Below are 72,089 nucleotides of genomic sequence, written 5' to 3' on the forward strand. Positions count from 1 at the left end.
GTGTCAGAACTCTTTTTATTCCTTTATTTCTATTAAATGGGTACATTTTTTTACATCTAACATAATGACCTATGTTTTAGGTTTTGGTCCTGGCCTAATGGCTTTTTATCATATGATTATGATATCATCCAATCATGTAAGCGTCATGAGATGCCCTTCAGCTTTGCTGAAGCACATGAGTGTCAAACTGCTTAGTTTAGGCTGGACCATTTGTCTGACTGTCTTAAAGTGGGGAGTGAATGTGCTGTTAATTTAGGAAATGCCAACTGAGGCTGAAGCTTTAGCAAGCCAAGCAAAACAGAACACTGACCACAGATTGAAACATTACAGAGTTCCTTAATGGTTCTGTCAAAAAGAAATATAATGCTTTTTTTCCTCCCCCTCCAGAAGTTGCAATAATCTTCTGGTGCAAGTAGCAACCAGTAGGGTTTAGGATTGGTAAACATGGATGGAAAAGACAAGCACTTGACTTTGCTTTTGGTTGATGCTTTTTCCTGAATACATGTTTAAGTTTGATGATAGCGAATTTTTTTGTTCTATTCTCACTGTTAATGTAACCTGACAAATTATTGCAGCTACAGGTAAGTCAAGATTTAGCAGATACAGAAGATCTTTCATCATCCTTTCAAGATGCTCAAAATTGTAACACTCACCTGATGGATTTGATGCAAATGAGCAAATCAAATTGATATCTCTATTTTTTTTTTCCTGCTTTCTCAATAGCCTTGTTCAGAAATATGGTCTTAAATTTCCCCCAGCATATGTCTGGAATTGTGAGATATTAAGAACGCTTGAAGAGTGTTGAATCTCCTGCTAAGCACTGACAGTTAAGCTTTGCTAAAAATCCCCTGGATTTGGACCTAGAGCTTCAACAGTTATGGATTCTGCTGAAAGGGTTTGCAGCAGCAATCTTAGCTGCAAGATCCTTTTGTTCCCGAGCTGAACATCTGCTAAGATTGCTTTTGCTTTATTATTTTACTTTATTTTATTTTATTTTATTTTATTTTATTTTATTTTATTTTATTAATACTGATCTCTTTTTAACATTGCTGATCTTGGTTGGAACAATAAATAGTTTTATGGTGGCTGCTTAGCATCCTAAGCACTTTGGTGGATGAAAGAGAGAAGGCTTAATAAATAAAATTCTTGTTATTATCTGTTCAGAGCTTTGTTAGAAGAGAGAGGACTGCCTGTGAACTCTCCTCTGCAGAAATTCTCATCACTTAGTCCATTTAAAAATAGACTGGACAAAGCACTAGGGAACACAGCAGAGGGCAATCTGCACTGTTAGTGACGAGGTCTAGATGACTTTCCCATATCTACGTTTTTTATTGTAGAAAGGTAATATGTTGCCAGTGTCCTCTAAGGCAACAGACTCAAATGGATTAATCTCAAATACATATCTGCCCTGGGATTTCCGCCGCATTCAAGCAACTGCATTGAAAATTTCAGCTGTAAATGACTGAGTAAGAATATTGCTACTTTTGCTGTTGAATTTCAAGATATCCTTCACAGTGAACAGCATCAGTGTTTGAAAGTAAGGCTCTGAGGACCCTTCCAGCTCATGGGAAAGCACTTTACAAATCATCCCTGTGAAAATGATATAAACTTTCTCTTTTCCCCCTCTCTGACAAAAGGTGTGAATTGCCTCCAGTGACATTGTTTCCATCAGTCTTGCTGCCATGTGAAGTATCCAGTCCTGTAAGACAAAGAAGGTGGAAGCCTCTTTCGCTCTCGGAAAGCTCGCATCACATTGCAGTACCAGCTTTATTTCAGTTTATTACTTTATTGCTGCAGAATGTGAAAGAGATCAAGCAGTGTTTCTCGCAGAAGAAAAGTTGTATCTATTCAAACAAGTGCACAGTAATGAATAGATCAAAATCTAGAGAGGCCTTGTATTTCACCTACTAAAGCCACTTTTATATTCTGTGAAGCATGCTTTATTGCAGTTAAAATAAGCAGAAGGAGTCTCTAAAATCTTTGTCTATATTTATTCTCATATATAAGGCAAAAGGCTATCAGTACACTTTGTGAAGCCCATAATAGAGCTGATTGCAAATACAGTTGTTGTAAATCCATAATTATGAATTAAAAGTTCGTAACATGCAGTTAATAATTTCCAAAGATGCAAGACATAGGGCACCAAAGCTGAATTCACAAGATGTGCAGAAAATACAAATGAATAATTAATCACCTCTTACCATTTCCCTCTTTCCATTCTCATAATCTTTTTTTTTTCACATCAATGTGATACTTCAATAGCTTCATAGACTGGGTCCATCTCTTTATATCCCCAGAAGGATATTTACTTTGTTAATGAGGACTATTTAGTAGGAGATACCATATCTTCAGTAGGATGAGCACTGTCATTCGTGTTTAATTTTTGTTCATGGTTTCTATGGTTTTTTGAGATACCATAATGATGTTGAATCTTCTAGATATGCAGTCCCCAGCAATCAAAAATATAGCCTCCAGTTAAAATGTGTTTCACCCTGGTCTTGTTAAAAATATATACATGCAGGAGAGGAAATGACTTCATTCTGCATGTGAAACAGCATATTTGTTTTTTATTCCATGTTTTTTTATTGTCTATCCAATACAATTCTTTTTCTTAAATATTTTATGATTCTTTAGTCATTCAGAAATACTTCAATAATTTCTTTATAATTAAAGTGTGCTGAGAATGTCCCTTTAACAGCTTCTCCAGTCTATTATTGTTTCTGCAGTGGTAATTTAAAAAATGATAGCACTACTATTATCCTAGGCTTGCAATCACCGTGGCTGTATACTTAAGTTTCTCTTAAATGAACTCTCTTAAGTGAATTCTTAAGTGAATTCTGCTGATAGAACTGCTGCTATCACCAAAACCCTGTGATAACAGAAGCTCTGCTACAATATCACTACTTCCATGCTAAGGCATCTACAACTTGAAGATAAACAACCAATTAGGAAAGGAAAACAAAACACAACAAACAAACAAAAACCCGCAAACACATGTAGAATGAAGGTCCTGCAAGAATAATTGCATAGATATGAGATGAACAGAACACTTACTTTCCTAACAATGACATAACACTTGTGCACTTGTGCATGGGTGGTTTCACAATTGCCCGGAGTAGAAATGTAAAGCAGTCTCACACATCTCCTAGGAGTGCACTGAAGCAGAACTGAGTACTATATGGCATATTTTCTGAACTTATCCAAGACAGCAGTTGAATTTATCCAAGTGAAAAAGGTCATAACCACTTCAACTGAGATTTGTGTATTCTCCTGGCAGCAGCTTTCCCATGCACTGAGTGGTTCTAGGGATGAATGCTACAAAGGAGCCAAAGGCCATGAGGAGGACTGTGAACTCTTAACTTCATCTTCCAGTTTCAAAATGCTGGACAAATTGTATGAATTATGTACTGGTTTTATTCTAGCTACGAGCTGTACTGCTGTTCACCATTACAGTCACAGCTTGACGACAGGATTTCTAAGAGGTTTCTAAGTATTTTTAGGGGAATTTTTCTGGAATGGTCTTCCAAGAAAAAAAAAAAAAAAAGGCGAGTAGAAAATACTATAACATTCCGAAGACTTTTTCATGTTTAGAGAAAAGACAGTCTAAAATTTTAAAAGTGAAAGCTCGGAAGTAGGTGATTTATTGGTATTCCTAAGGGTGTGTGTGATTTCTGTTTGTTGATCATTTGTTTTGTACCATATTTATACTTGCCAGGAAGGAATTCCCACTTCCTTTTCTCCCTTAATGCATAAATTGGCCTCTAAGTTGTTTATTTATTTGCATTCCTTTGAAGTGTTTAGAGACTGGCCATGGCTAGAGACAGGTGAATGGGTGCACTAATAACAGCTTCCAGGTGCTTGTGTGGCTTCTACTTCTCATACAGCAATCAAATCCATGTGCTGATTCAGTGTCAAAACCACTTCCCTCTTCCCCCATATCACAATGCAATAGAATTTTCAATTTTTATGTTCTTCTTTTCTCTGTAATGGATTTAACCCTTCAAATCACCTGCTGTGACAAGGACTATGGACAATGGCAGTGCCTTTGGTTGACCTCCTCATTCCCTTGTCACATTAATCATTATGACATGCAGTCCCTCTCTGATGATCTTAAGTTTGCTATAGAGTTATAAGAACTATTCAGGAAGGATCAAAATATAGAAAGGCCTTTTGTTTGGCTGCGCTTTCTGAAAGCACCTCATGTTTTATGACCATGAAATCTGTGCAAGAAATCCCTGTCATTTGACTTATTTTTTCAGAGTCTGCATCTCCAAAGAAAGTACAAAACCCATCCATTTTTAATAAAGGAGACTTAACTTTATTTGAAAAAATTATATATCTCTCTATACGTGAATCTCTACAAGTTAGTGAAGGCAGAATTCATGTATTCATTTTGTTATATTTTGCATTGTGCATCATTGCCTAACATGGAGAGAAATTACGTTTTCCTAACATGGTTTCTACCTGGAACTGCCGTACCCAGTTTGCAGAGAGCTGCAAATTCTTCCTAAGATAAACTAAGACTAGTATAATAATCTCACAGAGAGGGATACATTGGCTCAAAAAGTTTACACTTGCATTTATGAAATTCAAAAAACCCCCTGTAACATGGCCACAAAAAGATCCTCAGAGCTCCTAGATTCCATTTACTCACTACAGCCAGAGAGCTACACTTCCTCTGACTTAAGCCAATAATTACATCAAGGATATGTTTATCAGCAAGAATTAGTCAAGGCTTCTGTGAGTTTATGTCTCTGTAGCTACTAACTAACATTTAAAGAATTTTTGTGGTTGGTTGCCATTAGTATTTCACTGAAAAAACACAACAAAAACTTTAAAAAGCATGTACTAATGGGTGCATGCATGCACAGTAAGGCAACACAGAAAATCTTGTTGCAAGAGAGAAGTGGAGAGCTTTAATTTATGATAACTAAAGGAATTTCAGATTACTACTGACAGGATTTCCTTCTTTAATAAGATCACAGTAGTATAAATAGAGGTGACATATTGCCTCAGTGAGAACTATAAAGTCCAGGTCTGTCCTAAGCAGTCATTTGCAGAAGTTGTTTGCAGATGGTAAAGTGTAGGAGTAAAGTAAGGAGCTGCAGACAAATCTTAATGTCTGCACAAGCTTCCAGGCCTGAAGGTTTAGGAAGTCTATTTTTAAACTTAGTTTCTTTGAAAAACTGAGTCCTGAGACTAATGCTTGTCATTATGGTAGAATAATCTATCTTCTTGCCGAAGTATTTGGGGATTATGTTTCACAGAGAAGTAGAGTTATCTGCCAGCGATTATTCTTCACATTTGGGCTCTGTTTTCTCTCTCTTCCCAGGAAGGCCTACAACTTTCTGTTCTTCCTAGAGTATTAAAACCAATTGCGCAGAAGTCTTCTCTCCCAGATTTCAGCAAACCTGACTGTCTAATAAGCAGAGCAGCCTGCTCTGGGGTCTTCAGGTGATGGCTTCCCTCAGAGCAGCAGATCCCTTGAAGAGAACTGTGCAGGAGTTGGTGTCTTTCTGCTGCTGCTGCTGAAATGTCTTCTCCTTAAGACTGGCCAAATAAAGAGCAAAGCTCATTAAGAGGCTCAATTAATACAACCAACTTCAAGTTACAAAAGTGGAAAAGCTCCCTGTGCAAGGATGCTCAACTGGTACCACTCCCCCTGTTCCCCATGGGTCCTCTAGGCAAAGAAAATGAATCTTTTGTTCTAGTTTCATGATCCTCTCCTAGAACTGAGTCGGGAGAAGTTGTGAGAACATTTATGACATATATATATGCATGCAATTGCATGCTGTGCTGTCAGAGGTTGTGTGCTTTCTGGAACAGGTGACAGCCCTCCAGACTCTTCAGACCAGAGGGGGAGAGAAGCTCTGTGAATTACAAAAGACCTGTATGTGGCATATGATCTACATGTTGGGTGTATATTAAAGCAAAGACTAGTGCATGATCTGTCCGCTGGTTGTTGCACCCAGATGGATACTGGCCTGGGGGGTGCAAATACTTTCCATGAGTTGGTGTATTCTTCAGAATGTGAAAAGCTCTCCAGTATGGTTCAAATGCCTCCCAGTCATGGTGACCTGCCTTCTGTGTGTTTATTTCTGAAACGGAATTCCTGTGTCCCATGATTTGTCTGTTATACCTGCTGATTGAGAAGGGTACTTGATGTATAAGGCAAGGAGGCCCACCAGTTGTTCCCTTACAGGAGAAATAGAGAGAGAAGTACTTTATAACTCTGACTATAAACCACTTCATAGGAGAATTTGAAACAGCCACGAGAAGTAACAAAATATAAATGAGAAAAGCAGATTGGTAACAAGTAGTGTGGGTAGATTGAAACTTTCAGAAGATGCATCTGATGAAGTTTCCCAACTTAATCAGAAATAGACTGTTTCTTTAGATAGAGTTGCAAGAAGCAGTCGGGCACAAAAGGCCAGATTATCTTCCAGGGGCTGAGAATTGTCACAGCCCTGAAGTATGAGCTCTTACATAAGTCACAGTCTGTTACCTGAGTCCTATCACCTGGCTGAACTTGGGCTTTTCATACATCACACTACATCACAAATCCTTTTAATAGAAAACAGGAGTTCAAACACGCCCTGTTTAAAAATGATTCAGTGATCTCCTTCCTCTTTTACAGAATTTCCAGCAAAGGTGGTTGGTTTTAATACTGGCTGCTCTTATCAGCCATGCCTTAGAAGAAGAATTTAGCTTTGTTGACTGTCCTTCCCATCTTGAAAGTATTGAAAATTTCTCTTTTGTTATACTCTCTCATACTTGACACACTAAGGCATTCAGCAAAGAAAGATCATGCAGGGAGAAAAAAACTATATGTAGACATGGCGAAGACTTGTGTATGGTAGAATCATTGTAGGTTTGCTCTATCCTTTATCTACTGGGAAATAAAACAAATGCTAAATGGATGTATGCTAAATTTGAAACAGAGGTCAGACTCCTAATTTGCAACTGTTCCAGATTTAAAAATGTGTTCAGGCAGAGAGTTTCCTTTGGATTCAAAGAGCCAGATAAGCTTTCTTGCTCTTTCTTTAAGCATTCTTAATACATTCCTTCCAAAACTTTGAAAAAAAAACCAACAACCTTAAAATATATGTAAAACATCCCTCAAAATAGTTTAAGAAGCCAAAGGAAGTGGAACTAGAAGTGCTACAGGGTAATCCTAAAATATAAATACTAAAATAAAGACTTAATAAATTGGGAAAAAATGCAGGGAAAAGATAAGTCGTTTTTCTTGGCTTTTCAAGATCTTGTTTTAACAGTGCGCTTAATCATCTGCCTACATTTAAGCACGTGATGTAAGTGAATGAATTTTTAATGAAATAGGAAGCAACAAACAGCAAACTGTGTTTTCAGTTTGGCACTGACAGCTAAAACAGTTACTGTTAGTCAAGGCAAGCAATGTAGCTTGCTATTCTTGCTATATTGTGATCTGTTTATTCTTTATCATGATTAAACAAAACTCCTTTACCTGCTTTCTGAAAACAACAGCTTACACACATCTGCAATCTAAAAGTTTTGCTCTTTTCAAATAAAGTCTGAAAACTCAAAACAACTGCAATTTCATTCAGTTCTATACAAAACTTTATGGTACTGTGACAAAACCTGCACTTTTGCAGTCAATTGTGGCCACATTAGGGCCATTATCAGCCCTGGCATTTATTGAAAACACTAAAACAAAATTTTGCACTCTTCGCTGTACTGATATGTTTACCAGGTCATGTTATTTCCTCTGCATGATTCCAGGTATTAGGGTGCTGTTATGTGGTTACGAAGGAGGAAAAGTACAAGAATAAGAACTGCCTCTTTCCCCTCTATCCCACCCTTGCCCCATCACTACTCCTCTGATCATTACTTCTTTTAGACAGGGATGGAAAGCCAAATTTAGTTATCAGTTAGACTGGTGCGTATCTGAATAAAGCCACAGCCATCATGGGAGAAATTCCACTTTTATACTGCTATAGGAGACAGCAAGTTTTGGCAATGACCTTTATATAGCAATGTCCTGGAGAGTAAACAGCTTGATTTTATGCAAACAAATTACAAAATTGTGTATAGTGTAAGAAAATCCCTGCTTTTAAGCTGTCTTGCCCAGGAAAATGAGTTAAGACATCCAGCTTGGGTCTGTGTAATCCTCTTGAATTCTTTAAATTTATAACTTTATATTGCTGTATAAACTTGAGTTTCCTTGTGGAGATGTTATTCTCTCTAATTGTTTGCTTCTCGAGGATATGATTTTAAAAGATCATACTGTATCTAGTCATCCAAACCATCTGATGCAATTAAAAAAAAAAAAAAAGAAAAAGAAAAAGATCACTAAATATAGTTAACACAGCTTGGTTCTGTCTTCTTGTAACTCCCCTACAGGCAATGGAAAAGGAGCCCAGAAAACAATTTGTTTATTATAAGCAGGTCAGTCCTCCAGGGAATTCGTGGAATCATGCAGTGGGAGAAGACAATCACAGCACTGAAATGGTGGGTAATTTTATTTGTTCCACTTGATGGTCACAGTGGCATCATGCTGGCCAATTACTCTTGAGTCAGCAGGTTTCAGAGGTTAAGACCCCCTTGTGGGTTGCAGCACTGCAGGCAAAGTATTCAGGCCAGATTGAAACCGTTTCAACAGCAGAGACGCCAGCCTTCTTCTCCCTTGGAGATCTCCTTTTTCAACTGTGTACGAGACACACGTGATAAAATAGGCATGTCTCTAACATCGAGACGGCTTAATTATTGAGAGTGGAAAAAATGCCAGCCTCAGATAAAGAAAGGAAGAAAATCAGCCAGAGAGACAGACTACACCGAGGAGGCATGAAACGAACAAATACTGCAAATTCAACTGCAGGTTCCAAAGGAAAGATCATGTCTGGGAATAATCCTGGTGCCAATAGCCTGCTAGTGTTTCAAGACTGCAGAATCTTTAGCAATTTCATCACATTTTTCTCAAGTGGAAATGTTTTAAGCTACTTCTTCGGTGATCTGCAATTCTAAGGCAAAAAACAGGAGCGGAGCATTTGCTTTACCAATAGAGTCTGCCACAAGCGATTGGGCAGAGATGGATGTGAAATCCAAGCTAGCAGAAATAACGTGTGTGTGTGTGTGTGAGGGAACTGGGCGGCAGGGTTGTCCAGGACAGGCTGAAATTATTCCGTTAGGCTTTGCCATAGATGAAATTCATGAAGTGACTCACATTTCATTTGGAGAGGGGTATGGGAAGCAAGGAAGTGGCATTTTATCCTCTCAATTATAATAGTGGTGTTATGATCTCAGAAACAGGGGAGGCTGTTCTCAGGCTTAAGCTCTGCCGTGTATGTGACATTTCAAGCTTAAAACATCTCAAGTGTATATTTCCTGTCAGAAATATTACACTGTGAGTGCTGGGCAATTTCTGAAGGATTCACTGGAGACTTAAGGCCTATGCTTTAATGTTTTTTTGGCTAGTATCGTGCCAGTTAGCAGTTTCTGGAAAACATCTCAAGAATTTCAGAACAAAGACATAGATGTATTATTATGATTAATTGTGGTGCTAATTCATCCCGAGCCTGTTCCTGAGAAGCAGAAATAATCAGCGAGGCTTTAAACTCTGATGTCTTGTTCTGCAGAATTGGAGACCCAATGACTCCTGTAGTTTAATATGTATGTTGGACTGAATGAAATTGCAAAGCATATTGGGATGAATTGGAATGAAAGAAAATATGTATGTTAGAGATATTTTAAAAATCATTTTATTATCAGAAGTCATTTTTCCTTTCTTCTCCATAATTATTAGGCAACTTTGAATGTGACAAATCCTGCAACTGTTGTGGTTTTTTGTTTGTCTGTTTTACCAGATATTTTTGGAAATGATGTTCCAGGTAGAGAGGCAAGGTGGGATGCCTTCTTCATCATTATTCCCCTAGCACTGACTTATCTGACAACAGACACTAGAATAGCCTTGCACTGGAAAGTCTGCACCATGGTCAGCACTGATAGTTGATGTTATGGCTGCATCAGCCCTGTGTCTAGGCATCAAAAGCAGAGTGAAGTTTAACTTTATATAGTTTTCAGTTATATACATATATATATGGTTCATAAATACTTTCTTTGGTTGATGTAGTTCTCCTCCTCATGAGAGAAAAGCCCTGGTGCAAGAAATTATATATGCGGCAAATTTGTGATTCAGTTAATGAAGGAACTTCCTTGCTGTTGATAAACATGCTTGCTACTCCACTGCAAATGTTAAATAGATTGTGACGAACAGTAAAGGAGAAAATGAATGGAGAATTTTCCTAACGTACTTGAATCAGCATAATAAACTGCTTTCACATCTTTTAAAGGTTTTTGCCATATGTAAAGCATAAGCCTATATAAATAAAACATGGGAATACATTTTTAATCATAAGAGCCTGTATTTTAACATTCAACTTGTTATCAGTTCCTTATTCTTATGTAATAATTTTGCCTCACGTTATGTTTTTGTTTATTTTCCAGGGCCTGGAGTATCTGACATTAAGAAACGTGGCAGTGACCAATAGAAAGAAGAAAGTACAACTGCTCATGGGATTTTCAATCTTCTCATTGGTACATCTCATGAAAGATTGCCTAAGAATTTATCTTTTTTTTTTTTTCAACAAAACATAATAGTATTTATTGCAATAAAAGAATGTCAAGAACACTTTGGGGATGCATTAAACTATATTTCAGAAATAAGTGTCCAAATGTCAATTTTTTTTTGAATGATATACTGTCACGCAGAAAAGATTTTTCAGCCCTTAGGTGTACTCATGAATATGCAAAAACTACTTCAACTGTGGAGAGCCTCAGCAAATTGCTGTAAACACGTGTCCTTGCATGTAGATCTTCATGTATGTACAGGTATAGATTGATAAAGATCTATTGAAGTAAATGTTTCAAGGGAAAACAATTCAAGACTTTATGAAATTTAAATAAATCTCAGTTGGAAAACCTTTGTTTATGAGTTTTCTTGAAACCAGATTGTTAAACATGGAATTAGCTCATCTTTGACACACATCAGGCAAATTTGTACCCAGTTTCCTCAGTAAATATCACTTAATTGGGACTTCATTATGACGACAATTAGAAGAAAAAAAAAAAGAAATCACGCCTTGCAAATGAAAACTTCTGTGAATGGCTGCCAAAGAAGAAAATACATGATTAATCATTGCTGAAATGCATCTGCATGTCAGGGGAAAGCACATGATTTTACATCCCAGTCACAGTGGTGCCACACACATCCATCAATGCTGCCGTAGCTCAACTGAATCAAAACAAGCTCTGAATTTAAGAGAGCTCACTAAATGCAATTAAGACCATAACTAAATTTATAATTCTGCAGCTAAAACAGGTGAAATGCTTCTCACTTGTCAGATCCAAAATACTTTCATTTTTCTCCAATGTTTTCTACTCACATAAAAATAAAACCTCTGTTTTTTTTCTTTCTTTCCCCCCAGAATCATAGAATCACAGAATTCTTGTGGTTGGAAGACACCTCTGGAGATTGTCTTGTCCAACCCACTACTCAAACAGCCAGATCAGGTTGGGTTTTGAGTATCTTCAAAAATGGAGACTCCACAGCCTCTCTAGGCAACCTGTTCTGTTTTTTTTATTAGCTCTCACAAGTTTATGTTTAATATATGTGTTAATATGATTAATTGATTTAAACTATGACTTCGGAGATCCCTGAAATAAAACGCACCAAGTTAAAAGAGAATTCACAGAATCTTCAGAAGACTCTTTCACTGTGTCATGCACTGCTGAGAGCCCCTGGCTAGCCCCAGGAACTTCCTGCTTCAGGCATCAACCCCCCTGGTAGGATTTGAACCAGTTTTGCACCTCCAAGTGGTCTAACCACCAGTCTACAAGTCATGCAGGTGTGGAAAGGAGAGAGAGCAGGATGGATAATGACTCATAGCACAGCAGTCCAGGCATGGACCAGGGAGAATGGTTTAAGTCTATATTTTACCAGACAGGGATTTCAATCTGAATTTACAGTATAACCTCTTTGGTGGCACTTTCTGAAGTTGCTTCTCAAGTCAGTGTGTGCAGGCTACATTTTAAAAACGGCAGCATTTAAGCATGTATTTTTTCCTGAAAGTCTCTGAAACACTCTCCCTTTCTAAAATACAGTACAGGGATGGAAAACATTTCCCTTTGAGCCACTGATTGCCATTATGTACAAGTCTGCTCTTCTGTGAGTTTTCCATGTATACTTTGAGAGCAAGAGCAACCTGTGGAACAGAGCAGCCTGGAAGGCAAGCCACAAAGACACATGAAGATGTCCTACAGTCTTTTCCTTTTATTGACCTACATCTGAAGTGTTGCCATTTACATACTGCCTGTGGAATGCCCCTTCTTGACAGAAATATTCTTAACTTTTGGCTTATGGAAAGCATATATAATGTTAAAGAAAAAAAAAAAAAGAGGATATAATGATTTGACCTAGATACTGGAATGGAGTCACACATTACAGTGTTGGTTGTTCCTGACTTCAGAGTAGGTGACCTACTGAAATGTACCTTGCCCTATCTTCCCTCTCTAGTAAAGCGAGGTCGCTCCCCAATATTTTGCCCTAACACATAGTGCAATGTAACCAGAGGTACACCAAGAAGCCTGGACTGCAGGACACACTGTGAAATGCACTCACCCTATCCTGTGTATAGAGCCATAAGAATGAGCTTTCCTTTTAGCCATTGGCTCCTGACCTTTCAAATGTTTTTCAGACATATTCTGCAGGTATTACTAGTGGGGAGCCAAAAAAAGAGAAGACTATCTATTCACAGGAACCAGTCACTTTGACAACTCTTGCATAAAACCAGCTCAATGCTTGGGAGCCAAGCACTGATTGTGTGCAGTACAGGATGAAAGGTTATAATCTGCAGCTCCTGGGCTGAGGTGTGGAAGAAGGAGGATTGGGTTTGTACTGCATATCCTTTGTGTATGTAGGCAGTGTCTTTCTTTCACCCTCATCTGCCTAAAAAGGTGGAATTCTCCACCGTGCTACCTGGCACACACATAATTCCTTTTTTCAGAGCATCTGTTCAGGAGAAAGATTGGTGTGTTTTCCTCGATATTCCACAGGGCTTCTGAAAGTATAAAAAATATGAAACTCCGGAGATGAATCTGAGTTCTCACTTAGACACAGATCAAGAGTTTGTATTTATGCAATAGGTCTGATGTGATGCTGTGAATGTTCTGCATAGCTATATTGCTCACACCTGGTAAGACCAGTGTTTCCTGAATGCATCAAATTTCCTGAACAAGCAGAAGTGTCATATGCATGTGCACAGGAAGATACCTGGCTCTTTATTTTATTCTAATGAGATTGCTAAGTATATAGGAGAAATTCAAATTTAAAACCGCAATTGTGTCCCACAGTAATTTCTTCTGGAGAAAAAGGGATAATACAGGTGCATGGTAAACCTATGCAAGAAAATTATATTCAAGTACTGCCTTTAAAGAGTGAGAGAAAAGACTCAATAAAGAAAATCAACAGTATTGCAGAAGAATAAAGAAAAAATCTTGAATAGTCTGAGCTATGTGCTAGGGTCTCCTTTGCAGATGTTGGTAACTGTAGGAAAATGTCTGAATAAAATAAAACAGTGCATTCCCCTTAAGTCTGTTAGCCAGCCTGTACTATATTGGCTTCTTGGCTCTGGAAGCCAGTCTATGGGCTGGGTCATTGTACCATGCTTTTTATGTGGCTCAAAGGCAGGAACTGAATAGAAAGGATGAGTAGGAACATTAAGATTTTTACAGTACTGAGAATCTCAGATGTCTTCCTAAGAGATGCCATTCTCAGTGGAACTTTTTAAATTTTTACAATTGTTATCCAGTAGGATCCAACAGGCTCAAGTATTTGTTGCAATGCAGCTAACATTCAGTTGGGTTGCAGATATATCTATTAGCTTTCAAAGGTGCTTTGGATGCTCTTTAACTCCAGAACTCCATTTTTACCTGCTTATCAGATTGTTCCGTCATCTTTTTTGTTTTTACTCCTGCTGCTAGCAACACCAAAGTAAAATGCCACTCAACAAACATTAAAGATATTGACTATGGTATTCTCTCATGCTTTCCTTCCATGATTTGGTCACCCAGAAAACTGGTTCCTCTGCTAACATTTATCATCTCCCTAAGTACTCACAGAAACCTCTCTGAGTGAAGCTGTGCCAGTATATCACTTGAGCTGCCTGTCTCTGAGACTGGTCGTGGCAGTATGTCGCCCTGCTGTTTGAAAGTGACTAGAAGTGTATTGGTTTCACATTTACCATCAAAATACTGTTTGTTTGTTTGTTTGCCTTATGTATTTGTTTGCATGCTTCTTGATGCTATTTTTTCTGGATAACTATAGGAATAAGAGATTCACTTCAGTTTTTTTAGTGAAAATTGAGAATTTGGAATAGATAAGAGAATTGGAATGTCCCATGTAGCACTGCTCAAAGGAACTGTATCAGTTAGGGTGTAATTTTGCTCTAATTCTATCTTTGTCTAAGTACAGAAAATGTTTTTACATATACATTTTTATATAAATACATACATTCGTATGTATACATGCATATACATAGAAGAACTTGTAATCTAAAAAATGGGAAATGTAAGAGAACTGGAACAGATTAAAATAGAAGAGCTTTACTGAACCAGAAAACATATTGCACTGATAAGGATTTTCTTGTTTTAAATTCAATCCTACCATAAAGTCATTTATTAGCCATTGTTTGTTTTTGTAGAAGGGCCAGTGCAGCACCATTTGCTGGCTGATTGACAGTGCAACTCTCTTTTTACAACTTGGAATTTAAAACAGGAAGGCTGCCATTCACATCAGTGAAGAAGTCTACAATCACCTGAAAAGGTTCATTTTTGCATAAGCATATGGGAGGTTCAAATGTCTTTTAAAAAGCAACATATCCAACTCAGTTTATCCCATGCATGTCTAACTATGTGCAAAAAGTAAATCAGAAGATCTGATTTTTAAAAATTGCATTTCACCTCAATTTTTCCAGTTCAGTCGATTTATTCATTTCCTCCTCAAAGAGCAACAGCAATGATCATTTTACTTTTTTCAACAGAAACTGCAGCAGTGCAGACTCTGCAAGCCTGGTTTGTCAGCTGAGATTCATACATCAAAATCTGCAGCTAATCAGTCCTGGTCCAATCCAGAAAGTTCACAGCAATCCTGCTGAACTATTACTGAGGTGTTATGAGACACGGACATTTTTCTTTCTCACTAAAAGCTGGCAAGAAGAAAATAAAGTGGAAGCAAATGGATTAATGCTAGTAAATTTACTGTAGTCTTACAGTGAAAAGGAATGATTTCCACTCTTCTTCTTCCATTAAAGCATATACTTTCCCATGCCTATGTCTCATCACACGTCACCTCCAAATCCTATCACTTAAACATTAATGTCTGGGCTATACTTTAGGCACAATCCTGGGAGTAAGATGATGTGTAAGTTGCACTGTCTTGAGACTCAGATCAGGTCCATGTCAGAAACCTATGCCAAGAGCATACTGTTGCTTTCTTTCCTCTCTCTCTTTTTTTTTTTCTTACAGCACCTCTGTAACTCACAAGCCTGAAGTCTCATTACAGCAATATTGGTCTTCAAGTGAAATTAGGAGGAGCTCCACTGCAGAGCTGTCAATGTCTAGCGTGTATGCTAGAAGAGTTTGCTGCACAGTTAATCATCAAAGTCTTCTTGTAGGGAAGGCTGGCTCTTGGATTGCTGGCTGACTACTTGCCTCCTTTCTTCCCAGCTGCACCAGGTCAGAGTGCAAAGGCTACAGGCAATACTTTAGGCACCACTACCAGGACATTCATGTACAGGGGAAGACTAAAGAACAATCTTTTTCAGCAGTGAGCATTAATGTTCAAAAGAGTAACTTTTTCAAGGGAGAAGGCAATCCTGTTCCTGGGTGGTTTGACTTGGTTGTAGGAAATATATGGACCAATATGATGAAGCAATATAAATGCATCATTTGACTTTACATGGCACCTCTTCAAAATATTATGCTGTTGGAAAACCACCTTCAAATTCTAAAAAAGTGAAATTCGTCAAGTTGATGTACTTCTGTGCATGAAGGGGAGAGCAGCATGGACTTCCTGTAGCAGTTGTCAGCATCACTTGTCTCATCACCTGTGAGAGCACTGCAGGCTCTGGTGTGTGCTCAGCAGGGGAGGTTCATGTTAGATGTAAGGAAAAATTTCTTCTCCAAAAGAGTGGTGAGGCACTGGCACAGGCTGCCCAAGGAGGTAGCAGAGTCATCTTCCTTGGAGGTGGTTCTGGAAATGTGTAGATGTGGCACTGAGAGATGTGAATTGGTGGGGGATGGGCTGATGGTTGGACTACATGATCTTAGAGGTCCTTTGCTTTTTTCAACTTTAATGATTCTATGATCCTGTGCCAATTTTTTGATGTGTTTTGGGGCATGCTATAGAACAGATGCTTCCTCTCCATTAGTGACCTAAGAAGCTAATAACCTGTGCTTCTACTAATAGTATCAACATGTAACAGCAAACTTTGTATGTGCACTGCTTCTTCTCTTGTGTATGACATCTCAAATGCAAATAAAGGACTCAAAATTTCAAGTTGTCTTCATGAAACACTTGTGAAATTCTTCCTTTCTGATTAAAATAGACAGATATAAACAAGATGGAAAGGTATTTACCAAAGATGCATAGGAAAAGCTTCTTAAATATATAGAAGCTCAGATTTAATATTTCTGCAGTTGTCAGAAAACTGCCAAGGAACTAAGATTTCAAAAATCACTTGAAGTCAGCCTAAATAGGAAGAAAATAAGGTACAATTACAGAATGAAAAACAGTGAAAAATGTTAAAACAAAACAACCTCAAAGCTTACCACAGAAACTCAGAATTATACCCTTGTTATTGTTAGCACAGCAACCTGAGATACAAACTGCAGCAATGCAGGAACATGAGCTCATTACAGATGATTCTGATACCTCCCCAGCCTGTGTGACTGTACAGCAGGAAAAAAATCTGTTTGAAAAAGGAACCCGGAATGCCCCAAAGAGATCAGTTCTTTAGGAAGAACAAGATGCCCTTATGGAGCCCTGGCTCCACTTCCTCCCTGATACTGTAAACTGAACCAAATGCCACATGTGATGTTGTATGCGGGATTGTATTACAGCAAAAGCTTATTGAAAATTGCTATTTCAGTTATCAAATGTCCCAGTACATTTGAAATACTGTTTCTGACAGTGGCAAATGCAAAGTTCGCTGTATAGGACAACCCTAGGACAGCCCATGAATAGAATTCTTACCACCAGAATGACAGATATAGACATAAAAAATCAGTAAGAACATATTTTCATGATTTTCCAAATAGTTCAGCTCTCTCCAGTGTCTTCTGGGTTCAGACTAAAGTTTGTAAAAAGTAAGAATACTTCTTTATTCACCAAAATTGGAAAATACACCTAGTGAAAATACTAATTTCCCCAGTCTAAAAAGTTGTTAATAAATGGGAACACTATTTTTAGTTAAATGTTTTAGTTTTATAAAGAATTAAGCAAAATTATAGTTGCTTTTTTCATAAAATATTTTTCCCAATTTTAATTTTTTACATTTCATTAAATGCATTTTGCATATATAAAACTTTGCATCATTTTGGATATTCCTGTTTTCATAGTTTGTATTTGCATAAAAATTAAAAAAAAAAAAATCTACTACATTCTTTCATCATGCTCTACTTTTTATCAGTAAGAACAGCAGTCTGACTTACCAGATTTATTATCTGCAATGTTATCTGAAGTCAAAACCTCCTCTCAAAGCTTAACAGCACTGAACAACTGAGGTTCTCTTGGTACAGAAGCCTGACCTGGAAGAAAATTTGTAATTGATATTTATTGCTGGTAAATACCTATTAAATGCTTGCTCCAGAATCATAGAATCACAGGACATCTTGGGTTGGAAGAGACCTCAAAAATCATCAAGCTCTAACTCTCCTGCTGCAGGCAGGGCTGCCAACCTCCATATCTAATACTAGACCAGGCTGCCCAGGGCCCCATCCAGCCTGAACACCTCCAGGGACGGGGCATTCACAACCTCTCTTGGCAGCCTGTTCCAGCACCTCACCATTCTCTCTGTAAAGAACTTCCCCTTGATATTGAACCTAAACCTTCCCTCCTTCAGCTTAAAACCATTTTCCCTTGTCCTGCTATTATCTACACTTTCAAAGAGTTGACTCCCTTATAGGCTCCCTTTAGGCTGCAATGAGGTCACTTCTCAGTCTTCTTTTTCTCCAGGCTGAACAAGCCCAGCTCCCTCAGCCTGTTTTCATAGGGAAGGCAGACATTTTAATAGTTTTTCTTCCTTTTTTTCCCAGAATCCCTTCCGTCCCATCAATATGACATACATCTTGTGGTACTTGGGTTCAAATATTCAGTACCGGCCCTCAGTCATAGTTCTCTGCAGTAATCACTAAACTGCTATTGTCTCAGTATTCTGCTAATACTAAGAAAATGCATGCAGAGGAGTGGAGCAATTCCTTGAAACTACCTAGAAACTGAAAGCCATTTATCAAAAAATGTGATTTTTGCTCAGTAAAACATGGCTGTCAGAAAATCCTGACTGGTTGGGAGTGTGGGCCTTGTCCAGTCAGAACTAGTTAAGGACTGGGCTGACGTGCCAAGATGTTTCACAAACACCACCAAAACGTCTGTCACGAGTCACAAGATTCTTTTTTTAATTTCCCCGGGACATAACAACCTGGCCTGGTTTCATGTATTATAGATGAATAGTGAATGCTTCACTATAAATCCTGGTGAGTTCTCTTCCAAAATATTTTTTCTGCAACATTTTAAAATGTAAAATAATTATGATTTAATGCTTAGTATGATGTAGCTTCTACAGGGATGGAGAGGACTTTTATTAGTCTTTCTTGTGAATAACACTATTACTTTATACTTTTGCTTATTTGTTCCATTTTTGCTATAGTGACTTAACTGTCAGTCTTCATTCTTCTAACCCTTTATTCATTGTCAGCTGCGGATAATCTGCTAGCCCACATGAGAGGGCAGGTTACATTCAAAGGAATTTACTTTGGTTTAGGGACATGTGCAAAATCTGAGCTAATTGCAGTGCAACTTTATACTTTAACTGCTTCTTATTAGCAACTTAACAGATGTCTGTGACTTCACACTCTGATGTTCAGCAGGTGCTGGGAACCCACAGGACTCAGTGAGGTGCAGGCTATTCTCTGTAAAGGACTTGTTAGAGCCAAGCTCCCGTGTTCCCTGCTCATGCCTTTGAAGATGCTATAAAAAGGTGATGGTAAGGAGTTGTTGCCATTTGATGGATCTGTAGGCCCAGCACATGAAACATATTTATTTTTCAGACCCAGATCTAGGTCTAATTAGAGGAAGTGGCAATGTCAGCATCTATCAAGTATTAAAAGACCCAGAGTCAGTGGACTCTGACCCACTGACAGTCATTATCTGTGAAGGAGATGTTTCCATTGTAACGCAGAGAAAGCAACAACAGAAAAGACAAAAACATAGAAAACAGGGAGAATACAGAGGCTTAGCGAGGCACAGAATGACTTTCTGTAGTCTTCTTTGTCTAGACAAAAGACTGTTTTATACTGTAAGTAAAACAGATTTCCAGGAAAATATTCTGATCCAGACTTGGATCAGAAGTAGCGATCTCAATCTTTTGCATGCTCAGTGAATGAACAAACAGCTTTTACTCCAACAAGATTTATACTCCTAGAAAGTACCTTTTAGTTTGCATTTAAAACTGCTTCCTTAATTGAGGGATGGGTCTACTAGCAACTAAATGAGAGATCTTTCTGTGGGTTGATCTATAGGAGATTTCCTATATTAGGATTGCAGTGAAATAGTTTGTATGTTTGAACGTGCAGGCTGGTGAGCTGCATGTCCACCTATATGAAGAGAACATGTGGAATTCTGTGTGTACCACTGCTGCTCTTCCAAGCTTACAGGGTAGAGATTACTGAAAGATGATGGAGGCCATGAGATTGTTCTGTTTTCAGTGTCTTCTTTGAAGAAAAATAGTGCAAAACATGTTTGTGTGACAGATATAAAAGGGCATTTATTCCCTTTTGGCAAGGACTGCCCAACTATGATCTTCATCAACCTTCAGGCTACCAAGCACATACACTGGACAAACCTCTGGTGGTGCATAAAAAGTAGAAGGGAACAAAGAAGAGAGACAAGATATATTCAATGCCCAGGCAACTATAATAATACAAATAAGAGAATAAACACGGAAGAAAGATTTCATGATGCCTTACTCTGAGAGACACTTGTATTAATCCTCTTGTGAATGCATAAGATGCTTTTCCAAACTTTTCATTAGTTAGTAAGATAACTGTAGTACTTTGAGTACAAAAATATACTTTGTTCTGTCTTCCTTTGATGCACATATTACCTCATCTTGCAGCCTCTGAGGTGAAAAGCACACCCAAATGATAGCAAGGAAGGAGAAAAGAGGAAACCAGAATGAATCAATGATTGCCCTCAGCTTTGAGAAGCTCTCACATTTGACATGTAACTGCATATATGCCATAGAGATTCAACTCTCCTCCATACATTCAAAATATATCCAGAAAGCAAAAATAAACTGCCAGAACATACTAAAGAAATAGTCTAGCCCTCATTCCCTATGATAGATCATTGTACAACCAAGCTGGTATATATTTAGAGTATTTAGAGTAACCTCCATGCAAAAGTACCTTCCCAGCTTCTACTGATTTTAAACTAATTAGCCAATAGCTAAAAGGGGATTGGAATCACATTGCATATAGTTTGCTCTCATGCAAGTCCCTTTGAGTGGAGACTTGTCTTTTGATAGCTTAGCCTCTTACTTAAAAGTATTAAGTTCAATGGTGGTGTAAAAAATCAAAGTTTAATGGGAGTTCAGAAAGGAGCGATGAGGATACTAGGGGTGTGGGGAGCATGCTTTCCTAAGAAAGGTTTGGATAATAAGATTAGCGATATCTTGCAAGAAATGTAGCTATAGTCAAAGAGATTCAGTGGGTAGACTCACTATGGAGGGAGGTTTTCAGTCACATTTCAAGAAAATTAAAGGAGTTATCATCCAACAGCTCAGAACAGAATTCAATTTACATTGATAAATAGCTTGTGTATGTAAAGAAGGGCTCTTCTAGAGTAATGAGGTAATGCTACTAATGGTAAATGTTTTGGAAGAATGCTACAACAGCACTTGCAAAGCAGTCTCACAGGAAAAGCAGAGAAATTCAGCTGCCTGGGAAGTTTATGCTGCAACTGGACAGAGCTGGAAATCTGTGATAGAGCACTGTTTCAATTAGAGAGATGAGCCAGAAGAGCTTCTAGCCTTTCCCATCTTTGTATTTTATGAGTACAGGTGTTACAGGCATGCAAAGTAGCATATCTTAATTGTCATCTCCAAATCAGACCAGTTCCACTTGTGTTTGGTTTAGCATACTGTATTTTGATGAAGTTTTCATCTGATTTCCCTTAAGGACAACAGTAGCATTTCCATTCATTCAAGAAGTCAATCTCTTATGCTATTTCATTTACTATGAGCATAGAGAATTTAAAGTGTGAATTAAAACAATGGCGAAGCCTTTATTACGTGAGGTAAATAGCTGCAGGAGAGCAAACCTAGAACTTTGACAGTACAAATAGCTGTTGACTGCCAGAGCTTTACTTATACACTGCTAAACTTCACTCCGGGAAGAGAAAGCTGCACAAATTGCTGCTGGAGCCTACGAACTTCAAAGTGACTAACATGGAAGTGCAAATCAATACAGTAACCACATGAAACTTTTCAAAGGTATTTGATGCCTTCATATGTTCATTTTGAAAAGTTACCTCGCAAATTCCCACTAATCCTATCTTTCTTGAACTCTCAAGCCACTTCCTGAAAATAAAATCTAACAAGTCCTAGTGAATTGTTCTTATAACACAGAGATTTTGCCAGGATGTTCTTGGAGGATATGAAAAGCTTCATCTGAGCTGACTTTGGAAAAAAGTTAAAAGCTGCTATAGTGCACCTATTGCCCAAGACCTTCCAGCACAGTCCTACGGGGCAGTCTGTAAGTCTCTGCAGAACAGTCATTGCATGTGATCTTTCTCAAGAAATCTGCCCCTACTGTAAACTTCTCATTAAAATGTTGGAATTCTGATTTTGCTATTTTCTGCTCCTCCATAACATACCATAGTGTTCTGGAATCTGTATGTATAATGTTTATTTGCTTTCTAGCTTTGTGCTTGTTAAAAAGTTGAAAACGCTGCTATTAGCTTGTTGAAGTCATAATCTTTTTATGTATTTAGGATCCTGGAGTCACAGAATCATAGAATCATAGAATGGTCTGGGTTGAAAAAGACAACATTGATCATTCAGTTTCAACCCTCCTGCTGTGGGCAGGGTTCCCAACTAGACCAGGCTTCCCAGAGCCACATCCAGCCTGGAGTCCCCAGTCAAATCATCTGAACAACAATATTTCTGATTTTTATTACTCAATAATTATTTCCCGTGTTCTACCAGCTCATACTCAGTCATAATACATTCACTTGGCTGTTCTGCCATGTAAGATACTTCAGATATCTTTAGGCTTTCTGAAATGACTGTATATTGTACAGTGACCTGAACACTACGTTACAAAATACTGCTGACTTTAATGAACTTTTGGTAAGGGCCACATTTCCTAATGTCAGCATCTCAGAAAGAGTGCTGTAATAAGACCGCTCTAATAGGATCTTTTCAACTGTTAAAATGCAACAAAAAATATTTAAGTGTTTGTGTTAAAACATATTTCACAGTGTTGTCATACTTACAAAGTAACAAAAAAAAGCAGAAATGTTTATAGTGGTGATTCCACAAAAATGCCTTATACTGTTTTGAAGGTTTGAAAATAAAAATGGATATTTCTCTTTCTAATGTTGTGAACTAAGAATCCACAGCTGAAATTCACTTTCATCTTCACTTTGACCTGTAGAGACATTTTACATTATTCAATACCCTTGATAAATCAAACATGGTCCATTTATTTAATTAGAAGAAACAACAGAAGGCTTATTTAAAAATGTTTATTGTAAAAAAGTGGCTAGAAAAAAACCATAAATTTCACTTCACGCTTTCTTCAAGTTATCTATAGATGCTGCTATAGGCAACAATTCACTTTCATTCATAACACATTCAGTCATATAAAAATAAAAATATTTACATTATGTCCACATACTTTACAAAATCATCAATAAAAAAGGCACTTGGAGGGGTAATGCTGAAAATATTGCATTTCCTTTGTGCATTTAACAAAAAAATAATTGTCAAACTCCCATGAGTCCCCTCTCTTGCACTTATTCCCGTTTTTAAAAAATAGCAAAGTTTAGAGGAACGATTCCATATTAGAAGATGGTCAGGCATGCACCAGGAATGTTTGAAGCTACAGTCTTCTTTTTTTTCCTTTTTTTTTTTTTTTTTTTTTTTTTATATAAAGGCACATGCGGTTACTTCGTGGCTTTGAGTTTTTTGTACATTCTCTTACACATTTTCCTCTCTTAATTATCCCTCTTTAAAGCATTTTAGATCATTAGTGAAGGCCTTGGCTTTAATAAAATAAAACTTTTTTTAAAAAAAAACAACACAGCAATGAATAATATTAAACATTTACTAAGGTAAACTTGGAATACTTTTTAAGGCACCTGAGATTAATGGTGTCTAGTAAAATTCACTTGGGTAGTATTTTTTTTATCAAAAGTTCCATTAAAATACTGTTTCTTTGGTTGAAATGGCTTGGCAGGAATGTATCAGTAACTTTGCAGCCTTTCCTAAGCAAGAAAAGACTACACAGATTTGGCTTCATCTATAAAGAAAGCTGATAATGCTTCTTCCTTTAAATCTACTTGAAATGTCATGCATGGCATCTTTTCCCGTATCTCAGAGTTCACACTTAAGAATGTGAATGTGTAACTAAACAGAACTACTTAAGGCTCCTTTCTACTGACATTCTAAGTTCTTCCACTACTTTGTTTGTTGGTTTTTTTGGTTTTTTTTTTTTTTTTTTGGCTGGAAAGTGGAAGAGAAAATGCCTTTGGATTTCCACTTATCATTTGGAACAGGAGTGGAGAAATGCATTGAGTCCAGGTAAACATTGACTGCATGACTCAGTGTGCTACACAGCAGCCAGATTCCTCATGTTTGTGCAGAAGAGACATTCTGGAGAAAGTTTTGGAGCAATTTTTGCACTGGTATTTCTTCACATCCGAGTGGGTCTGCAAATGAGCCCTCAGATTGGATCTGTCTGCAAAAGCCCTGTTGCAGTGAGGACAGGAAAACGGTTTCTCTCCTAAAAAGGAAACATCAAGCAAAAATACAATAAAGGGTTAAAAAAAAAGAAGTACAAGCTTAGGACAGGTAAAATTCACTGTTATCCTAAGAAAAAGAAAACAGACAGAAACGATTTATTATAGTCAAATACATATGTAACACAAAGTTAATCAGGCCACAGATACAACAGCTTTCAGCACTGTGGATTGCACTTGCAGAACTTAGGCTTTGCAGAATCTGTTAATAAGTACAGCCTCTGAAGACAAGTTGCTGACACCTTCTGCACGTACAGGTGCAGGCAGTAATCCTAGGCTGGGCTCCTCCCAATATTTTCACATATTTTCATAGTGTCTTTCTGCTTAGCTCCATGTGAATGACTTGAAATGAGGGCTTTGGCTTAGAAGTGGCAACAGTACAGATGTTAAATTGTACCCAGTGTTATACTGAAAATCATGCTTTTGCCTCAACATACAAGAAATGCTTTGGTGATGAAGTGTTGCTAATTCTTGAGGACTTGAGAGAGTGCATGCAAAAGTTGCCAATTGCTTAAGGGATCAGAGATAAGCCTCTCATGCATTGCCTTTCTGCTTTGCTATTTAAGAGTCAGCTGAAGCCTTCTGAACATTATCATTTTCCAAAGCCTGAAAGTTAACATAAAATCCTTATAGCAACACCTTCAGCTAGTGAAAAGAGGTTATCAGAACAGAATCTGCCCCACAGTTATGCTCCCCACCCACCTACTGCTCAAAAAGGAAAAACTTGGCCATTTAACGATACATTTGAAATTTCATGTATGCATCTCCAGGCTATTCAAGAAACAGTGCTGTTTGTTCTACTGATGGAAAAAAATATCAGAAAGCAATAGCAACAGTCTGCAGCTCTTACCAGTGTGGGTTCTGATGTGCCCTTGAAGTAGCCAGGGTCTGGAGAAAGCCTTGCCGCAGATCTTGCAGACACAAGGTAGCGTGTGGGTCCTGATGTGCATCTTAAGTGCTCCCAGGCTGACATACTCCTTGTCACAGTACTTGCAGCTGAACGATTTCCTAGACTGGGCATCACAATGCAGCTGCTTGTGTTTGGCCAACCCAGAGAAAGTGGAGTAGGTCTTGTTGCATAAACTGCACTGAAACTTTTCAGCTTCGATGGCATGAGGGTCTGAAAGCTTGGACTGGATTCTCTCTTCTTCATCGCTAATGGGACTTTCTGAACCGCTGTGATCTTTGGAGGAGGTGTCGGATGGTGGAGGTGGGCTGACTCTTCCCAAAGATGAGGGGTATCCAGAAAGCGGAGAGAGGTCATTGGGTAGAGGAGATGGTAGCAGCCCGGTTGTAGTCCACACAGTAATGGGGTTGTAAGCTACAGAGCTCAGGATCTCTGGCTGCGGTATGATAGGGACCGGGTAGCTTTCATACAGGTATGGGGATATAATCACTGGAGAAAGAAGAAAATTTTAAGGTAAGAGAACTGAAAAGTATTTTAAAAGGCAGCAAAATTAACATTTGGGGCATTAAAAAGTGCCTAAATCAAACACTCAGAATGTTCATCTGCCTGTAAGGCGGATTAAGGAAATACGATTGGATACAAACATACTGATGGGTAAAGACAGTACCCTGGAACAGATAAATTACAGCCTGAGAGTCTCCTCAAGGCAGCGTGCTGCTCCTAAATCTATGCAGCCTGATACAGTGCAGCAGTGAAACTTCCTGCAGGATTTGTGCAGAAGTTTCAACTCCATTTCCAGCAGATGTAGAACAGGAAAACTCCAAATCCTCTTTTAATAACTGAGTTCAAGTGGATGAGCAAACTTCATGATTCATTCCGAGCAGCGCTGACATATTTGTCAGAACTCCCTCATTGTAAGTACGGGGAAAAAAAAAAAAAAAAAAAAAAAAAGAGCTAGCGGGGAAATGACCCCCTCCCATAGCCCGGGGAGCAATCCCACCCCTCCTCTGTACCGCCAAGCCACAAACGCGACCTCGGAAGCAAAGCGGTGGCCGGAGATTTCCTTCTGTTACCTGTATGAGTGTCCAGTTCGCTGTAGTTTGGCTTCTTAGATGAATTGAAATGTTTCTTGACCAGGAAGGAGCGTGGCATTTTGAACGCAGGCTTTCTCCTTCTTGCAGAGTCTCCTTTCGGGTCGACGCAGCGGTGCAGCAAACACGCACACTATCACTGCGAGCGCATCGGTCCCTATCGCATTGTCTGCTCCATGCACTCCGCTGTGTAGTGGCACTGCAGAGGCGCCTTGAAAAGTGCCGTAAATACCCGCAAGTCAGGTGCAGGGGGGAAGGGTTTTCTGCTCCTCCAATCACTTCTGGATGTTCTCAAGCACTTTTCCAAACAGGCTGTTTTTCTGGGAGGGCTGCTCGCAGGACGGACCCAATCCCCGCTCGGAGGCTTTGCTTCAGGTTTCAGCTCCTCCCGCTGGAGACAGCTGTGCACAGAGGAGCAGAGCAGCCTGGCGGAACGCGCTGCGCTGCTGCAAAACGGGTGCGCGGCGCTCCTCGGAATTTCAGTCTAGCAAAATGCCTTGGTCATAGTGCTTTAACAATAAAAGGTCAGTTTACTGATTCAGCTGAGTTCTCTTTTTTTTTTTTTTTTTTTTTTTTTTTTGCTTCCCGAATAAGTCACGTGCACTTAAACTTTTTCTTATCTTTTCTTATCTTTTTTTTTTTTTTTTTTTTTTTTTTTTTTTTTAAGAGCCTCTTTTCCAGATGTTTGATATCAGAATTACAATGGGACACACTGGCCATTAAGAGCAGAAAGGGGGGGGGGGGGGGACATTGCAAGAGAGATGTTATCCGGCAAAGCGAGGCTTGGAGCAAGCTGTGTGCTGCTCCACACTCCGGGAGCTGCCTTTGAAATCTGCACTCAGGAAACGCTGGGGACGAGCAGCGTGCTCCCCAGCCTGCCCCTTTCAGGCACAGGGGCCAGCGAGATGCTGGTGAGCCCAAGCTGAGGGAGTAGCCCGGGGAAACATTTTAGAGGGGGTGATAGGTTTGATATGCTGTACATATGCATACTGGTTCAGACGGGCTGTTCTTATGAAGAATACTTCCTTTTTTTTTTCCTTTTAACTTTAAAAATCTACGAAATGCAAAGCTTCAACCTTTCCCTCCTTGGGAATTACTGTGTCACTCTTTTGCCTGTCCTCTTAGAACACTGCCAAGGGAATTTTCCTAATTACTCGAAGCAGTTAAAAGATGCACAGATAAGCAACCCCCCCTCAAATTACAGACTGAGTGATGTCTCTTAAATGCATTTCTCCATTAGTATGTTTAAGACCTCTTGATATCCTAAGAAGGTATAATCTTTGTTATGTATTTCATTTAGGATGAAAGTTTCTCAAATGGGCCACAGAATGTACTGGTTATCTAGATTGGTTCAGAGGAGGCATTTAGTCACAGATATATATATGTGTGTGCATATATATATATATATATTAATTTTCAAACATTTGTGTTTTGAAAACGTGGACAGCTGAGTGCTGGTAGATTTCTAACACGGACCACACTGTCTGTCTTCCCATTCTGCCCTCTCCATTGCTCTCCCCCCTTAGCTTTTAACTCCACCTGCCCGGGCACATATTGGTATGCTGTGCGGTGTGCCGCTAGGGCTGTGTCCTGTGTTTTACAGAGCCCACCCCAGCCCATTTTTTGCAGCAGGTGTTGGAACAGAGACGTGAGGGAAAAAAAAAAAAGAAAAAAAAAGCCCCTCTGGTTCTGTTAAGACACGTCAGAACAAAGTGCTTTGTCAAGCTGCATGGCTTCTTAATCTCTGGGATGCCAGAACAAGTGCAGAGAAAGTTGGCCGTTTTCAAGAACTGATTAAAAAGGTTCAGCTCTTCAGCGTCTCCCTTGTGTGTGGCAGTGGGAGTTGTCACATGGGCTTCCAGGCTGTAGGGAACACACCCAGGCTGGGGAAGGAGAGGGAAAGTGGCAACGAAAGGGACTTCCCGGTTACCTGCTCTATAGCTGGGCTGAAGGGAGAAGCGCAGCACTGCACAGCACAGAGAGCAAAGCTGCTGCTTTCCTTCACTCTACAGAAACGATGAAATCCAAAGCATATTTTTGAAAGGGACATTCGTGACGCTGGTCCCCTCTCAGCTCTCTGTTCCCTGCCAGCTCTGGGAAAGCATTGCATTTCAGGATGTGAGGCATTAGTCTGTATCTAAATAGTCTGCTACATGAGCTGTGATTCAGGCCTCAAGCTGCTTTAAGTCCCTGTGTTGAAATGAATGGAGCCGTGCAGATTTTCACTGGCTCGAGATCTGTTCCTTTGTATATTTGTTAAAAGCAAAGGGTCTGATTCACCAGTGAGGTACTCCCTCTCAGGGCATTTTCACCAGCATAACACCGGAGTGATGCAGTTCAAATTAATTGCACTTATATAAATCACAGAAGCGTAAGCAGTTAGCCCACTGGCTGAGCCGAGCTGATTGAAGGATGTTAGGAATTGGGTAGAAGGCATGTTATTACATGGTCCTGAAAGGATATTAGCAACACATACTGCCTGAGTGAGGTCCGCTGTCAAAAAAAGGGAGAGTCTGCATGAGGGGTGGGTGAGTCAGAGTAAACAGGTGCTCTGGGTGTTTATGGCAAATGTGGATGAGAGAGCACTCACAGGCGTGCAGCATCCATCCCTGAGCAAGAAAGGAAACACAAAAGTCGACCACAGAGGGTGGGAAGGTTCCCTTTGACAGGAGAGATGCAGGGATGGCAGACAGCAAAGATGCTCCTGCAGGGCCCTGTGCCAGCGGGTAAGGCCTTGTGCTCACCCCCCCGAAGAGTCAGGCCAGGCACTTCTCCCCCAGGTGTTACAATTAACTGGTCTGTCACAGCTTCTGTAGGTCATCGCTTTGAAAGCTGGTGTGAAGTGTCTTGCTAATGCCACTGTGCTGCTAATTGCTGCTCTGTGAAGCAGGTGGGAAGCGACCCGCGCACATCCGTTGCCTTAAAGAGTGGTGTGTGCTTTGCACCATAGAATGCTGGGGTCCAAAGTTTCAACCATGTAGCAGAAATTGCCTTTTGCTTGTTTATGTGTCTAAATAATAACCTGTGAGCCTCAGCTTCTGACAGCTCCACAAAACCCCTTTCTTGTCAGGCTGTCTGAGAAGGGCAGAAACTTTTGTTACACAGCTTTCTGGAAATGGAAGAGTACCAGAACTGCCTTTGTTATCAAAGAGGGAAGAAGGACCAAAACTAAACCACCAGCAGCTGATGTTTTCACATTAAAGAGTTCATGCATCAATTATTAGTATGACCATGGATCAGAAAATGGTAAATATCTGGATAAATCACAGCAAAATTCATTTTAAAAAATCAGAATATGAAATATGTTGGATAGCTGTTCCCAGAGTATTCTGTGTTTGAGACACTGTACTGCTGAGCACATTTTGCCTGGGCCTGCTGTGGAGCCCACTGAAGGTTCAGAGGAGCCCACAGAAGTACCTAGCCCAGTGGAGCATATCAGATGTACCTTAGGAGGGCAGGTGATGGTTTTGCCCCAGGAGAGATAAAAGCAGAAATAACTCACAGTATAGGTATTTCAATTCTTAAGCCTCCTATAATTTAAAGGAAAGTAAGAAATGATTTTTATGGAGGAAAAAGAAAGAAGAAAAAAAGATCAGTTTTCAATAGCCAATTGAATGTGGAATATACTGGCTAAACTTCAACCTCAATGTCATTTGGTATATCTTGAGAAAGTAAAGGAGTGGTGTAAATTCTGGAAGCAGTAAGGATTCAGTGGAGATAAAAGGTGAGGAGTACCTCAGATCTATTTAGGTTTGGATGGCTGAGAGGGATAAGACTGAAATTAGCAGAGGGAAGCAATTAGGGAATAGTATTCCTTCATTGCCCTAACACATGCACGTAAATAAATGTTTTTGAAGCACATGTTCAGGAAACCTTTTCTTCCAAACCTTTTACTTCATTATTCCAAATTCTGACCTGAACTGTCAGCAGAAATGGCAGCAACTTCAGGTGGAATGGTGTGAAATCACACTGAGCTCTGGGCTTGTATACTTTAAGTTCAGTGATTGAGAAGAAAACTCTGGATTTTGGAAATTTTGCTTTTGAATTGAAATTAAAATTCTTTAAATTTTGAAGGTTTCACACCTTCATATATGGGTTTACTGAAATCAGGTGTTTCAAGTCAGAGTTATCAAGTTCAGTTGTGTAATAGGATCTAAGCTTCTGAGATTCGGTGAGACTAAAAAAGAAGTTTGCTTTTAGGACATGTTATAAAGCTAAGTGTTCCTTTGTGTTTTGGTTAATTCAGGTTCATAATTCCAGCTCAAGCCTATTACAGAGACAGTGATTGAACCACAAAAGTCTGATTCAGCCTGAACTTTCAAAGTTCTTGAAGTCAATAAGCTTTGAAGCGGGTGCCTTAGAGGTCTAAGCTCATCTGCAATGTTATTATTATTACTTTAATATATATATAAATAGCACTTATTGTGAAGGAGCTTTCTTTATTAATAAGATACAAGACAGTCCCTTTTGGACCAGGTAGTTCAAATAAGGGTGGCTCTCCTTCATGCCTGTGGAACCTCACTGTCTGTAAGAGGGTTCAGGTTAGAGTCAATGTAGCCCATCATGAAGGGACCTGGTTGTGGTTCAGTTTTCTTACTTTGTTTCTACATGAAGATATTTTAACAATGGACCAAATTCCCCTGTCATTCCCATCTGTAGTATCTCCGCTGCCTACAGCTGAACTGTTTCAGATCTGCTCAAGCAGATCTGAGATGTGACTCCAGTCGAATAAATACAACTCTGTTTATGTGTGTAGTACTACGAGTGTGTTACATCCCCGCAAAAGCTATTACACTTCGAAAAGCGATGTTTTCCGCTCCGCATTCCTTTAGCCATCCAGCAGTATGCCGCTGAATTACCCTGCGAGGAGCGAAGAGGCGCAGCTCTGGGGCCGCACAGCGTTGCGCGGTGGGAAGGAGCCACCTGCTGGTGGGTCAGCGCTGTGCGGTGCGGCAGCCGCCGCGGGGCCGCGGGCGGGCGGACATCACCCCCCGGTGGATAGGAGAGGAGACTGAGGAAGGCAGCAGGTCTATAATATGTGCTGGTGGCTTTTATTTTATTTTATTTTTTATTTTATTTTATTTTATTTTATTTTACTTTATTTTATTTTATTTTATTTTATTTTATTTTATTTTATTTTATTTTATTTTATTTTATTTTATTTTATTTTATTTTATTTTATTTTTTCCTTTTGTGATTGTTGAACGTAATCCAGCGGGGTGCCCAGCTGGCCAACAAGGCCGATGGCATCCCAGCTTGTATCAGAAATAGTGCAGCCATCAGGGGCAGGGAGGTAATTATCCCCCTCTACTCAGCCCTGGTGAAGCCACACCGTGAGTACTGTGTTCAGTTTTGGGCCCCTCACTACAAGAAAGACATCGAGACCCTGTAGCGTGTTCAGAGAAGGGCAGCAAAGCTGTGAGGGATCTGGAGCACAAGTCTGATGGGAAGCGGTTGAGGGAGCTGGGATTGTTCAGTCTGAAGAAGAGGAGGCTCAGGGGAGACCTTATTGCTCTCTGCAGTGACCTTAAAGGAGGTTGTGGCGAGGTGGGGGTTGGCCTCTTTTCCCAGGTAACAGCAAAGGGATAAGATGTAATGGCCTCAAATTATGTCAGGGGAGGTTCAGTTTGGATATTAAGAAAAATTTCTTTTCTAGAAGAGTGGTGAGGCAGTAGCACAGGCTGCCCAGGGAGGTGGTGCAGTCATTGTCCCTGGAGGTGCTCAAGAACCATGTGGATATGGCACTGAGAGACATGTTTTGGTGGACATGGCATTGATGAGTTGACACAACGTTGGATTAGATGATCTTAGAGGTCTCCTCCAACCTCAGTCATCCTATGATTCTGTGATTTTTGTTTTTTGCCTACAAAACTGAGACTGAAAATCACATTTGAATCTTGCTCTGGGGATTGCATGTCTGTTTGTATGACAGAAGCACATTTTTTCATTATGTACATGTGTATATACATTTGTGTATCTACTTGTATTTATACATATTCTTACATATAACTGACAGAGTGCATTTCAAATGCTGACATTTTAATCAAATGTCCAACATTTGTGAGAGAGAGAGTGTTCTATCCCTGTTTTACAAATTAGTAAATGAAGCATGAAGAGATTAAGACAGGCATTTTCAAAAGCTCAGTTTGTATAAATGTATTTTTAACTATACTTTTTGGTAGTCTCCTTTCCAATAGATTATCCTTCTCCCTCCAAAATCTAAAAAATGTGATGCATCACTTGTTATTGCGTTTCTTTTTTTAAAAAATTGCTGCTAGCTAGGAGTAACATAGAGTATAATTTATGTAGCTATATTATCATTTACACTGAGGACATGACCTTTGACCACAGCCCACTGCACACCATGGATTTTCAAATACAATCAAAATGCTTTCCTTTGTTTGTTATCTCCTTGTCCCTTTGCTCTACTTGGTGGATTTTTCCATCTATACTTTATTCGTACTTCAGTTATGGTATTCATACCACATACATGTTGAAGTGGTATACATACAGAGGTTGAAGTGTTCTTTTCTGTTCTTCCTACAGATGCCCATGGTCCTTTACAGTATGTTCTACCTCACCAATTGCTCTACTTTGCTTTCTGATTGATTGTCCTCGAGATAGTTACTGCCTGTCAGGAACTGAAAATGTAAACCCTATAATCATACATACTCTTGCATTAGATTGGGTAGCTCAATATCAGTAGTTTCCCACCTTGCTGTAAATGTCTATATGATGCCTCTTCTTCTTGGTGACTCTTGCTCCATACATACACAATGTTTAACTTTCTAAGTTTTCTTTCTTTTACAGTGCAGTGTTTTCCAGTAGGCATTAGCTGTTCAATTACCTTCCCCTCCCTCCCCCCCCCCCCCCACTAGGTGTTGCAGGCGAAAGCAGTTATTGACATTCAATTTCATATTGTGGCTGCCTGACAGACATGGTTGTGCTAGGATTCCATTAAGCAGCAAACAGTGTGTGAGGCAGTATACAGTGAGCTGGAGGACAGCAAAGTTATCTCCTCAGTTTCTGAGCCATCTATTCAGTACCAAAAATGTATGTGGCATATTAATGTGTTATTAACAATATTAATAACAATATTAATAATAATGTGGCATATTAAGTTAACATTCTGGAGTATCAGTGAGTATTTCTTTTTGTTTATTTATCAGTTGCACATCTGTTTGTCCAAAGGAGTCGAACTTTCCAAATGAATGTTCTTTTCTGTCTATCCAACTCTTGGTATCTCTGTGTTATGCGCTGATAATAGCTGGGATATTTGTCTTTGTGCCCGCAAATGAACAGGTGTTGTCACTTCATAGAGCCACTATCCCTCTTTCAGTGTAAATTCATCATTTTGCTGTGAGAGATGTTGGATTTATTTCAGTGTTACTACTCTGGTTTATCCTAAAGCCTGAAGACTTTCTTTAAGCTCTGCTGCTCATAATCTCAATAAAGTTGTAAGTCTGGTTCTTCAGCTGTATTGCCTATTCTTCATTCCTTTCTTTAATGTTACATTTCACTTGCACATAGGATCTCAGGCAAATGTTGTAGTTGGCTATTCTTGTTATTTCTTGGGTTGCCCTTTAGAACTTGGTCTTTCCATTTTACACAGTCTGTTTGGAAGTGCCAAGCCCCAGAGATTTCTGATAGTGAAGACCTGTGTTCTCCTGAGCTCTGGTTTCTTTGCATTCAGACTAGTACTTGCTTCTGGCTCTATTAAGCTTGATAAAAACATCCTTCCCTATCTTCTCCTATCGCCTTATACAATAAACGTTGCCAGCTACAGGCCTGACATCTGAAAGTCCTGTTCTGTCTTTATCTGTTATCACTGGAATAGCTTTGAGGGTTGGCTGATGTCTGGAGACATTTGTTTCTGTAATGGTACCTGGCAAAAGGCGCAGAACAAGTTGTCAGTGGCTGAGTGATTCAGCACACCAGAACTCATTTTCAATATCACCATCAGTGACTTTTTTAGTTCCAGTAAAATCAAGCAGTATATCTTCAAGATTACCAAGCAGCAACTCCTTTGCAGTGCTCTGTTCCCTGATGGGAGGTTTCCCAAACATCTAAGGCATTCCTGAAGGCTTTTCACCATTGGAAAAATGCTCAAGGTCACAAAACTGAAAAGGCACATCTGCTGACTCTGGTTTCTGTGAGCATGAGGATGTCAGGACTTTCTGCTCTCCCTGGTTCCTTCCTCAGCATCTCTACAAGGCCAAAGGATCTCTGTGTTTCAGGTTTTGTACCAACTCTGGTGAGAGTCTGTGGCTAATTACACCATGTATTGCAGTAGTTGGTCTTACAGTATGTCTCTGTTAGACTGCTGCCTCTGGAGGGGGCCCAGAGTGACTATGACTTTTCCCTTTCATGTTGGGAACAGTCAGACATTGTTTTTCAACCAAAATGGCAGACCACTGAATCATGGAATATCCCAAGTGCAAGAGACTCAATCATTGAGTCCATCTGCTGGCTCCACAGTGTTTTGTAAACACTCCTTGAACTCTGACAGCTCAGGGCCATGCCCACTGCCCTGGGCAGCCTGCTCCATGCCCACTGCCCTCTGGTGCAGACCCTTTCCCTAAGCCCCAGCTGCCCCTCCCCTGACACAGCTCCATGCCGTTCCCTTGGGCCCTGTCGCTGTCACACAGAGTAGAGCTCAGCGCTGCCCTCCACTCCCTGTGAGGAGCTGCAGCCGCCATCAGGCCTCCCCTCAGCTCCTCTGCTCTGCACTGAGCAAACCAACAGACCTTAGATGCTCTTCCTACATCTCTTTTTCCAGGTCATTTACCATCTTCGTAGCCCTCTTTTGAGTGCCCTCTTTTGTCCTTACATTGTGGTACTCAAAATTGCTTTCATAATGTTCGCTGGTAATGGTATGGCCTTTGCTTCAACTCCGGTACATTACAAATGATAGCAGCTTTTTTTCCCCTATGTTAACAGCCCATGTCTGCCCAATGACATACTGCCAGCACTCAGCAACACTTCTTCACTCATTTGCCATGCTGCCTCTCAGTACTGGTGGGAGTCGTCTGCAGCTGTCTCTGCACGTTGGCTAGATCTTGGTCTGTCACTGATCCCGAAGTCTAATTATACTATAGTAGAGTGGTTGATATTTGGTTAAACTAAAGCTGCCTATTAGAAACTGTCATGAAAAGTGTTAAGTTATGCCTAGGCCTCAGCTGGGAGGATGCTGATACACAGAGACCAGAGCTGTGCTTGGGAACGTGCTAAAAAGGGAGGGTATACACAGCTGTAAGTCTGTACCTTGACTCTGTTTTATCTAATAATTCAAGGATGGCTCATATTCCTGAAAGTAGTCTGATTCTTTGTTAAGGAAATATTTGCAAATATACTGAATAGCAGTATTAAAACATAATATTTTTTTTCCCAAGTGCCCCCTCTACACTTTCTTCTGTGTTACCTGTGTTGTACTGCCTGTTTGCTCCTGACGTGTTTGTGTGGGGTTGGGGGAGAACGCAAAAAAAGTCTGAAGCTGAAACAGTTGTTTCATTCATCTGTCTCATGGCAAAGCAGAAAGATGAATGAATGGACTGTTGCATAACTCTTAGCTGAAGTAACTAAGAATTTGTTGAAATTCTCAAGATATATGAAGAAAATTTCCTTTAAAAAAAGTCCAATTAAGACCATTTATAAACACAGAGCATAGAGAAAAGTAGCCTTCAAGGCCCTTAAGAAAATTTTGTTTTTGCACTATTTTTTTTTTTAATTATGGTTTTGTTTTTTTCATCAATTACTCTTAATAAATGAGTCAACATTTTTGTGGGTAGTAGCACTGCTCAAAATTACTCATTTCAAAAAGTTATCTATTTTGAAATTGCGTAACTCCTTTTTTCTTTCTGTTTGTGCTGGTGCATAGTGTTCTGATGTGATGCTCAGGCTTCTCAGTGTCATGAACAGGCTGCAGAGGCTGCTCCTGTGGGAAGCGTAACTTTGTCTGAAGTTTAACTTTATGTCCCTGTCAGCAGTGACTGCTAAATCACCTACATTTATGTGCTGATTTTTCTCATTTGATCATTTTTTCCTTATGGAATGAGCTGAGGTACTGAAAAATAAACGTATAATGACAATAAAACATCATGTAGGGGAGACAGAAAAAGGAAAAATGTACTTGTGAGAAGAAAGAATGAGAAAACCATGTAAATTATAAGTAAAGGTATCAAGCTCAGAATATGAAAAGTCTTTTCAAACTGTGAAGTCTCTCAGGTGTCAGAGGAAGCCTTTCAGTTCTTTATTGAGCTTGAAGTGACAGCATAGTGCTGCAGCAGCACTATGGGACTGTTTACCTCCTGAATTGCTTTAGGAGAACTCCTTGAGTTTCTTCATATTCTCCCTGAGAATCACAGTTGCTTTGCGTTCTTTTTTTTTTTTCTTTCTCTAAATACTTGTAATTCAAGCATCTTTATCAAGAATTTTCCATTCCTTCTCTATCCTATGTGTTCATAAACTTTTTATACATTCCTTGGTCCCTTTCTTTACTTTTCTTCTAAGATTTGTTGCAAGTTTTTGTGCATGAAGATGATGTCAGGTGAATGTGCAACATTGTGTTAATTACTAAAATTGGTCTCAAGTACTTAGATGGCCTTCTTTTACTAGAGCAGCCAGATATTTCTGCAATGTGATGAGAAGAAAAAGCAGCAGGACAGTTTAGGTTTGCTTTGCAGATGCCTGGCAATAATGTTGGACGCATGCAGTATATGACTAAATCTGGCATTTCTGAGAAATATGGTGCGTTCTTGTGCCAGCACAGCACAGCTGATCTGCACGTGCAATGCAGAAATATCCAGGGTTGGCAGATGAATTGTACAGTTTGTCCTTCACCAGCCTGGAGGTTACTGATCAAATCTAAAATCCTTACATTTCATCCAGATAGAGCTGCTTTCTAAGCACAGAGGCTGTATCTGAGAGGAGCACGCATCATCTAGTAGGCAGGGCTGAGAAGTCTGCTACCTCCATTTTAAAGATGGGGTACTGAGGCACAGGTGACCTAAAAAACACACTCAAACCATTGGAAAAAACAAAACAAAACAAAACAAACAAACTGTGTACGATTGGAACAGGTCAATTGAGAACAAGATTGATTAGGAATAATCTTTCATTCTCTCAACATTAATTTTCAGCCTTTGCTGAAGGAAGGAGACTCCATTAGCAGACCCTTGCACTGTGAGCAAGAGGAAAGTACAAGTATAAAGGCTGGTGAGGTGAGCAGTGTCTGGATAACACATTTTGCTGTGTTCTGCCATAGAATGACTTAATCAAGTTATTTCTCCAGTTACATACTGTGTCAGCTGAAGTTATACCTCATGTCTTGTTAAAATCTAGAGAAGTAAGCTACCTGGAGAATTTAAGTAGCATGTGAGAGGACATGTAATGCAAAAGATCAAGGGGATTCACTACTAAGAACCATCAGGGATGTTAACAGAATTATTAGTGAAGAAGAAAAAATGAATCAATGATGAATAATTATGTAGTGTATCAGGTAAGTCAACACATTGTCTCAGTAATTAACTGTTCTAACAATATGGGCTGGCAATGTAATGAGAAAACAGCAGTGAACATGCACTAATTACATTTGCTTTCAAATTTGACAGAAGCTGAACAGCTGTTTGGTGCAGTAGGTAAATTAAGTGCACTAGTCAGTCAGATCCAATTTTGAAGTGAATCCCTGATGTCATTCCGTGATTAATGTGTAGGCTGAATGTTTATAGGCGTGATTCAGCTAAAATATTGTCACTCAGAGTCTTATTACATCTTGCTGCCTTAATCACACCTTCTCTCTTTGAAAATGCATTTGTGTGTGTGTGTGTGTGAAGTAGCAGCTGAGCAAGGCAGCTTCTGTTCTCCTTACAGAATTTTCTTGTCAGATGTTCATTTGTGGGGAGTGGAAGGATAAAACAAGTTTTGTTCTCTCCTTCTGAGAAAACAGCTGTTAGGACGTTTGTATGGCTTACAGCCTGTTCCTGAAATCTACTGGATTGAAAGTAAACTAGGGCACTCATCAAAGGAAAAAGCTGACCCAGATCATCCAATCATGTCAAGAAGAATTTCAAGCCAGAAAATGAAATTTATAGTTGAACTGTATTATGATTCCCTGAAACTGACTGTGTGTCTCCATACACTATCGCATCTTCCTAGCTTTAGTATTTTCCAGCCACTGCCTATAACAAGGACTGGACCTTGCGCTGGCATGATAAATTATAATAACACAAAATTTTCTTTTTGTGTTACTGCAGTATCTGACATACATTCTGTAATTCTGGTGTTGCACTCTCTTCTTGAAAAAAATTCCCAGTCTCAAGATATATTGTGGAAGGAGTTGGCACTGTCCTGTTCTTCTAGCTGAAGAAATACCACTACTTCTTCTCCATGAAAAGTTTGACAGGACAATCAGAAATCAAGAGAAAACATGTTTACTCTCAGCTAAGTGTTCTATTAGGGAGAAACAACCAGGATTTACTTATTTAAGGTCTTTAATTATTTAAATTCAGCTTCTCATGATGTATGATGACTGTTTTACTTCTTTAATCTTTTTGAAACCCAAAGTAAACCTGCAAGAAAACTGCTAAGTTTAATGAAAAGGATAACCTATTATAATTGCATTATCAAAGCAATTTTCCTGGTGAGTGACAGGTGACAAGTCATTGCCTTTTTTAATCTGAAGTTTAGGTCTTTATTTTTCCACATCTCAAGTAACAAAAGCATTTTGCTCATCAGTTTACTTCTAACACTGCAGTTTTGTTTGACACAGTGATAGACTCCATTTGATGACTTAAAATGTTATATTTAAAAGGAAAAAAAAAATTGGCAGTTTGTTCAATGCTGTTTTTGAAAATGAATTAGTCTTTTAGTGGACTTCCACTCTTAGGCCAGTGTACAGAATTTCTAGTGTTATGTTCATCTTTTGTGTTGGGTTAGCACTTCCTTCACAACTCATAAGCAGTCCTGTTGGGAAACAGGACTTTGATGACATAGATTTAGATACATTTGTTAGCTGCATACAAATGAAAATTAGTTTTAGGATTATTAATGAGTCTGCAAAGACAGAATCACTGCAGTGAAAGACAGAAAACAGTCTAGCATCCCCCTTTCTTTGAAAGACTGTATGGTTATGAGAAATGAAGCAACTTGGTGAGTCATATAATGAGTAGTCACAAGATCAGGAGCATATTTATGGTGCAGAAGTCCTTTCTAAATGCAAATAACAGTGCTAGGACCAGTACTTTGCTTAATAATCATATTGGCAGTTCCAGCTTGGATTGAAATAGTCTTAGCTAAAACACTTATAGTGGAATCAAGCTACGTCTTTAAAACCAATCTCCTTTCCATAGAATTATAACTTCTGTGTGTAATGTCACAGAAGCATAGAAAGGCAGGAGTAAAGAAGTCACTTTGTTCAACATTTTCTAAATCTCCCATTTCTGGGAGCATAAAACAAGTACAGAGGCAATGGTTATGGAGATCTGCTTGGTAGACTCCATGTTGTAGTAAAAATAGGCAGGATTGCGCCAAATTGTGCCTATCTCTGAAAATAATTTGCAGTGCTTTGCAGAGATCCTTGAAGGTTACCTGAAGATCTACAGAAGTGATCAACAAGCATTAATCAAAATTGCAAAAGTCAAAATAACCTTCAACCAATAAACCACCAATGAAAAAAGTGTTTAAACACAATTATATTACCATGAACAGTCTCAGACGTGTTCATCTTAATTGTTTACATGGTCAGAGAAAACAGACTCTGAATTAAGAATGATCTATTAACCTATGGGTCACAATCCTCAAGTTAGGATTTCTACCTGTAAGGCAGTCCTTCACTGAAGAGTATTGAAGTATATCCACCCTCAGCTGGCCCTGCCAAAGAATGGTACTTCTGTCACTCATAATCTGTAGCAAAGACACACTGGGAGGAATATTGATAACATAGATAACCTTAAACCATGAAGAATGCACGTGGAGACTGTGCAGGGAGACAAGATGGGAGAAGCACCATTTTTTCCTTCCTTTACAGTTATATAATTCTTGCTTGAATCACCTTTGCCTCAGTTATTTTTCTAGTCTGCCTTAGAAATATTTGTGTTAGACGTTTTCTTATTGCTCATCTATTACTTAATCTTGTGAGAAAAGACATTCACCTGAATTGGTATAAAGTATATGTATCACACTATACGTTGCTTATATAATTCAGAAGTGAGAAAGAATAACATCTCTATGCCAAAAGAAAAGGGTTTTTGGACATCTCAGAAATCCTTCCTTTAATATTGCCATGTAGGCATTAATGATTAAGAGAAGACTTCATGGAAATCGGGGTGTAACACCCACAGCTTTGCACTGATATGCACAAACAAGATGGAGATCAAGAAAGGAAAACTGAAATTCAAGGAGAAGAATGCTTTATCTGTAGATCAACAGAAATCCCTCTGCTTAACCTTTTTCTCAAAGGCTGGTCATTCTTACTGAAGTTATTACAGAATTTTTGAGAGGAAATGGCTTTGCAACAAGCTTTGTGTGCTCGAGCATATATACATTTACTATCTTATTCTGTTTATTAAAAACTACTGACCTACTGTCACTTATTTGCATGATGTTTACCATGCTAAGGTCCACTACTAAAACTGTTGCTAAATCCAGCAAATTAAACTGTAGATTCTCATCAGGTTCAAAATTTACACAGAAGTCTTTAGGCTTAAAATCGAAGGTAAAGATTAGTTAAAAATGGCAAAAAGTCTTTCTGAAACAGTTAAAATAACCTTGTGTATAAAAAAAATTTTTTTCTTCTTTCTCTCCACAGAAATGAAGTTGAAAAAAAGAGAATGGAAGGAAGTGAAATTGCACTCTTTTCCAGATTAGGTGAAACAGAACAAATTCAAATGAATGAGGTGGGTAAAATCATGCTGGATGGAATACAAATGAAATTAAAGGAAAATTGAATTCAAGGAGATAGGGGGCATGAAATAGATTTATGTCAAATGAAAAATATAGACAAAAATGTAAAGGGGAACATTGGTGTAATAAGACAGTGACTGAAAATGGAGCAATGTAGAAGGATGTGAAAGGGAACAATGAGAAAGTGCAAATGAAGACCAAGGGTTAGGCAAAGAAATATGAAGAAACTGATGTCTCATGGTACTAAAGTGGATAATTTCAATCATAGTGTAAAAAAATATTCAGATGTAGACTACTGAAGGAAAATATAAAATGAACATTGCAAGAAAAGAGATGTTGAGAAAAGTGACATTCTAACTAGTCTCTTCAGAAAGAGAGAGATGGACAAATGTAAAGAAATTAAGCAGATTTATAATCTCCATCACCATTTTTAAATTGTGATAAGCTTACATTTGTCTGTTATTTTGTCAATTATCTTTATTACTAGCCATTATATGTAAAATTTTAAAATAAAGAAGATTGTAGCATATTATACTGCTGATCATTTGACTTCATATCAATGTGTCTCTCAGCTTTTCAGTTACGTGAAATGAATTTTGTAATCCCAGCATATCCAGTCAGGGGTGAATTCCAAATTCCGTCCTTTCTATGTGACTGTGACTATGCAACAAATGTGGTAAATCCTGTCTCTATCAGACCTAAGAGTGAAATAGAAGAAGGGAAAGAAAGTGAATCTAAGCTTCTGTAGCAGAGCTGTAAATTGGATGAACCTTGTAAAACACAGCCAAACTGTTTCTTAGAATAGTAGTTCTTCTTTAGCATTTTTTTAATTCAAAGCTCTGAGAATTGATAATGCTACTCACTAAAAACTCCAGCAAAAATTCACACATCTATCTTGTATCACTAGGAAAATTCCTGTGAAAAGGGAATGAAAATATGTTTGGCAGAAAATGGAGGATCTAGTCTCATTAACAAAAGAAATCATGAAACAGAATATGCTGTTATAACAATTTTTTTTTTTCCTGTCAAGGCAAATGGTTGGCAAGGCAAACTTACATTTTAATGTTATGAAAGTGACAGGTGAATATATTTCCCAACATATTACTTGTGAATCTGATAACCATTGACTTTTGTTTAAACCCTGGAAAATTACTGAAGTTCTAATGCAGTTTTATATTCCTGAAGAGATTTGTGACTCATAAAATACAGTATCCATTATGATAAAGACACAGAAGTGATGCACTTTTTTTTTTAATTTTACTTTGTCATATTTTCCATATATTTGCTATAGAAAAGTAATTTTCAGTTTGGAATCTTTTAATATTAGAGTGAAGCATCAGAAAGTTCCAAAATGTATGTGCATTTCCAAGGAGAAAATGCAGTATTTACATGCCTTCCTGTAACACCTGCCACCTTGAATACCTTCTAATTTTGCTTTCTGGAGACAAGGAGATCAATTCTTTACATTCTAAGCAGCACTACAAAAAGAGAAAAATCAACTACATTTACCAGTCATGCATTTACATATAAAATGCAGACAAATATCCTGCTATAAAAATGGTAAAAAAGTGATGAAGAAATAAAGCTTTCTAAGCTACTTAACAACATTCTCATGATTGAAATCCATGATCTGTCAAATTCACTTGTAAAGTTTACTATGTGCCATAGTTTACAGTGTAGAGAGATGACTAAAACTTATGTTTACTCCCTGTCTCTGTCAGACTTTCTGCTTTGATTGAAATAAAACCATATATATATTCTGCCAACAAAAAAATCAACTGGTATAAAATAGAAGTTTATATTATTACTGCAACAGTGTCCCAAATCTTGAAAAAAAAATGTATATAATGTACTTAAATAAACTAATGTTATAAGTTCTCATACTTCTAGGTTGTCAGAAACAAAAATTTAAAGATCAATACCTTTTCTTAACTGCAGTTTTACACTCTTTTAAATTTTTATTCTAAATTTCCATTGTATTACACTGAAATTTATGTTTTCTACCAATGTTTTGTGAGGTCTATCAGTTTGCCTGTGGATAAGATTGAGGAAATGCAAAGTAATTCCCAAATACTGCAGTTCTAAGATTGATTCTGTTCCTTTGTGTGAAGGGCAGATGTAGGACTCACAGTAAGGGGCTTTGTGCATTTCAAGCGTAGACATGATTTATTTTTGAGACTCTAATTTCATTGGTAATGTTGACACGTCTGTTCCTACTCATGATAGCTGCCAGGGGCTCTAAAATCAGTGTCATCAAAGAACTGGTTATACTGGATTTAAGGATGAGTTGTGGTCACAGCAAAACTGGAGCCTACAAATTTCCCTCTATGGTTGGTAGAATATGCTATCAATTTTGTGAAATTTTACAGAGCCTTTTCAATTAAGGGAGGGAACAATTTTTAGGTTGTGCGTAGTGGCATTGAAGCTGTACTCTACTCTGACAGTATGGTGGGGGACTTATTTAATTCAGAAAACCGTTTCACCTTGAGCCCTGATCTTTGTATCTTCAGGATTTCTTACAGTGCAATTCAGCGTGTTTCCTTCCAGCTGCCTTGCCTTTCCAAAAAAATCCCTACAAAACAACAAAACAACAGAAAACACACAAATAATATTCTATCAATCACACAAACAAAAAATCAAGATGCCTGAATTGCAATATTTCTGAAAATTTTGCCTTTGAAATACTGAAGATACTTACAGCTATTCCATATTGTTATCAGCGTTGAGATGTTCCTGCCTATCAAAAATGTTATTTGAAAACCATCCTAACAATTTTGGTTTTAACAATAAGCCAGTAGAATACCAAAGAATAAAACCAAGGAGAATTACAAAGTATATGTAAATGTTATTTCCAGTTTTAAGAAAATTGGATACAAACTTGTAACTGGAACACAAACCTATTGATGAAAAGATGACTCATATTAAAGCTCATAGTTTTTTTACTGTGTGATATGAATCTGCTTGCCTAAACACAATACTACATACCACCATACTAAAAACCTAAGTTTAAGTGTCAGCAGTATGCTTGCCTTAACCAATGTAATACTGAAATTCCAATATATTTAACCAGTAAAAACAAGCTCCTCCCTCCCTCCCTCCCTCCCTCCCTCCCTCCCTCCCTCCCTCCCTCCCTTCCTTCCTTCCTTCCTTCCTTCCTTCCTTCCTTCCTTCCTTCCTTCCTTCCTTCCTTCCTTCCTTCCTTCCTTCCTTCCTTCCTTCCTTCCTTCCTTCCATAAATTTAAATGAGTTTGATAGTTAGAAAGGATTTTTCATTTTTCATCCTGAAGTTTGTGTATAAAAACTAAACCTGTAATACAGGACTGCTATATAAACTGACCACATACCATTGTTTGTCAATACTTTTCCTGTTTGGAGATGGAAGAATAACACAAACATATCATTTTAATTTTGGGTATGATTTAAAACGGAATTAAAATTTAAACAATATCAAAATAAAATAAACTATAAGCTAACAAAGATGCTTTGGTATCTTCAGTATTTTATCACTCCACTGTCTTCATGTAATAACAAGCAGCACCATGGAAAGCAGAAATGATGAAGGCTGATTTTCTATAGTCTCACCTTCTCTGTTTGATCTGCTGGTGTCAAATAAGCAGTAAGTTCTGTCAGCAACGTTTCCATGGCTGAAAATTTCAGAACATCCCTCTTGGGAATGGATTTCTGGCTATTGTGTAAGAGCTGAGATCAGACTACATTCTCTCAGTGAAGATGCTGAGAAAGCCATCCTCCTCCAACTGGATGTCGTTTTTATTTTTAAGCTTTAGAAAATCAATACACTGGGACTTGTTCTATCAACTCAATTTGTGTACAGTATAAGCAGAAGTTGCAGAACATGTACAAATGCACATACACTATATATATATAAAATATAATTTCATAAGCTTTGTTTATTTGGGATAAAAAGGGATTACTGCTTCCCAGAAGGAAGGAGAATAATTCAAGAAGATTAAGGGGAAAAAAGAAAAAAGTTAAACAGCTTCACTCATCCTCTTGCTGTTGCTTATGTGCACTGTTCCATATATGCAACTAAGGATTAAGTCTTTGAATTTCATCACATTCAAAGACATCTAAAGCAAACTAGTAAATATAACTATATTTAGTCTTTAATTTATTAGAAAGTATTTTTAATGTTGCTATAACATACCAGCCAGTAAATCATTTAGGAAAATATTTTTATGTTCTTTGCTTAACACTTTGAAACTTTTTAGCTTATGCAAGCTCATAGAAGATTGCAGTGTCTTTGAAATAAACATAGCTGCTCTTTAAGAACAGAAGTTTGGTACTCCAAAGAGATAATAATCTCAAGGAAGAACTTTAAGTCCCATCCTCGTTTATACTTAGTAATTTGACTATGTAAAAATGAGAATTTCTTACAGGTTAATTTTTTGTTTCTTTGGTCAATTCTCCAACAATGATGCTACAATTAGTTACAATTAGTAACACAGAGGAAGAATGTCAAGGTTATTTATAAGCTCCAAAGTGTTTGAAGGGCAGTTTAAATTTAGTGGGAAGAGAAGAGCATCAGGAAGAGGAAAGAGGGCTGTTTCCCTAAAATTTTCTCTTTGAAAGTTTTATGTGAAACAGGCTTAAATATTACACTAAATGTGCTGCACATTAGCTTTCCTTTAGCATTTCTTTTCTCACTACTAATAAAAACAGTGAAATAAAGTTGGATATTTTATGTAAAGCAAAATGTCCAAGGCAGTGGAAGATGCTAAATGATTTTCAGTTATCAGTTCAGTTTTTTTCTGCCTCTTGATTCAAGGTTTCCTTCATTCCTTCCTTCCCTGTTTATATTTTTCTAACTTATTATGGATGTGCTTGAATCTGGTAAAATGGAAATGGTCTCATTGAGAGATTCTTTTTAATTTATACAAATTTGCAATCAAATGCTTTTACTGATCAAAAGACAATTTAAGTACCACTTACAGTGTTTTGTTTTGTTTCTTCCCTTGGATGCCTGTGGAAGATCACTAGGAGTGGATGCATTCTTGTTATTATCATGTAAACGTGTGACATTTTATGGTGTATATTTAACAAGATTGAAGTGAAGATTTCGGGTAAGACACCACCTACCTTAAGAATTTTCTTCCTGGATCTAGCACCTCAAAGCAGAGGAACAAAGAAAGGATTTCCCATCAATTTATCTAATGTTGGTGCACATTTGAATTTACTGGAGGTTTTTTTGTTTTTGTTTTTGTTTTGTTTTTCCCCACCTTTCTCTGCATCTGAGATTGGAAGGACAAAGATAAGATGAGCAGTGAGTGCCTCTCTTCATATTGCAAAACTTACTGTGTGTCCATCTATGACTGCAACGAGTGGGTAAATTGGGCTTTGGGCCTGTAGATAAGTGAGAGTTTGAGTTAGGTGGGTGGGAGGCTGCAACCCAGAGCAGAAAACACCACCAGGATGGGGTGGTGGTTAAGAGGACCAGGAAGAATGAGTTGAGAAGGGGCAAGAGAAGTCTGGAATAGGACAGTGCTGTGAGCTTTGTAGTGCTGGGATCTGTGTCCAAAAGGAAGGGGAGAAATGGGGTGCTTCCTGGTTGAAAAGCAGTTGGAAAAAGTTGGACAAGATTGTAGATGAGAAGATAGCAGGCTCAGCATGTGCTATGAAATAAAGACATGCCTGCCACCATAGCATAACTGTGAATATGGGTCTGCCTACTGCCTTACCATGGTTGGCTCGCACATGCTACCATATCCCACTTTCCCATGTGAGGAAATGCAAGTCTACAGATTTTGCTCAGTGCCCATTTGAAATGGGGAAATGCAGAGATGGATCTGGGCTGAACACACACTGATGGGATGGAACAGATTTCCTCTGCCCTCGATGCATTTATTATCCTGAAGTATACTTGGTGATAAATCCGAGTGCCTGTAAAACATAGATTAAAAATCTATGGTATAAATTAACAGTGTTTAAATAAAAAAAAAGATAATACCAGATAATTATTTCATGCACAAGAGTAATTTATTTTTTTTAACACAATCTTCAAATAGTATTTGGAGAATATTTTTTTATAAACTGATATTATGTAACTTACCCAAAGGGGATTAAAGAGAAAAAAAAAAAAAGAGAGAGGACATATGTTACTAAAACCATCTGTTTTTGGCAGATTTTTATGCCTGTAGCGTTTTGCTGCATTTTGAGTAGACACAGTGGCCGAAAGACTATGGTCTTAGGGTAGAACATTGTTGGATTGTAGGTGCCTGATCTGGCCACAAGAGAGCACTGCGAATCCAAAAAAGGCCAGTTTCAGCAAATGAAGTTCACGAGACCTAAAAGTATTGCTTTTTCCTTATTGCTGTCGGAAGGCTCTAGAAATAATGTCTGTGTTTATGGACCTTAGCATCAGAGAGATAATTAATTATTTAGGGTTTGTTTTTTCTCTGAGAAGTGAAAAGGTCACCTTTATTGCATATAACTTTGAAAAATACTGTGATCTTACAGGTCATGAATCATTAAAATGCAAGCAGTGATTGAGGTTTCCAAAGCCCATGTATTTATTTTACTTGTCCTTTCAGGTTTGAAATGTCTACATTATAGAATGGTGTATTTTTTAAAATATATCATTAAGAAACCCTACCTTAAAAAAACAAAAACAAACAAACAAACAAACAAAAAACAACCACAACAAAGACTCACATCTCTTCCATTGTGACAGCAAGGGAAACGGGAAATCCTGAAAATCTAAGGGTGATTAGACAGTATTTTTACAACACAAAAACAAGAGAAGAATACCTAGCATACAAAAGGTAAAGACCAAAAAAGTGGAGAAAATGGAATTCTGGAAGGAAAAAGAAGAGCTTTGGCAGCTCTCCCCCTCACTGGCTCTGGGAGATCCAACACGTTGCTTTGCATGTACATCTCTTGATGTTGCAGGATAAAGTTGCTGAGAGAGTCTTAGCTTATATTTTCTCCTTTCTTGGGTGTCATTTACAGGTATGGCATTATTTATCATGCAGGCTTGAAAAAAGAATACTGTATCCCCACAGTGCTTTACAACCCTGTTTTCTATTCCCATGACATGGCAGTGCTGTAGAGTCCTGTCACCATCTGCAGAATAGGATCTTGCCCTCAATGTAATGTCCCACTTAGCCTCACAATTCTGGAAAAACAAAGTGGGGGAAACTGAAGTAAAGTATAATAGTAGAAATGTGTCTGATCAGGATTTGTGTCAGGGAGGCGACGACAGTTTGCGGTGGAATGAGGAGACAAAACAAATGGTTTGAAATATGGAATGAAAAGAGATAAAATCATACATATTATGTCTGCCAGGTTAATTAAGTCTATTTAAAAGAGCTAGCAGAAGTTTCAATGAGTGCCTGCCAAACTTGCCAGCTGCAGGATCTTCCTGTGGTGAATCTAGTAATGCGTGAGTATACAAGCAGTTTGATACTTGTAATCCAAGTACACATTCATGATGCAAACTTCTGACACTCACTGAAAATCAACAGTTAAAGAGTAGTGTGAATAAAAGGATGTTTCTGTGGTAGTAAACAATAACATTAGTTCTGTAGGAATTATATTTTAGCCATCAGATGTCAGATTAAAATAGCCTCTACTTTGTTTCATACTTTATGTCTCTTCTCTCTCAAGTATTTCTACAAGGAGAAGTCTAAGGTACACTACTGTAGAACTGGAGCTGAGGTTAAGCAAAATAGCTGTAGTGACACAACAAAGACAGGATTATGCACTATATTACTTGCTAATCTTTGTACCTGAACTAAAAGGAGCACAAAATGAAATACACAGAGAACTTAAATTTACAATTCCGAGTTGTTTATGGTGAAGCTGAAGGACATGCAGAGAGTGCCGAGAAGACAATAAAGCAGTTAATAATAATGCTAATAATGTAGCAGCTAATAAAGCCGCAGCATTCCTGCTCAGATCACAGATGCATCTGGTCCATTCTGCAGGTAAAGCCACATTTTTATTACAGTTATCACAAGATTTGGTGCTGTTACCCCAGCCCCAGTGGCAGGCTGAAGAGGTCCTTAGTAGCACTTACTTGAAAGAATCCCCAGTCCCAGTCAGTAGGCTGGATTCATTTGGAATTTTGTTAGTTGACTTCTTCCAGAAAGATAAAGCACAAAATTTCTGTGTTATGGTCTCATCTAAAAACTAGTTGTGGAGAAAGATAACACATTTTGCAGCTAAGGAATGAGTAGTATGGCACATTAAGAAGGCTAAGATTAAGACTGTCAGCATTTCTGTTTCAGAGCTGGTGGATTTTCCCCTTTACATTAGGATGGAAATTGGCTTCAGGAGAGAAATGGTTTTACCACTTAGTGGTCCTTCTCTAATGAAATATGGATGCACCTTTATTCATGTCAGAAAAAAAGATTATAATATTTTCAGTATTTATAGAAAAGAAGAAAATACAATGTGCATTTATAAGTGATGGACATGCCTTCTTTGTCTTCAGGTGGGATGAATGCTTCAAGGCAGTCTGACACCATGTTGAAAAGCAGGCTCAGTTGCCAAGTCCATTTGTCCCATGCGTGGAGAAAGCTGTAGACTTGCAGAGGAAGATGTGAAAATAAAATTGTATCTGCACCTCTTCTTTAAGACACCTGCAAAAGTTCAGTTGGTAGAATACAGGGCACCTATTCCACTTCGCTCTTGCTAATATGTCAGGAAGAGTGTTATTTAGAAATCCTTTACAAGTGAGGGTGCAGCTCAGGTCTGTGTGCCCTGCAGGCACCTCTACAGGATGGAAACCTGCTGTTCAGATGTGGGTTCGGGGGAGGGCTGGCACCAGCACCTTGTTGGGAGAGTCCTTAGGGCAGATCTCAGCATGTCAAACCAGGCCAGAGGACTCTGCATGTAATTCCATTCTAAAAAGAAAACTCACCAAACACCTGGCTAGTTCCCTGGGTGTTGCTTTGGTAAATGAAATGATAGTCTTAGTTGTAACATTTTCTTGGATGAAAATTGGAAGTACATTTGGCTTCTTGCAGCAAAACCTGGTCAGAAACTCAGCATTATTTGACATCCTTCTTTAAGCTACTAGATCCTGAATGTATAAAAATGATTCAGCCACACTAATTTGATATTAATCCACAACAGATCACTACTACCATAACAAAATCCCTCAACGGTAAAACAAGATATTCAGTGGCATTTTCTACATACTTGGTGCTGTTAGTCTAGCATTTAGTTTCACCATAGGCCCACATAGTGGTGAAATTTAAAACTTAGTCTGTTCTTTCCTTAGTTTTACCTCCTGATAACTTATTTTTTGTATAAGTTTGAATATTTGAGCAATAAATGCACTGGGAAGGTACTGCTAGTCTAAATTTGATCTTTGATGAGATGCTGTCTAGTGAGGCAAAACTCTAAATCTTGATAACTGAGACAGGCATGCCTGTCACAGATGAGAAACTGAAAAGTTGGGTTTTCCCCAGAGCCCTAAGAATGTGAAAAAACTATGTAAAGTAGAACTGACAGCGATGTTTACTTCACTGAGGTGCCACAGGCCCAACAAGCTCCATTTTTACAAAAAAATGTCAAAAAATGATGGTTTTGGTCTGATTCAGACCTAGGACTTCTGGATTTTTATCTTCATCTTTTCCCTAGATAACTGTGTGCTGACTGGCACAACTTCCAGCAGACAGAAGAAATTGCAGGCAGGACTATAAACAATTGCTATTCTCAAGTTCATTATATGCCCAGCATGAAACACTTTACATGAGGCTTATTTTTGTAATACTAGGGCCATTATTTGCATAAAAGAGTAAAGCCTTTCTTGCATTCATGTTGAGAGACTGACAGTCATTAAAATGAACAAGTGCCTTTTACCTATGAAGTAAGCCTTGGAGCAAGTCTCTGATCCAAACATTTGAGTGAAGGAGGAGACGAGAAGAGGAACGATAATGAGAAACTGCGTGGAAGTTAAAAAGCACTTGCCTTTGGCATGTTTTTGTTAATTTTTGGTTGGTATAGAGAAAAAGGTTGGTTTGTTCAGTGAACTTTCAGTGTTTCACAAAGTTAAGATGAAAATAGAATACAGTAAATAAGTGTTGAAGTAAAAATTGCTCAGACAACATTTATATGAGTAAAAATCAGGCACAAAGTATTTTTCAGATGTGACTGCTTTATGCAGTTATCCCATTTGTAGTAGCAATTAATAACCAGGCATCACAGAGTAGTGCTCTGCACTACTGAGTGCAAAACACCTACTCTAGCTGTTCAATAAAGCCATTAAAAGAGGAAATGCCAATCACCTTAGTTTTTATTCTTTTTCTAACTTTGTGCTTTTAAGTATGAGGAAAAACCAACCTTACCCTTTGCAATTGTCCTTGCCCTGGAGTGTGATTGTATTTGTTTCCAACTTTCTCCTAGTATGTACTAAATCAAAACTGAACATTTTTAATAAATTTACTGTATCTGATCCTTTCACTTTTGCCACTTTTATATTTACAGGTTATAGGTATCTGTAGTGGATTTCTGTTGTTACGTATCTGGAAATCTGTTTCTTCTTTTCATGCCAGGAACCTCCTTTAAATGCCCATGGGAAGTTTAGTTTTGTACTTAATGTAGCAATACTTCAAGACTGGAGTCTCTTCGACTCTTTCAGTTTCTAATGCTTGTGACTAGAATTCGAGCAACAGTAACCTGACAGTCTGCTTGAACATAAAGGTTCCTGTGCTACTGGTCTCAAAGGCCTTTCCATTGTGTTTTCTTGTCCAGATTACTACTTCTTTTGAGAAAGAGGTCCTTTATGTTTTATTTTATATGTTTTTTAATCCTCTGTGTAGCTGCTATTGCAGCCTAAGTTGCAATAACTTTGCCTTTTCTGTGTAATTATATATTCTGAAAATTAACATATCAAAGCCTTTGTAGTATCTTTTCTGGACTATTGAAGATTGTCTGTTTTGTTCATAAATTTCTACTGCCTGAAAAGAATGATATGAAAAAATTAAAAAGTTCAGACAAACCAACAAATAATTACATACTCAATAATCCTGCAGATCATCCTATAGATTTGGTCACTTGTCAGTACTTGTGGGATTAGTGCCATGACATTACACTTTTTTTTTTTTTTGCTTATCTGAGGTTTAGATTTGTAATCCATATAAATCACATCTGTTGTAGAGATGAGATGGACATGAATTACAGCAAAGAACTTCTCTTGCACAACAATCTTTTCAGATTAAAAATACTGAACCATGCAAGGAAATAATTATATATCACTTTGATCATGGAAATAGTTTGGAGACATCCTTCTTGCCTTTGATACCTGAAGTTCAGTCTTGCTATGTGACTTTTCACAGTGAGTAGCTAGGCCCAATGTAAATACTCCACACTTTCTATTCTATTTTAGAATAAGTCCAAAGAAGTATGGATTATTTTCTTTTCATAAAAAAACTCACTGGAACATACTGCTGTTTCTTATCCTTTCTTTGACACTCTCCTGTCCTGCCTTCTCAAAATTTCCATTATTTACTACACATCTATTATTTGCTATCTCTAAAATAGATATTAAATGTATAATTTATACAAGATCATTGTTGTGATGAAGTATATAGCCTGTGTCAGCACATAGAGAAGTTCTTGAAGATTACAAGATGTTGTCTACACTATCAAGCAGAACAGAGCAGTAGCATTTAGTTCATAGGCAAGATAATGAGTCACAGAATAAATGAGATTCAAAAGAGGCCCTTGGACCTCACCTAGCCCAGCATGCTATCTAAAGAAGATCCAAATAGATCAGGTTGCTGAGTAACTTGTACAGTTATTTTAGATACTTCTGAGAATGGAGATTCCTTACCATCTTTCTGATGAAAATATGTAAATTATTAATATCTAATTGGACTGCAATACTATACACTCTTCATAATATGGAGTGTTCCTAGTCTCATCCCACAGACTGAATATCCATATGGATATGGTGGGAAATTGCACATGTGCTTGTAGAGCAACATTCCTGAACATTCTGAACATACCTGAAGAATTAATTTGATGTAGTTCAAGACTAGTTTGTTACACAAAGTGAATACAATACCTTCTGAGGATCTCATCTAAAACACTCATCTTCTAATAAAAGAAGGTACACTTTTTGGAAGACAATCCTTTCATGTTCTTTGTCCTCTCCTTGGTAGCTTTAAAAGGGAAACAAGTGCTTTTCTTTGTTAGGATCCAGTAACAGGGATGGGTCTCCCAGTTTTCATGGAGATTTTTAACAAAGATACATAGGCCTTGGATCTCCTTAGGAAATTGAGCATGAGGAAGTGAGACAGACTTTTGTGATGAAGATCTCCGCAGGAAATGAATAAAAAAATTCCGGGACATTTTAAAGTTACAGTTACAGGTTTATACAAAACTGAAAAATTCAAGAAGAAAGTAAAGCATTTTTTCTACAAAACAGAGCAAAACCAGAAACCTCCTTGCATAGTGGAATATTGATTATATGATCTTTTTTCCTCATAAACATATCAGTGAGAGAAGCCAGCTTTTGCTTTCATGATTCAGATGATTCTAGGAATGAAGAAAAGTCAATACACCTTTTTTTCTCCCCAAGAAATCAAAATTTTCTGTCTCATTCTTATTCTAAAGGAAGTTCTTCTCCTCAAATGCTTTAAAAATGTGAGATCTTGCCAGACTGCTTACTGAAGTTTAATATTAATATTATGAAAGTTATAACAATATAGGTGTTAGTTGAAACTTGAAATTTATAACCATTGAACAAATTCTCATAGAAACATAGAATGGTTTCTGTTGTAAAGGACCTTAAAGATTACCTAGTTCCAAATCCTTGCCATGGGCAGGGATAGCTTTCATTAGATCAGGTTATCCAAAGCTCCATCCAGTCTTGCCTAGAACACCACCAGGAATGAAATATCTACAGCTTCTCTGGACAGCTTGTTCCAGGGCCTCACTACTGTCATAGTGAAGAAATTCCTCCAGAAATCTAATCTACATCTACCTTCTTCAGCATAAAACTGTTCTCCCTTGCCCTATTACTATCAGAGTGTGTAAACCAATTTTTATCTTTTTTTATATATACTTGAAGTATTGAAAAGGTTACAAGGAGATCTCTCTACCTTCTGTTCCCCATGCTGAATAACCCCAGCTCCCATCAGCCTTTCTTATGGCTTATAGGCCCTTGGTCATTCTGATATAGCCAACTAGTAAGTGAGGTGTTGTTACATTTCTCAAAGCTAGATAACACAGTAATGTCAATCTAAATTCAATTTAAGGGGAAAAATTGCAAAACTGAGAACAAATCTGAGTCTTCTATGATAATATAGCATGAATAATTCAATGAATTCAGCATGAATTTGGGATCTGATTAGCGTTTATAGATATCTAAAGGGAGGTAGGAGTCATATGGATGAGGCCAGATTCTTCTTCGTGGTGCATAGCAATGGGACAAGGAGTAATGGCCTAGAACTTGAACATTGGAAGTTCTGTACAAACATGCAGAACTTCCTTGTGGTAAGGGTGACAAGAGCATGGGAACAGGTTGTCAAGAGAGGTTGTGGAGTCTCCTACTATGGAGATAATCAGGATTTCTCTGGGTGTTTACCTGTGTGACCTGCTGTAGGAAACCTCTTGAGCAAAATTGCAGGGGGTGGAAGGGACCCCAAGATAACACTGAGTCCATCCCCTGCAATTTTCTGTCATTCTCTGATCCTGTGCATTTTCTGTAACACGCTATACAATCCTACTTCACAAATGGCCTTTGCCCATTCACAAATAAATGTGTGGGGATTTATAGATATAGTACCAAAGCAATCATGTAGCTACATACACTAGTTACAGTGTGGTAATTAAAATCTCACAAGTATGTTTCCACAATTTATTTATTTATTTATTTTTTTTGCAGTCTTGTAAGAAGATTCAAAAGTTTTGGCATCTTGGCAATATGTTACTCTGATGCTTTCTTTCCTCCCACTCAGATCGGCTCAAAACCCATGAGAAATCAATCTGGTGGCACAAAGCCAATCTTAATCATACATAAAGTTGTATTATAATTTAACACCTTCCTCCTTCCCTTTATTTTTTTCCCCCTCAGACATTTCATATCAAACATACATACCTATCCTTCTGGTAATTAGACAAATTATAACACATTGCCATAACATATGCTAAGTACATTATCCTTTAATTATCTGAAGAACTATCTTGAAATTCTGTTCAAATGATAAGGAAAGTGCTGTTGATAGTTGCTCCTAGCACCCATTTATGGTTGACTAATTGTGGTATCTCAGTAGAAGTGTCAGGTGTAGGATGAATACAAACACATGAGAATGGCTGCACTTGAGCAGGAGTGGGAAAGAACAACAGAAGACTAGTTTTCCCACATTAACTGGTACTGTCTGTGACTCTGTTCCATATTTGCATTAGTAGATTTTTCCTCAGAGTCCAAACTGTCTACATGACTTTCCACTGAGGGATACAATGCACTGTTTTATAAAAAGTTTACGTATCTAACACCAAAGTATGCAACCCAAGAAGACTAGCAATGTATAAAATATGCTGGAGGAAAAAAGACAATTTGGTAAAATAAAAACAGTGCAATAGAACTGCTATTGGCTTCACTTAATTAAATCAGATTTACAAAGACACAGGATGACCCCACACTACTCTATTTTATCTACCATCTTCAGGGGAATAACATGAGGGATAAATCTAGACAAAATCCTTAACAGCAAGCAACCTCTCTTCATTAAAAATAAAACAACCTATTTAATAGAATGCATAAGTTATCCTATGCTTTGTGTTAAAGGGTAAATCAGGAGTAACTCTGTAGGTACAGAGTGATAATGGAGACAAACTGTTTGAGATTAGATTTTGCCAGATAAATTTTCTCCTAAAATTCTAATTATCAATATATTTTTATGTTATTTCAGTTGAAGTTATATGGAATATAAATTGAATAGGGTATGTCATGCCTTGTGGCCTCTATATAAACAAAGCATTTCCTCGTGTGAGACTTCATTCCTTATTCCCTTTTTTCCCCCCTCCTAAGATTATTGTATCCTTTCTCCTTTTATTTCAGGAAAGTTTTATTTATGTACATGATTTTTTTTATAGATAAAAGAAATATTCTTAATTCCAGTGCACTGTTTAAGGATGTAGACTTATCAAACTTGCCTTTTTGATATCAAAACATTGATTGATTCAACACTAATATACTGAGTTACATTAGCTATCACTGGCACGTGATGAGTGGCAAGTCTCAAGAACAATTCTACATGTTCGCAAAATTAAATGCCCCAAATTATTCTCTCAGGAGGCATTGACCACCAGAGTGACAGAACAACATCCTCAGATATGATTTATACAGAGACTGGAGCAGCAGGTCAAGGAGAATCTCATGAAGTTCAGCAGATCCAAGTGCAAGAGCTTTCACCTCGGTCATGGCAACCCTCACTCTCAGTACAAGCTGAGGGATGTAAGGATAGAGCACAACATTGCCATAAAGGACTTGGGAGTAATGGTGGATGGGAAGCTGGACATGAGCCAGCAGTGTGCCCTCACAATCCATAAAGCCAATCATAAAACCTAGGCTGCATCAAAAGAGACATGGCCAGCAGGGTGAGGGATGTAATCCTGCCCCTCTGCTCTGTGCTTGTGAGACCTCATCTGGAGTACTGTGTCCAGATGTGGAGTCCTCAATAAAGGAGATACATGGACCTGCTCGAGCACACCCAGAGGAGGCACAAAGGAAAATGGTTTCGAACTTAAAAAAGGAAATTTAAATTGAATATAAGTAAAAAGTTTGGACTAGATGACCCTTGAGATTTGAACCTGACCTTTAAAAGTCCTTTCCAACTCAAATGATTATATATGTAGGTAAATAACTTATACCTAGTTTATGCTTATGAAGAAAGACATTCTTACACAATGAAGATAGAATCTTAATGAAGATATAGTTAAAGTTTCGAATCACATTATACTAGAAACCAGAGCAGGAAATTTAAGGTTCATTAAATTCCTCTGATCTTATATCTGTTGATGTTGTCAGTTTCATACGTTATTGTTATCTTCAGCCATCATTTCTGGTCTCTTGATCATTCATTCTAAATTAATGCTATTTTTTTTTTCTGTTTTAGAAGAATTAGCTGTTTTCTGGAGTTTGTATACATACTACATGAAGCAGAGAACTGGCAGCATTTTCTCAGCACATCCTTTGTCCAAGTCCCCCATGAGAACCAGTGCCTCTGATAGTGAGGCTACTATCAGCTGTCTGTAGAAGGCTTTGTCAATTTCTTTCACCTGATTAGGTGAACCTGTAGAAAACACCCACAGTGGAGTCACCCATATTAGTTTTTCCCTTAATTCTTATCCATAAACTCTCTATTTGTTCATCATTCATCCCTAGACAAAATTCAGTGTATTCCAGTCGCTCTCTCACATAAAGAACAACTCCACTGCTTTGTCTTGCTCATCTATCTTTCCTAAAAAGTACATAGCCATCCATGACAGAATTCCAGTCACATGAGCTGTCCCACCACGTGTCTGTGATTGCAACGTGCCCTGTAACCACACACAGATTTTGAATTCCTGCTGTTTATTCTCCATGCTGTGTGCATTGGTATACTGCCACTTCAGAGAAGAAACGGGAGCAGAAGATGCAGGTTTCCTTAGAAATATTCTAGAGGATCCCCCCCCACCCTTGAAGTGATTGGTGTTCTGGCTCACATCATTGGAGGCAACTAAGGAACATTTGTCACTGTTCTGGTTGGCCAGCCCTGTCCCCCAGTCAATTGCAATGCCATTTTGGATCCCATCCCCAAGTCTTTCATTTTAAAGCCCACCTTCCTAGGCTGGCCAGCTTGATGCCAGTGAGGTGGGCTTTCAAGTCTCCATGACTTGCCTCCAATATGGCTTAGCACATCAGAGACCATCTGATATAGTCTAACAGCTTGTGAAATCTCAGCTAATTTCTGTGCTTGCAGAGTGTCTTTGAACAGCACAGGGTGCCTAAGCAAACCAATTAAAAATAGAGCAGTTGTGTTTGAATATTAAAAAATACATACCACAGCATGAATGCTTAAAAATATGCCTGTATTTTTTTAAGAGTGTAATGAAGTTCTTTGCACCTTTATAATCAAAAGCAAAACACACTATATTGCCCTAGAAGTTTATGTAAGAAAACATACTATTTGGGGGACAGTTTGACAAGTTACAGATTTTTTTTTTTTTTTCCAGAGAATAAGACAAGGGCAAGCAGGCACAGCAGTTTGTGAACAAAAGGAAGGCAAAAACAAGATTGTGTGCAGACCAATAACCACCAGTTTCATCCTTGGAGCTGGGATTCAATAAGCTGAGGAATGCCTTTGCAACTCTTCATTAAAACAGCAGTAGATATGGACTACATATACATATAGATTTTTTGTACTGCAGAATCCTTTGGTTTGGCAGTAATTCTTTCTTCTTCAGATGTTGAATATATTCAGTTTTTTAAAGTCACTGCTTTCCAAAGGAAAATTAGAATATTCCAAAGCCCATTGGGCTTGCTGAGAGGTCCTATTTGGTGCAACATGTAGCAGACTCCAGAGTTGCAAAACTTCAGCTGGATTGGTGATGGATGTCACAGGGTGTCCAACCCAAGGGATGACCACCTAGAAGAACTACAGCAGTGCTCAGAGAAACTAGAGACCCTGAAGCATGACACTTGTAAGTCTAGAAGTTACAGATTCTCCAAAGACCCATCACAATCTGCAGCAGTGCTGTTTTTGATTTTAATTCCATGGTCATTGAGAAGTGTGAGCATCTGAACACCTTACATTCCACTGTATAACAAATGAATGTATAATTATGTATATATTTATATAATTATGGAATATACCAGAGACTCCAGCTAAACAGGTTACTATACAAAAGAGAACAGAAAAAATACTTACCTGTATCCTGGGCTTACTACAAAACTCCAGAGGATGGATCTCCAGAAGAGATTCTTCCCTACTCATAGTCAGGTCTTAAATGGGTCTAGAAGAGGTGGAGCCAGGTTCCACATCTTCCAGCAGCAAGGTGAATTGCCTTCACCTGTTCCCCCCTGACTGACTCATTGCTTTCCTCAGGTGATCAATCAGAGGTTCAGGCTGTGATTCAGCAGTTCCGTACAACCACATTTCAGGAGCTGAGAGCTGGAAATGCCATTCTGTCTAAGAGTCTCTTATAAGGTCACAACTGTTAATTTTTGCACCATATCTGTACGTGAACTGAGCTAGCATGTTAGGTTGTCAGCACATCCTCGGTAACCAGAAAAGCACAAAAATCCATTTTCTAATTTAGAGGTCGCATTAAACAAAAGCAACCAGAAAACTTTTCATTTCATTTGAACATCAGAAAGAGAATCAAAAGATGAGATAACGGAAGACCATCTTTGGGATTCAGAGGTGGAGTCAATAGGTTGATCTATGCCTTTAAATTAATCTTTTGTTTGTTTCTTCCTAAACTTGAATGCTATTTTGTGCTTTTTTAATTTGTTTGCAAGGTGAATATTGGTTTAAAAATGACGAATCTTCTATTCTACAGATCAATACAGATATTGAATTGAAGTAATGGAAAAGATCTTACGCTTTGGCATATGTCAAATGATTTCAAAATCAGCTTGATGGTAAATACCCTTGACAAGGTTTTACTTTGTGGGTAGCATATGCAGTTTAACTGCTCTGTGTGAAGAGTAGAAGAAACTGTTCCTGATTTTTTTCCCCTCCTTTCTATATTTAATCTTTTCATAATCTAAAATATATTCACTCCATATATTTGCAAGCAAGCTGCACTGTTGCTGATATCTCTTCTTCTATTAAAATCTGTAATTAAAATAGAGTTGTAGCAGTATTAGCTAATGAGAGGGCTTCTTCTCTCCCAGGAGAGTTCTTGCTAAAGGCTGAGGACTCCAGGGCAACTGTGCTCCAGAGAACACAAGTGGCTGCTGAGCTGTCTGGAAATCCAAATTTTATCCTGTGGGAAACTCTGACATTCTGTAATGTTTTTATCCGAAATAATAAAACTTTAATTTTCTCTCAAGAGATACATTTTTTAAAAAGAGAATTCTGATTTGGAAATATCAAAGTGATCATTCTAAAATGCTTCCTTCTCCCTACTTATGTCCACATGCTTAATTCTGGTAATGTCGGCCGTTATGAAACTGACTCTGAATTCCCATTTATGACTTAGAATTTAGGACTTTAGATGGCACTGTAGAGAAATCAATACTAAACACTGTGTTTTGAGTTTGAATAAGCCTGATAATTTCCCACCAGAAAATTCTCAACGTGAACATTTTATTTTTTGGACAAACAACATTTTGCAATAGACAGCTGTGCTGTAAAAATAAACATTTAAATAGTTCTGTTTCTTAATTTCAGTCTCATATTACACATGTCAGCAGTATGAAAAGCTCTGCCATTTCAGCATACAGAAGTTGTCACTAGGTGCTGTCTTTGGTTGTTATTGCATTTTCTTTTTTAATAAAAAAGGAATCTCAAAACCAAAATATAATCAAAAATCAGATTATCTTTAAACAGCCAGAATAATTACTAAAACAGTATATAAGTGATATACACAGAATCACTCTAGGATATATCTCAATGTAGTTTATGTCTGCCATTAACATTAATAACTGTACCATGGTGCTTTTCCACTCCCTCAATTCATCCATATCATTATCTTTTTTTAATGTTGAGGATGCTTCATCTTGAAGAGATCAGCAGCTTTTTGTCACCCTCAGTCTGTGCAAGATTATTTATAGTGTTTTGTTTTTTTTGTTGTTGTTGTTGTCTTTTTTGAAGCATAAAATACAAATATCTGTCCCTCATACCTTTCGTCAGGAACATGGGATTTTTTCTGACCCTTCTGTCCCTGATTCTGAATTTTCTTCACCCAGCCTTAGAGAGGAATCTTTGCCATTTCAGAGCTAAGCAGGAAAATAAGCCAATTTCCAAAACTTTTCTGTTTTTTTTTTTTTTTTTTTTTGACTACAGGAAAAGATGCAGGAGCACAAAAAACACTCAAAAGTATAAGGTACTCAGCTTAAAGATAAGGGACTTAGTGATGAGAGTTTCATTAATGCTAATAAGGATAGTATAACTGCTTTTTGACTATGTGTACTTCAGAGGCTAATAAATCTAATGCGTACTGATGAGAACAGTGCAATCCTCAGATTGACACAACAAACATGATTTCATTGCTGAAGTTATTTTTGTTACTCCAATTATTTATTTCTTATTGTTTTTGTAAAAATTTGGTACAAATTCAAAAGAAAAATCTCTTCAGTGAGCTAATGCGATGAAATAAGAGGAGATCATAATTAAGTTTTTTTCTTAAATACGGGAGTTCAGGAAATATTAACATTACTATCAGGACATAAATAATAAAAAATGCAAACATTTGGCAATTTTTAGCTGCAATTTCTCTTGAGAAAAGAAGAGCTCTTCTTGCTTGACAAGAAGATAGGCAGTGTTCAGTACATTCTGGGTGAGAAACAATATGGACATCACATGGAAGAACTGAAAGATGTAAGAAAGCTGTTATGTGGCATTACATTTTAAAATAGGATTGGGATGGCACTTCAGAGTTCCTCAACCTACCCTTTACAAGACTCATGGGACCAAATTTCCCATGTGGGTACAATACAAGATCAAAGTATTTACTCATTAAATAGATACACAAGTAGATAATGTAGTCAGTCACCATAACTGTTAATGAAACCTGTTGGTTTCCTATCTTAAAACAGTAATTCAACTACAAATTTATATTAATTGGTTTATCTAAGAGCATTTGTATTTAAAAAAAAAAACCTCAGTAACATTTCAATTTCTGTTGAAATTCAGGTACAATTCACTTTGGACAATGTCCAGCAGAGAAAATGAATTGTGGTACTTGGCTAAACGTCAGACACTCATTTGTGGCAACTTTTAAGTAAATGGCCTGGTTGTAAATTGTTGGGTCCTTGGAGCGTACCCTTGTGATCTTGTATCTTCCCTTGTGATTGCACAAGGACAAGTAAATTGAGAGATACAGATCATACCAGATCTTGTATAATGAAAAAAAAAAAAAAAAAAAAAGGATTTTGTTAATGCTGCCAATTTGAAATTCCTGTAGTTCTGTAATTCTACGTAGGTTTGGTTCTGTCACTTGGGCATATGAACTACCATAGTATTGATATGGATCCAGAGGGAACACTGCCCATGAGGGAAAACAGTTGCAAAAGGGTTGCTTCTGTTATTATGATGGAGGAATACAGCTCCTTTTTAAAATGCTTTCAATCCATAATTTTATGCCACTGATATCATTTGTATGTTACGCAGAAACTGAATCTATAACTATGCAAATTGATGACAAAGGACCCGGAAGCTAACAGAAAAATTGTCAGGTAACTAACTCGTGCTACTGAATTAAATAATTAACAGTAATTATGTAATTGTTAGTATGCTTCCTGACATGGCTTTAGCCAGGACATAGTTTTACCACACTTACACCTGGATGTAGTGTAGGGACACGAATAGATCAAGGTTTATATATATATACAACAGGGTAAATGAAGCAACATGCTGAGAAGAAGATAGTATGGCTGTATGTTTATAAAACAAGCCATGCCCCTTCCCAGAAACCAGACTCTGATCTATTCTATTTGGAGATATACACATAGCCTGTGCTCTTACTATAGCTCCTACGGCAGGTGGCAGCTGACCTTAAATGACATGCACTTTTCAATGGATCACTCTTCTCTCCCACTTGTTATCAAAACTTACAAGCATTTGAGAACAGGAATTGAGGACCTGATACAAACTTGGGCAGAAGGAGAAGTAAAAGCAAGCACTGATAAAGATGCTCTAGCTCTAATATTATCAGCTCTGTGTTGGGAAGACTGTTGCCAAGCTCAGCAATTCAAGTGTGTCTCAAAGACCTGAAAATACTTGGTCCACAATGGTCTCATTCAAGTCATCATGACTCTGACTGTAATAATCCCTGCATTACTCTTTCATAAACATCTCACAGATAATCTGCAACTTAAAAAAAACAACACAAAAACACAGTCAGGACTGGTTTATGGTGAAGGATAACTTATTTGTTTACATCACTTAATAGAAAGCATACAAACATAATTGGTGTGCATAGTAGTGATAAGATTTTGAACAGAAAGCACTCTATTATAGTGGTACCAATTAATTTGCCAACACAGTAGAACAATTTCAGGGGCACACAGGGATCTGCCAGGATATCCAGTTTATATAACAGTACCTGAATAGCATGTAAAATCTAATTCTTACTCGTTTTGTTTGAAATAGATGTTCAGACAATGAGCAGAGTAACAGAAAAGAGTGCATTAAATGTCTTACATAAGCTAAGTTGCAAACATTGGGGAAAAGCTGGTACAGCTTTTTAAACAAGCAGTGGAACTGATAATTATAAAAACAACAAACAAATTGATGTTCTTTGAAAACAGTAAGAACCAGACATAAGTAATAAACTGGAAGTGCTGCTTATGGCACCATATACCAGAATTTATGTTTACTTTCAAGAGATCTTTGGCAACATTGGAATATACCATCTTCAAGTAGTCTGCCTTTGCCTATCACCCAGTGTAGTTTGTAGAGGGCAAATAAGAAGACCTGGAAGAAGACCTGTTGAATCACTGGGTTCATTCTTACACAGTTATGTATGAGGAAAACAGGACTATATTTCCCCGTTGTCAATGGTGCTGAACTCCATAACAGCAGTGCGTCACTCAGATGTTGCAGATAATATCTTGTGGATTGCTTCTTTCCCATTTGGCTATAGCTTCTTCTTACATTCTGGCTTGTCTTTAACTTCCAGTCTCAATTAACAACATGTGAACAACCATCATTGTTAGGTGATCAGTTCTACCTTTCACCTTTACCTTACTGATGGTTAGAGTCCTGACCCTGGACTCTGGCAGAACTTTGAACTGCAGATAAAAAAGAAAACTGAGGGTGACTCTGTCCCAGAACAGCAGAGTTATAGATGAATGAGAATACTGTAACTAGGTTAAAGAAATGTGCATTAAACTGTCATTATATTTAATGAAACAGAATTGTTTTCACAAAGAAGTTAAAATTATAGGAAGTAGGGGCTGTGCCCCTAGAATACAAAGGAAATACAGTATGTAATAGCTTACTTCATATCTATAGTTCTTAGGCTGGAGAGTCACAGAAAACAGGTCTGGAAGGGATCCGAGAAGGTCAGTCAGTCTACTTCTGCTCCAAGGCAGGATAAGCTATATATAAATCATTCCTGACAGACAGCTGTGACATGTCATGATAAAAAAACACCAGTGAAGGAGACACTACAGCTCCCTGGGCAGTTTACCCAGCTATCTCACCATTAGAAAGCTTATTCATTGCTGCAGTATAAGTCCCTACTTCTTTTCTAGTCACTGTTTAATAGACCAAAAAAAAAAAAAAAAAAAAAAAGTCCTATTTCCTTTCTCTTTGCAGCAAGCATATACTACAACACAGCAGAATACTGAAGAGAATTGCTCCATTGCTCCACATATAGAAACTGTGATATGGGCCATATTCTTATCCCAATTTTAGTGAAGTGTGCCTATTCAGGAATTACCTACCTATATATGCTACTGAACAGAAAGTTGAAGTGCCAATTTAAATTTTACTAGCAACTCTACACCGCTGTTCCCAGTGGTTATTTTTAGCTGTGTATACAGGATTTGTGCAGGTACCTCTCTACTCTTTCTACCCTGGCTTCAGACCAGGAGTTTGTGAGCTTAGTGTGATCGATAGTAGGACATGCTTATTAAGCCTTCTAGTCTCTGGGTCAGTTCAGAAAGCAATCAGAGTAAGCTCACACCTCTCTAGAGCTGTCTTTTTTAGTCTTAAATGACTGCCTGTCCAGGGAGGTGACTGTGTGTTGAGCCAGGACACAGAGGCTTTGAAGCACTAGTTGCTCCAAAGTATCCATGTAGGCAGCATACGCAGGTCACCAAAACCAAAGGCAAGGCAGAGTGACTAATTAAAAGATCACTCCTTTTTCTGACCCAATACATGATTTTCTGTACCTTGAGTAACACAATGGAAGTCAATATGCAACGTGCCTTCGGTGATGCAGCAGGAGCCCATCTGCAATGTGAAGCTGAAGAGGCACTGCCTAAGACATGAGGGTAAGGCCACTGGCTTTGGCTCCTGAAGAGAAATAAGCATTATTTACAGCTCTGGATCTTGTATATAAAGTGCAGTTGATTAGTAGGTCAGTGCATGAGTGGACCCATGGAAGACAGGACCAAGGATGTGTGAAGATCTCACTGCAAGAAAGATGATGCGCTCTCATTTCACACACTCAAATACATTAGCCCTGAAGGCACTTCTGTGTAATGTAGCTTAGTTGGTATCCAGAACTGAACAAATTAACTCATTCTTAATATACGATATGGAGGAAATGGAACATGACAGATTCACATTCTGGATCACTACTTTTATGTATCTATCCATATAGGTACGTCCATACAGGTAAAACAGAATTTAACTCAAACATGGTTGTCTTTCACCTGACATTTTCACTTTCCTCAGTTCTGCTCTTTCCACTATATTTCTCAGTGACTCTTAACTACTTTGCTTGAACTAGGATAAGAATTCAGCAGCTTTCCCATATCACTGAAATTAGACAGCTTTTACCCTTCCCCGATGTTAAAGATCAACTAGAAAATGACAAAAGTTCACAAATTCTGCCCAAATCCCCTTCTCCACCAACTGAACAAAATATAAGTCACCTAATAAACTAGAGAGAACTGTGAGAAATGTACATATATATATGCTTATATATATGCAGTATTTTCTTTAAGAACCCTTTACAGTATTTCCTTTAATTCTAGTGCATACATTAGTATTGCAAATACATGACATGATAACAAAAAAAAAATTGACAGTTTACAGAATTCTAAATGATCTTAATGAAATTAAAGAAATTGGCAATAACACAATAGCATATTGTGTTTTGACTAAGGATTCTGTATTTCTGTTCTTGAAAAAATCTGAAAATAAATCTGTATTAATAGAGTGCTATATAACAGATAGCAGAACATGGCTTCTGTTCTCAAAAGCAGTCCAAATCATTATTTGAAAAAGAACTTCAAAATTTTGCAAATTATTTTATCAGTCTAAAAAGATGATTTCCCATGAAGCACACACATTCTACAAAGGTAGATGATTGTCATGTCTATAGCTAAGAAAAATACACGTAAGAAAAGCCCACCTGAAATCTATCTTTTCTTTGACATCCAGGCATAAGGATGGGAAAGAAGGTTTATTCAGTTTCTGTGTTTTACTTTCCTCTGGCAACCTGCTGAATTCAGACATACAGCAAAGCTTTAAAATATTACTTCTATTACAAGTAATTGTTATATACAAGTATTCATTTAATTTTAAAGTGGAATGTATGTGTTTGAATATGTAAACACAGAGGGCATAGATAAAGAGAAATAATTTTCTGTATTACACTGTATTTTTAAAAGACACATGCATATAAGGACAAGGGAAATGGGAGTTTCACTACAATAAAATATAAATTAAGAACAGATCTCTTCCAGTGCTTCTAGCAGCAGAGACATGTTCTGTCTCAGGTTTAAATCCAGTATCAATAGACTTGGTTAAGCCATTAAAATCCACAGAGGTTTGGGATTCTTCACTTTGCTAGGAATGCCAAAACATGCTTAAAACAATATGCTTAGAGACATTTCCTATCTTTCTTTTCTATGAAAAACAGATAAAAAAGGCTAAAACAAAAATCCTAGAATACGGTTTTCAGCCACAAAAAGCCTTGCACACAATGTCATTAGGAATTTCCTGTACACTGATGCTCAATGCCTTCCCAATCTATAAGCTAATCAGGATGGTGCAGATCTCTTATTCTGCAGCCTATTTTTGTTTCCTTTGGCCAACCTTGTCCTGACTGCAATTGCTCTTTTTTCTTACTGATCTTTAGGGACACGGCAGTTGAATACAGGAATTGTCCTGAATTCTGAAACTCTGACTGTGACCTTGACTCACTATATGAAGGTATAGAAGTCCTTCTTTTCCTCTAATCCACAAAGACCTGTTACAGTCCAGCTTTTAATATTTGTGAAAGCCTTAAACAAAAGATGCTGCACACTCAAATTACAGTCACAGAATTAAGTCCTGAAGTCTTTCTTTTTCAGTTTGCCTGTTCAGTAGGATTTTAGTTGGATTAGTGTTTGTCCTGATCATTGTTTTTAATGAATAGTATGAAAATTATTCTACCTCATTTTTCTTGGTTTTGGAAGGATTTTGAAAGTTCCAAGTGGTACTAACAAAGGTAAAATCAGAATAATTCATTTTCTCATACCTGTGTGGAGGGCCTGAAGCATTTTAGCTTAAGACACATTAAAATTATTTGATTATACATTAAATAAGAATATGGAGAGTTTATAGGGAATACAAGTAGATTGTACAGAAAAAGCTTCACAGATTACAAATGATAAGGAATTGTTCCAAACTTCGAAGTCACGTTTGCCTAAATATCAGAGGAGGTTGCTTATACCCAGGATTAAGAGCTCAACATTTTCCTCGTGCTGTTTTCGCTGTAGACCACAGGTTACCTTTGCCCCACAAAAAGCTATTGGTTACTACATGCTATACTCTACGTGAACAGCAAATTAAAAGCACAGAAACATGTCTGCAGCACAACAGACTATTTTAGTACCCAATGAAACTAGGGTAAAGGTTGCAGCTGGTTAACAAATATTTTGGCAATGCATGTGAAGGAGAGAAAAAGGAAATCCAGAATGCTGAGGTTTGCACTATCAAAGGCTTTTCAATTCACATTAATTTTTAAACACCATAAAATGCTCGGCTTGAACATACAAGCATTAAATTGCATTCATAACATTTTTTAATAGGATGGCTTGAAACAAGGAGCTGCTGACACAGATCTTTTGAAAACTGCTCAAGCATTACATTTCAATGAATGAAATTCACTTTTGAGCTATTACATATCAAAGCAGTTGATGGAAACATAAAGTAGGACGAACACATTTACTGTTGTTGCTGTGCTCCTCCTAAATGTGGTTCAGAAGTTGGGTTATATTCTTTTAGGTGTTAACTTCACTGCACCGGCTAGCTTAAATTACTGCACTTGAACAATATCCATAGGATTTAACAAACCAGCAGAGAGAGAGATGGGCAGAACTGGAATAAAGAAAGAGTCTCTATTAGCAGTGGGGCTTGATGAATTTTCCCATTCCATATTAGCATCAGCAGCACTGTTTGCAAACTGTTCCTCAGTCTGACAGCATAAGCTTTGCCTTGGGTATGCCTCAGTTTGAACTGGAAGATTTTGCCAATGTGGCTGAATATTCAGTTAGGCAGTGAGCTGGTCTGGTGCTCTGGGCTAATCCTGATTCCCAGACAGGCCTTCAGTCCTGAGGATCTCACCACAAGGGTAGGCCTCTCCTTCTGCCTACCATACAAACTAGGCTTGAGGCAGGTGTGAGCCCAGCAGCCCAGTTTGTGCTCAGTCTATGGGGTGAGGAAATTCACTGCAAGTGAATTAAACAAGAAATTACAATAACACAAGGGAACGTGCTCTCATTCCCAGACTGATGTTCACTGGAGGCAGTATTTAAGTCAAGCTAAGATTTCCTTAAAGAGTATTAAGTATATATTGTTCACAGAGACCTAGTTAATCTTTGTTTACCTCCAAAGAACAGAGGTAAAGTTAGTGTTGTTTCCTATTTCTCAGAACATCAGTGGACTTTTACCAGTGCAGTATGTAACTTGGCATGCTGAGCTATCAAGAGCTCTAGTGCATATTTGCTCTGGTTCTTCCAAAAACCCTCTCTATCCCTGACACTGGGAAGAAAGGTAGGAGAGGTTGCAGCTGAAAAGCACATGATGTTTTGAACACAGTTTTGGAAGCTGGAACAATGTTCTGGAATTTTCTCACCAGTCCAGTCTCATGTTGACTAAATTACTGCCAGTGGCTGACATCAGCAGTCCTTCATACAGCAGAACCAATGTTTGAGTTTTTGTTCCAAATAAAATACAAATATTTTCCACAAGAAGATGTAAGAAGTATAAAATGAATATTTTGTCCTACCACATACGAGGTAGTTTTATAAGAACACGTTATAACAAGTTAGCAGAGGGATTTTTTCACATGTCCAGCTGCATGGAGAGTCAGTCTGCATTCCAGAATTTCTTGTAACTACCTTATGCACTGTTCAGTCACCCCATCTAACAAGACAACTGCAAAAGGGATTGCAGCCTGAATGGCTATGAAATACAGTCCACATTTCATAAAGGTCATACAATATTACAAGACTTTTACAAAATATTTTTTAACACGTTTTCAACAGAAACTTTGTTCTATATGTATCTTTGAAAGTTATTTACCTAAAAAGGCTTGTAATGCCTACAGTACCTGGTTATTTATTCTTTATACCTTGCTTTCCTGACGTGTAAGCATGAGTAGTGAAAATTCCCAACAGCACTGCAAATTTTTTCAAAGGGCATGGCCATGGATGTCTTTCTCTGAAGATCTATCTGCTTGTGACAGAAGGTCATCAAATTGGTTTATTTATTTATTTAGTTAGTTAGTTTTAAGTTAATTTAGTGGATCTAGAAGTTTGTAGATTTTGGGTGTTCCAAGGTTTTCTTCAGAGTATGGTATCATACACAAAAACTCAAAAAAATATTTGTTGTAAGAACATTCCTAAGAATGTACTACAAAATACTAGAAATTCCTCTTGCATCCATAACAATAATTTTTTTTAACAGAAAAATGGTTCATAAGTAGGTGAATGGAAGACATCACGTACTGTAGAGTGGAACTAGGAAAGAATTTTGACTTTTGAGGACTATAGTACTAGAAACTGTACTCTGTAGGTCAAATTTCAAAAACTCAAGTTTTTAGAGCTCAAAACCTTCATAAGAATGGTACAAGATTTAGATTTCCTGTACTTTCTAAAAGGTATATTTCAGCCAGATGAGGGGTATTGGGCTCAGTAGAGTCCAGTATCCTGTGGCCTCTATTGTACAGAACTTGGATGGCCTTATTTTCTAGGCCTTAAACCCAGCACATCTATGAAGCAGAACAGGAAGGCAGAATCAGGATGAGTTTTATGAACTGAAAGAGGAGCAACAGAAAGCAAAGACCAAGCAGAGTAATAAGAAAAGGAATGAGATGGAATATTTCCAATATGGTAAATCAGCAGTGAAGTCTTCATGACATTTCTCACATCAGTGTAACAGCAGAACAAAACCTATATGTAACTGTGTTGAAAAGCCTTGCAAGGGAAGATGTAAAGCTTCTCAAATTTGAGGCTCTCCAGAGTCTTAGGGGAAAAATGCTAGAAGAAAAACACTCATAAAGGAGTTTTTAGTCTTAATAGTATATAAAGCAACTTATTTTATTGCTTGAGGTATACAGATTGTAGTGTTGAATTTCTGTGTTTTTCTCAGTAGCTTATGAAGCACCGGTAGGACGTAATATATGTGAATAGTGCCGTAAGTACCAGAAAAAGCATTGTAGTTCATATTGCAAGAAACCGATAAACAGCCAACAATGTATAGCTAAATGTGAAATTATTGCTTCTCTCCAATGGCACCCTAGGAAAATTGTCATTTTCAGATATGATCTCTACAGTCAAATTAAAGTCTGATGACTGCCTCAAGACGTCCATTTATCACCCCAAATGAATCGAACTGAGTGAACAGTGAGCAATACATGATTATATTCAAAGGCAACACATCAGCACCTATCGGCAAATTTCCAGAAGCAGTCAGAAGCAGGAGCAGGAAATAAGAGTACAACAATAGATCAGGTTAGAACAGGATATTGTAGAATCTCAGCTTGATTCATAAATATAAAATAATGAACTGCTGCTTTAGTAGTCTTACCTGTCAAACTGTATTAAAAAACTCTGAAAAGTGTTATTGTTCCCTGTTACAGCTGAAGTTCTGGCCAAGGAATTAAATAGAGTGTACAGAAACAAATGCAGATGATTTTTTTGTATGCATAACTGGGAAGCAAGGGGAAAAAAAAAAAAAGAAAATAAAGTATGTAATACTCATTTTTAAACTATGATTTTCACCCTGATTTTTGCTTTTGGAGTCCAAGAAAAGTCTTATGGAAGTCTTTGGTGGTTTTCAAATTTGAAATCTGAAAGAGTCTCCAGAGCTATGATTTAGTGCATATGAAAAAAAAAAAAATCAAGAAAAAACAATTTGAAAATCAAGGTGAAAATCTGTGTGGAATTACAGTTCTTCTCCAAGCATCTGTTGAAGAGCATGAAGAATGTTTGAGCAGGAAAATCCAGCCACCAGATGGAGGATCAAGGTAATTGTAGGTAATGCAGATCAACAGATGGAAGCCTGAGAAACATCTGAAAATCCAACCTTAAGAAAGCAATTTATTGTACTGAGCACATTTTTCTTTGTCTTGCAAAATCTAGAAGTTGTAAATCAAATGCATCACAAAAGTGGATACATTAAGCACTGAGCTGAGTATTAAAACGGGAAGGAAACTATTCCTGACATGTCAAGCAGTCTCTGTAAACTGCTACAGCTTAGAGGGTTGTGGCCTGGTACAGTGAGAGAAGCCACTGAATAACAACAGTCTTCTCAGTCACTGATCAGAAGCACTTCTATTGCATCCTCTTTGAATCACAGCAATACTACAAACACTGAGCTTCACAACAGGAAGAGTTCTACACTACTGGGCAGACATCTGCTTGTATTTACAAAATTCTACCTCTTGCAGCACTCTAGAGGACAAAACCTAATTTTCCATGTTGCACAATCTGTGAAATGCTCCCGAGGGAGAACTGAGCATTCCCACTGGAGGAGAAAACTCTGGAGGCACTCTTAAACAAAATCTGAAT

The 72,089-nt window shown here is 37.9% G+C and overlaps 1 protein-coding gene and 1 long non-coding RNA gene across 2 annotated transcripts; one reads left to right on the plus strand and one right to left on the minus strand.

Moving 5' to 3' along the window:
• Positions 1 to 23,420: 23,420 nt before the first annotated feature.
• On the minus strand, positions 23,421 to 26,549 carry SNAI2 (snail family transcriptional repressor 2). The gene is made up of 3 exons (XM_031612862.2): positions 26,312 to 26,549; positions 25,182 to 25,727; positions 23,421 to 24,315 (listed from the first exon to the last, which is right to left on the minus strand). The coding sequence occupies exons 1-3, from the start codon at positions 26,388 to 26,390 to the stop codon at positions 24,134 to 24,136; spliced, it is 807 nt and encodes a 268-aa protein (XP_031468722.1). The 5' UTR covers positions 26,391 to 26,549; the 3' UTR covers positions 23,421 to 24,133.
• A 168-nt stretch (positions 26,550 to 26,717) lies between these two features.
• LOC149918585 (uncharacterized) lies at positions 26,718 to 50,492 on the plus strand. Its single transcript, XR_016465170.1, has 4 exons — positions 26,718 to 26,853; positions 41,133 to 41,220; positions 46,218 to 46,308; positions 49,680 to 50,492. It is a non-coding gene; the product is annotated as an uncharacterized LOC149918585 (long non-coding RNA).
• Positions 50,493 to 72,089: the final 21,597 nt, after the last annotated feature.

The sequence above is a fragment of the Phasianus colchicus genome, chromosome 3 (genome assembly GCF_987193195.1).
Source record: "Phasianus colchicus chromosome 3, bPhaCol1.hap1.1, whole genome shotgun sequence".
NCBI lineage: Eukaryota > Metazoa > Chordata > Aves > Galliformes > Phasianidae > Phasianus > Phasianus colchicus.

Coding starts and splice junctions, on each gene's coding strand:
- SNAI2 (XM_031612862.2), bottom strand. CDS start 26,390: ATGCCACGCTCCTTCCTGGTCAAGAAACATTTCAATTCATCTAAGAAG. Junction 25,728..26,311: donor CGAACTGGACACTCATACAG/GTAACAGAAGGA, acceptor TTCTTTCTCCAG/TGATTATATCCCCATACCTG. Junction 24,316..25,181: donor GCACATCAGAACCCACACTG/GTAAGAGCTGCA, acceptor TTTCCTTTTTAG/GAGAGAAACCGTTTTCCTGT.